The 72,089-nt window shown below is 41.2% G+C and overlaps 2 protein-coding genes across 3 annotated transcripts; one reads left to right on the top strand and one right to left on the bottom strand.

The window, feature by feature from the left end:
- Window positions 1-11,946: 11,946 nt before the first annotated feature.
- LOC139689588 (lysosomal acid glucosylceramidase-like) lies at window positions 11,947-57,903 on the bottom strand. Of its 2 annotated transcripts, none has more exons than XM_071586750.1 (11): window positions 57,663-57,903; window positions 57,393-57,596; window positions 54,087-54,213; window positions 49,528-49,681; window positions 46,757-46,917; window positions 40,834-41,071; window positions 34,523-34,667; window positions 30,636-30,715; window positions 23,472-23,755; window positions 22,524-22,653; window positions 11,947-13,521 (listed from the first exon to the last, which is right to left on the bottom strand). In XM_071586750.1, the coding sequence occupies exons 1-10, from the start codon at window positions 57,712-57,714 to the stop codon at window positions 22,554-22,556; spliced, it is 1,545 nt and encodes a 514-aa protein (XP_071442851.1). In that variant the 5' UTR covers window positions 57,715-57,903; the 3' UTR covers window positions 11,947-13,521; window positions 22,524-22,553. The 2 variants fall into 2 exon arrangements, with proteins under 2 accessions (XP_071442851.1, XP_071442852.1); XM_071586751.1 differs by lacking the exon at window positions 11,947-13,521 and adding an exon at window positions 14,796-15,743.
- A 4,721-nt stretch (window positions 57,904-62,624) lies between these two features.
- On the top strand, window positions 62,625-63,428 carry LOC139689577 (uncharacterized). The gene has a single exon (XM_071586740.1). The coding sequence runs from the start codon at window positions 62,625-62,627 to the stop codon at window positions 63,426-63,428; it is 804 nt and encodes a 267-aa protein (XP_071442841.1).
- The last annotated feature ends 8,661 nt before the right edge of the window (window positions 63,429-72,089 follow it).

Here is a 72,089-nt window from a genome sequence, read left to right on the forward strand (position 1 = left end):
CTACCATCAGAGAATAAGATGGAAAAGTATGGAAGGTCAAGCTGTGGTCACAAATGCTAAAGATGAGGTACATTCTACACTATAAATGGTAATTAGTCACATTACTTCTTTTCTCTCTGTTTGGTATATATCAGCTCCTTCCATCATTGTGTTAACCTTAGGTTAATATTTTTATATCCTATCCGATTCCTCTTCATCTTAAAGTCACGACCCAGGTTTTTGCGATGGAGTAATATTTCATATTTGAGAGTGCATTGGGATTTAAGGATGGAATTTTTGCTTAATAATATACATTTGGAGCCATTATATGCAATATTTGCATGTGCATAGGACTCACAAGTGCAACGATGCTCCCCCTTTTGAAACCTGTAATTAAGAAAAAAAATCTACATTTTCTCCTGAATTTCCATAATGATTTATTGTACTAATGTTATAGTCACTTATTTGCATAAAAATATAACTAAGGAGCATAGTGTCTCAGTTCTGCCTTTTCATTGCCAATCTCAAAGCCTAGACATTCATCTATGGAGCTAAATGAAGAATCACTTGAAGTATTTTCTTTTGAAATTACGCCTTTGCATGTCTTCTGTTTCATCAAGTACTTTAATTAGTGCACATTTCTAAAATGAGTTTACAACTGTCCTCACATTTCACAGCACTTCATGAAGTAGTCTGTCCCATTCACAAATCTGCAAAATGCTAGGCCCCTTCCTCCTTCCCGAAGGTGTTAATTCAAATCTCTACCTTTAGAACCAACATTTTTCAAAGAAACTGCAGGAGATGCCACAACAGTAACTTTTAACCGAGTCATCCGCAAATGTGCATTTCAATGCAACAATTTCAGAGTCTAAAAATCATTTGCCTTGACTGGGATTCGAACCCAGATCCCTCAATATCCAGTCGAGTGCTTTAGCCACTTAAGCTATCGCAGCGTCCTCTTAAACTCTGAAATAGGGGGCTTTTAAAGGAACCAGATGTTGTGACGAAATACCGTACATACAATTTTTACACTCGGAAATTGTTGCATTGAAATGCACATTAGCGGATGACTCTGTTTGTTGCATTGAAACCAACATTTTATTTGAGGGCACATAACACACAAGTGGGGACTCATCCAGTTTCCAATTTTTGGACGTTCAAAATTTCCTTTTTCTTGTGTTAATGACAAAATTTTGTCCTTATATTCATTTGGCACCTTTTTTTATGATGCTACTTTAGTTCCAGTCCTCACGTGTAGGTCATTTCTTTTCATGGATCTGTAACACTGTGATGTCGATCCTATAATTAAATGAGATCTCTGCTAGTAACAATCACTTTTGCTCATTGAAAAGTCTTGAAAAATTAACTGAAAATCCTGTTCTCCTGTGGTCTAATATCCAAATTTTTAATTCTTTTTCTATGATTTGCCCTGTTATATGAAACCTACGTCTGTTTTATATGCTGGTGACACTGCTTTTGTTCAAAAATGTCAACATCTAGAAGATGCAAAGGCACGATCTAGCACTACGCAAAGACAGGCTAAGGAATGGTTTGATGTTGATCATTTACATTTAAATACATACAAAACTCAGCATATTGTGTACAGTCTTAAATCAAAATAACTGATGTTGAAACTGTTAAAATATTAGGAATTTATATCAATACAAAACTTAATTGGGAGACTCATATCAGTCAGACCTGTAATAAACTGAGTAAAGCTGTTTATATGTTAAGAAAGCTCAACTTTCTCATTTTCAATGAGTATCGTTTAACACTTTACCATGCCTTCTTTCAATGTCATTTGGATTTTGGTGTTGAGTTATGGGGTCATTCCCCACATGTTTAATGAATTTTGCTACGGCAAAAGAGAGCTATTCGCTCTTTTGCTAATATTTGACCACATGATTCCTGCAAACCTTTTTTTATTAGGTATGGAATCATGACTGTATTTAGTTTATATATCTTTAAGGCTCTTAATTATATGAAAGTCAATCTAGAAACTTACCAATTAAGCTCTAACATCCATAACTACTCCACAAGAGGTAAATCAAATCTAAATACTACTTATTGTAGAATGTCATCAACTTACAACAAATTTCATCATATGAATATAAGACTGTATAACTATCTGCCTACTCAGTTGAAATCAGACGGTATCCTGAGTTTCAGGAATAGTGTATACATATACCTGGTTACTCCCTCACCCACTTTACTCATTTGATGAATTCTTATGGGAAAATCTTCATCGCATTTAAGAATTTATGTTTATATGTTAAATAATATTTATATAGACGAAATTTAAAATGGTTGTACCATTTTTCAAAATGAATAAAGTATTATTATTATTGCATTCCAATTTTGTGATCCCATGTCACAGGTTGTTTATTATGAATAGCTTTTTAGAGTTCCTCTTCCTGTCTTCACTGAGTTTGCATCATCTTTCGGCTGTCAGTGATCTGAAATTTCTCACTGCTGTCCTTTCGATGTTCTCTGGCATATGTCATTTATTTATGCATAGTTTTGTTGTGAACCCAAGTATAGGACACTCAATGTCAGTTACAGCAGACATAGAACATAAATGCAAATATTGGATCATATAAGAGAGGCATTAATAAAAATAAAATATAAACATCAGATTTGGTATTTTAGAATTGCATTACAAATGAATAAACTCACTAACAGAGGAAAACAGTTTTCCATGAAGAAACTCCCTTAAGTTTTCCTGAGAGACATATTTTTTTTAGTCCTTACCTCAGGTGGAAGTCTGTTGAACACACGGAAGCGCATACATTTAGATCTATGGGTGGGGTCACGTGTCCTTATACATTTATATTAATGTCTTTGTAAGTTCTGGTTTAATGACATTGATAATTGTCATTGGTCATGTACTGAATGATATTATTTTTGGTGTTCATGCTCACAGCATAACTATGCATGTATGGAATTGGGAGCAATCGTGGTAAGTTGAGGATGGGGTGGCAAGGCGTATCATAATGAGCATTGTAGATCAGTCATTTGATGCATTTCTCTATTTTGAAAATTACATCAGCATGGGGAAAGAAACCCCATGACAAGAATGCTGGAAATAACAAGAGAATAAAATTTGCTATAATACATTGCAAATTGAATAAAAGTAATTGAAACATTCGTCTACTGACTTAAGGTCATTGACGTTGTTCCAGTTTTGGGACGGTAGAAGGAGCAGAAAATGCTGCATATTTCCATGAGTAAGAGACCGACTTGGGTAAGTTTTATCATTTAGGCTCTCCATTGGTTGGTTAGTATCAATACTTATTTTCACCATACTATGGTCTGATATACCCAGGACACTAACAGTTGTTATTACTTTTTCCTGGTTAAGGTTGGTCACAGCAAAATCAATTAGGATGGCGGGTGTGGGAGTTACTCTGGTAGGATTATTATTAAAGCATTCCATGCCATAAGTTTTGAACAAATTCAGCAATTCGAATCTGTGAGGGGAGTCAACTAAGAGATTACAGTTGAGGTCGCCGTTCAGCACGAGTATCGGGTTGTTTGCATAGAAGGAGCAAAAGAGTTGGTCCAGATTTTTAATAAATGTATGACAATCACCGGTTGGTGATCTATAGATGGAAATGAGCACGAGCAATCCCACTGGCATTCATTAATATACAGTAAATATAGAATAGGGCCCAAGACACAGACTAGAGTTACATCGAGCATGATTTCTTTACCCTTTTTTAGGCACATCTTACAAATGGATTGAATCAAATCTAAGTGAACGGCATGAGCACGTGGAGCTCTCTAGAAATGGCTCCAAATTTGTTTCTCCTGGCAGAGAAGTAACACTGGGTGTTCCCCAGAGTTCTGTACTTGAACTTATTTTATTTTTAATTTATAACAATGATCTACCAGATAAATTTAAGTTCATTAAGGGAATTGACCAATTACTGTATGCTGACGATATAAATATTATTATGTTGGCCTCCTCAGTGGACAGTTTGACAGAAAGATCAGCTGTAGTAGCTGAGATTTTTAATGAGTGATATTTTCTTAACTTCCTAAAACCCAATTCTAAGAAGTCCAGCCTGATTCATTTCACTGATATAAAAAAGTTTACACTGCAATCTCAGTAGATGTAGGAATTACACCTTATAGCAGAGCATTCCCCAAAATTCCCGTACCCAATTCCTGGGAGTAATCCTGCATAGAAACATGTCTTGGGAGGAACACATTTTCAAATTACATAGAAAGTTAAGCTCCCTATGCTTCCTCATTTGAAATGTTAGATATTATGTTAATTTAGAGGTCCTTCTATCCAATTACTATGGTGAATTTTATTCTCTTGTTACTTTCAGTATCCTCTTCTGGGGTTCCTCTCCCCATGTGGGCATAGTCTTGAAAATCCAAAAGAGGATTATACGTATTATGAGCAATGCTCCTTGCGATGCACTGCAGAAACCTCTCTTCAAAAGACTTGGTTTATTACCAGTACCTTGCATATATATATATTTAATGTCATCTTACATGCAAAGGGTAATATTTCCCAGTACAAGTCCAACCACAATTACCATAGTCACTATACAAGGACTTGCAATGACCTGCACCAACCATTTGTCAGGACACGCAATACTGCTCATGGGCCCAAAGCAATGGGCTTAAGGTTATTCAATAAACTTCCCCATGAAATCAAATATGAAACAAAAGTACCTGTTTTCAAGAAAATACTATTCAACCTATTAAAAACTAATATGTTCTATTCTGTAAATGAATACCTGGAATTGTTGCCACGCATCAATTCTGGCTTAACCAAATATTATGTAAAATAGTAGTGTATTGGTATGTATGTATATATAGTATATATATATATATATATATATATATATATATATATATATATATATATATAGAGAGAGAGAGAGAGAGAGATATATATATATATATCTCCGTCTTCATCGAAAGATAGAGAAGTTGTCTATCTTCCGATGCAGAATTCCATCAAAATTATCAAGAAATAACACGTGAGTGATCTTTTTAAGTGTTTCTACATTGTTTGTTTGTTGCAGTCCAATTTATTATTTGGCACTTCCGTGTTATGTTGACGAAATCATCTATATATATATATATATATATATATATATATATATATATATATATATATATATATATATATATATATATGTGTGTATATGTATATATATATATATATGTGTGTGTATATGTATATATATATATATATATACACACACATATATAAAAATATCTTCGAAATGGAGCGCTCTTCGGCGATGCACAAATATATAAAAACACAGATTCTGAAGACGATGGCTGAGCGGTCAAAACAACATATTGTGAGCGTGCTTTCTTTGTGTCTCTATGGTTTAAAAATCTACATCTGTGTTTATATATATATATATATATATATTGTGTCTCTTCTAAAATTGTGAAATTTATATAATGTGTCCTATTTTTGTGAATATATGAATATGCAACAAATCTCTGGACAAATAAATGCATTATTATTATTTATATAGGGCAGCATCTGGGTGCCATGCACTTAAGTAGGGTTCAATACACTTATACAGGATACCTCTAATACCATGCCATTTTAAACCAACGTAGCTGATGATTAATAAAATCAAGAGCCTTGGAGAAGTCAAAGAATAAAACCAACATCTCTGTTCTTTTATCTGAATTAGAGAGTATTTGAGACTCCACATGAGAGGTGGCAGTAGATCTACGAGGATCCTCATAGATCGGGATTTCCTGAACACATCCTGGGAGGGGGTCAACAGATTAAAAGTATCACTGTATTATGCCAGTCAGTTGTAGAACGGGACCTTTCCACACATTTTCCCTATCTGATTGAACATAGGCATTGGTCGATGCCATTTTATATTATATTTTTGGCTTTTGTAAACAGGAACAACTTTGGCAGTTTTAAGTACGTCAGGGAAAACTCTTGCAGTCTTAAAGATTCATTAATGAGGAACAAAATTTAATCCTTGATTTTTTTACGAGTCTGCCAGGGATACCATCTAAACCAAGCTATTTTTATTGGGTAGTTCATTAATAATGCTGGTCAATTCCATTCAGTATTAGGAAACAAATATAGTGAATTACATGGGTTGGGGTTAGCTGCCTGGACAGGCTAGATTTTATGGAATCCAACGAGGAAAGCCAAATTCATTCAGATTGGATGACATTTTTGAACACACTTGCACTGCTGCCCCTCTTGAGTCCTGTAATTAGAAAATGTGTTGTTGAGTATGGGGGTTGAATGAACCTTTAATGATTTACCAGATTTCTTTCGATTTATTGTCAGCATTCTCAATTCTATTTTTGCTAAAGGGTTTTTTTTTGCAATTTAAAGAATTTTGTAATACGTTCTTTCTAGTGCAGCTTCTGATTGATTGGCCAGGGTACTTTTGTTTGTATAGGGTATGACTGCCTACTTCATCTTTCCTAAACATATCAGATTTCATGTGCGACCCATAGGTTTTTATGATTATTAATCGAGTAAGGTTTCACTTGTAGCTTGAATGCAATGTAATATGCATTGTAATTTAGCCATGCTTTATCACAAAATTCAGCATAAAAATAACTTTGATATTTGTAAAGAAAATGTTTACTATAAAACTGTTTTCCGATATTCAAAAATGAAGTACTCCTTACCTGTTTCTGTGTTTTCGTTGATGCTGGAATACTATGTTTGCGATTACCCACAACTGCTTACGCATAACAGGCCCATGGCCATTGCCAAAGGGTTAACATCTCCTGCTCCACTCCCTAGTATTAGATGAGTGAAAGCCAGGTATGGCAGGGGGAGGAAAAGTATAGGATTGTCAGACAAGATGAAGGGAGGTAGGAAGTATGCAGAATTAAAGAATAATTTAATGGATATCGGTCCTCAGGTTTTGTCTTGTCAGGAAATGTAGTGTTGATCAATGTGTCCATCCAAAACATACCTTAAACAGTAGACCTTCAATAATAATTATAATAATCCCTATTGCACCCCAATCCTGGTATCTTTGTTATGCGTCCACAGTCTCAGAGGAAGTCAGCGAATTCCTGATCTCATCTCTATGATTCATGTAATACATACAACTTTTGAGTTCTGGGTACCTTTCAGATCCCCCCCTGGATGAACAAATATCCTCAATCCCTAAGTTTGGAGTGCTAAACTCTGCATTTGACGCATCAATTAATGCAGCAGTGTGCCTAATGCCATCTTAATAAGTATGCTTTTGACTTGTATCTATATTTACCATGAAAAGCCCTTGATCGTAGAGTATGATTTTCACAAGATATACTTTGAATAGGCATAGACTCACCATTTCTACATTTTTTAGCTTTGTCTAACAAGACAAAACCTGACAGACCAATCTGCATTGATTTTATTTTCAATTCTTCATATTTTCTATCCCCCTTCATCTCGCCCAACAATCCTACTCTTTTCCTGCTCCTCCTTTACCTGGTTTTCTCTTCTCTATCACCAGGGAGTGGAGCAGAGAGCACAAGACTCGTGTTTGAGACGGTGTCCATTACATTTGGTTTCCTGATGCCTTCCTCAAGAGTGTTTTTAATGTGACACCGCCACTAAAATGGCCACCTCATGCAGGAACAGTTATTGCTGCTCCCATCAGCATGGGCCTAGGAGTCATCTGAAGGCATGAGACCTTCCACCATGCCAAGGTTGTAGTCCATGGGGAAGGAATAGACATTGAGATTCCATGAAATACCCTTAGTTGTAAAATAATTCAAACAACGACAAGGTTAAATTTTTAATACACTATTGTTTGAAATTTGAATCATCCCTAATATTGTGAAAAATGACCCCTAAATTCGGTCAAATGAGATTATTATTTTAGGGGGAATTTTAATGACCGATGATAATCCATCCGAATATAATATCCGTAACAGCAGCTACATTTTAGGATGATGACTCCATTGTGCTACACCGGATACCGTCCCTGTGAAACTGTTGGGATTTTATATAGACTCCAAGTTTACATGGAGTACTCATATTCTATACATTAGGAAGAAACTTGCCCGAGCCTTATTTCTGCTCAGGAAATTGAAATTATATGTTAGTAAGGACTACTTAATCAATACCTACTATGCATTCTTTCACTCACATATTACTTATGGCATTAAACTTTGGGGGCATGCATCTGATATTAAGCTAATCTTTGTGATGCAGAAAAAGGCAGTCCGTACCTTATCCAATTCATATCCACTTGAACACTGTAGGCCTCTCTTTTTAAATTTAAAAATTGACTGTCCACAATTTATATATATTATATTCATTAGTTCATGTAGAAGAAAATACGAGTATGTACTCCACTAGGGCTGACGTTCACAGCCATAACACCAGAGCAAAGGCTAATATGGATTTTCCATACTGTAGGCTAGACAGGACTTATAAAGTTGAAGGTCTACCTATCAAATTGTTTAATATGCTTCCAAATTCTGTAAAGTCAGCCCGCAATGTAGTGTTCCGCAGGGTGCTGCGTGATTGGCTTACCTCCAATCCTTTGTACTCAATAGAGGAGTATTATGAGCTAGACTTTACTAGCCTAAAATTATAAGGTCTGGCGTGAGTAGAATACTAGGTGTATGTATGCAAATATTTTCAAATAAGTTATTTATGTGATTATATATTGAGCTGTATACTATATTATCTATGAACAACTGTATGTTCCAAAATGACATCTACCATATGTGAATATGATTATAAGATGAATAAAGTATATTATTATTATTATTGACCCTAACAAAGAAATCAGGGCCCTTCCAATGTACAGATTCTGGAAAAAAACAACCAATGTTGCCATGATTATAAGATGGTGAAACAATGTGGAATCCACCACAGGAGATAAGTCATTAGTGGAGGTGCAAGGGTTTTGTTACCATTCATTATCTATTTTAGTAATGAGGTGAAATGAAAATGCTCTGCAAGTGTTCGAAAATTCTTTTGTCTGAGCTAATTTCTAGTTTGTGTCAACATTATTATATTATTCCTATCTTCTTATAACTTTTCAATTTCCTTGTCTGGACTTCATAGATTAAGTATCCAGGAGAACATGAATATTATTGCAAGAGAAGTGGAAATCCTGACCACATCCATGGAGGAATATGATAAAAAATGGAAGCACTCTCAGGCTGATATACTTGCCGCCACAGAAGAAGCAGCATTACGACTTACTATGGCAAGAGAAGCATCAGAAAAATTAAAAAATGGGTTTTCAAGTGAATGGTTGGACCCAATTACAGGACGTGTTCCAGCAGAGAGGTTTATCAGGTACTTTCCTTAATCTTCAGTGGCACATTTTAGGATTTGACAGGGTTCCAAAGGTCTGAATGTTCTGAACAAGGTTAGAGTTACTGATTTTTATCAGTAGAGAAATATTCTTGGCTTACTCTATAATTTGATCATCACCCAGAGAGCAGACCTATGTCCGCGTACACATACAATATGCATAATCTGAGGATAATGTCACAAAGATATTGGGTATGTGCAGAATAGGTTTTTCGCACTATTAATATTGGCAGTCTACAATTAAAGGTAGGTTTTGGACGAACACATTGATCAACGCTACATTTCTAAACTTTGCCTAAGAAGGCAAAATCTGACATCCTTGTTAAACCTAATTGTTCTGCAATACATATACATTCTACATCCCTTCATTCAATATGAAATTTCCATTCTCTTCCTCCCTCTACCTTGCCTGTCCAACAGTCTCGCCTTTATCACAGTCTTTAACATCACATTGCCAGTTAAAATGGTCTTCATCCACCTTCCTGCAACCTTTGGATTTCTCCCAGCAATCCCCTCTCTTCCCCCACCCTACTATCTGAGCCCTACCCTAGCCTCACCCGGGTTCCCTGGAAATGAAGTGGAGGTGCAAGCCCTCTGCCCAGAGTTGCCAGAAGGGATGACCACAGAGGGTGCTGAAGTGGTAAACTCGGGGGTTGGAAGGTGGGAGTCGATTAGAGCCACCTTCGAGAGCAATTATGTTTTCCTAACATCCTTATGTAATGTCCCATCATCAATCCCTCCTCCCTGTGATAGCTTCTCTGCCTAATGCAATTCAAATTCTTATACACTTACAACTTTGATCATTTCGGTCCAAAACATTGCCAAGTTGCAAATTTCATTAATACCCTCTAATCTTTCCTCGCCTTCTGTTATTAATTCTTTCTCTTATTGGGCAATACTGCCCAATTTACTCTAAACAAATACATTCTTGGAATATATGAATAAACAAATACATCCTGATTGAACTTGATTCATTTTTATTAGTGACCTCATTACTGCTACAGAATCACCCATACCCCTCACCTTCCTGTAATCAAAAAATATCATCCCCTAAGTAATCATATGCCCTCCGCTCCATCATCTTATTGATGAAAGTAAGTACCATTTAAGATGCATACCAAATCTAACTTACTACTCCATAATCCTGAAATATAAAAATGTGATCTATGCCAATATATTTTTTATCATATGCCAATGTGGCATATGATAAAATAACTGTTAAGTCTGTATTACCACTGATGTTTATATGCGTGTGAGTGTATATATATATATATATATATAAAGAAGTTCAATGCATCTCAAATACCCTTTTCTCTTCTTTTTCCATACATAGTGAAAGATTCATGTGGAGAATTGATTCTATCATGTTCTGCAAATATGTACGCTATGGCTGCATGCTAGCACATCTGGAGTGCAAATATTCACAATTATCTGACACCTATTTTCATCATATTCTAGATACTTAAGGGAGCAAATCCACATAGCAGAGGGGGCTTTAGACCGCTGCAATTTGAAAACATCAACACTGAGGGTACACTATGCTCGTGCAAAAGAGCAACTGCGGCACAAAGAGGAACTGGGGGAAATGCTGTGCCCAGTTGATTTTGAGCAATTTAAAATAGATAATGCTCAAATGAGAGAAATCCTCCAACAGAGAAACCAGCACCTCCTTGATTTGAAGCAAATCTCAGGTAAGAGCGTGCAACTACTTTCATCATTGGGGCCAACAAAAATGCACAGCAACAAAAGCAATGCACGAGGATCGCATGACAGTCGTTCAGCAGCCTTACGACAATATTATGGCCATTCTGCTCCATCCAGAGCTCGGTTTGAAAGTATTTATGGCCACATAACCACACCTGAATACGAGGGTTCTGGGGTAAAAGGATTATTCCTTTTATTTGACGGGAATAACCCTTTTTGGGTTTGCTCGTAGAAGCAAAGAAATCGTGGCTGCACCATTTGGTGGCTTTTGTTCACCCAAAACCTACTCTTCAGATTATCGATAATAATAGTTATTTCTATTATCAACTGCATTCATATCATACTATCAGACTGGTTAGTTCATCAGGATTAAAGCACTAATCATACAATACAGAAAAGTTAAGCAGGGTATCAGCACATAATGCTATGTATTGCCATCAAATCCTCGTATCAAAGTATTGCTATTGAAAAGACCAGTGTCTTTAAAAAAATAAAGAAAATAACAAGTGAATAATTAAAAATAGGGTCATTTTTTGATTACTATAGTGACATTTTCCAAAAATTAAAACTCATTTGCATGCCAGCAAATGTTCTATTTAGCCAATGAAGCACTAAACAGCATTTAATAATTACATATCTCTCTTTATAAGGGTAATAATGTTTGTTAACTATAATATTTTCTCTGACTTGGAGCAGGAAAATGTGTACCTACAATGGCTGAAAAGAAGAAGAATCTTTGGAATAAATTTCAGGCCCTTAAAACATTGCAACAACAAATAGCAACCAGCAAGGTATCTCAATTGCAAATAGAGGATGATGCAAAAGCAATTAACGATGAAATAAATTGTGCTCTATTAAAACTCCAGTCATTAAGAAACCTCATCTCAGGATTCCACGTAAGACCATTTTTGTGAATTTAATTATCATGTGCAAAATTATTTTATTTTCAATAATTTCTCCATGACAACAAAACATTTCATTACACTGTTATTACAATTGATTAGTTTTATTCAATTAATAATGATCATATTATTCCAAAAACAACATTTCTTTTACTCATCGTCCAAATTTTGATAGCCCTTCCCAAAGCTGTCCCCATTGGACGTCATCCACCCCACGTCCCACCTTTTCTTCCCCAACTTCAAAGACATTCCGGAAACAACTTATATTATAGGTTTTTCAGAATCACCCCAGCAGCCTTCACCCCTGCTTCTGATCATGAAGAATGCTTTGCTGCAGTTGTTTCCTCACATTGGTGAACAGGAATAAGTCACACAGTGGGGAGGATGAGGAACGCACTTCACTTTGATTTTCTCCAGACAATCAGCAAAATTCTTCATCTGCAGCCACACACCATTGTGGTGCAATGTCCAGCTTTTATTACTTTAAAGTGGGGTCATTTTGCAATCGATATGACCATGAAGAATCTTCAGTACACCCCTATGCTTCATGTAAACTGGCACAACATGCTGACATATACAATTACCAGAAGATCAGAATTTGATATGACAATTAACTTTCCCAGCACTTCGGCTTTTTTTTGATGCTGGATTTTTCCATTCGGAACTTTGCTGTTTGCTTTTAGGATCAAAATAATTTAGCCAAATTTCATCTGCAGTTGGATGGCCTTTGGAAGAAACTCACCATCTTTCTATAACATCAACTTCAATCGTAAACAAACCAGCACATGAATGTCCTGTTGGTTGTGGTATGAGCACTCCCATAAGACATTACGCATAAACATGCTTCATGTACAATTTTTTCATTACCAATGAAATTTTGTACACTTCTGATACTGCTCTCAATGTTATTCAACAATTTGCCTTCCAATGGCCGCATCAGCATTGTTCTCTTCCAAGAGAGCAGTGACTGGAGCTCTGGGTCTTCCTTATCTCTTAAAAGAGTTCTAACCATCTCCTGGCTCTGCCATAGGCCTGCTGCTGCACTAAATACGCCTCAGCTGATGATTTGTTGGGGCAAATGAAAGATTTCAATGCAGCATATCGCTCAATGCATGTCTAAGCAAACTGAACAAGTTTCAATTTGCAATGAATGCCGCTGCTGCAATACTGGAGTCAAAAACCAATGAGGCATGCACCACATGTACATTACATATTAAGCAAATGAAATTAAACTTTTGCAACATATATAATGTGAATAAAACATTTCTGATTGACCACACCTGGAGCAGTTCTCACATTTCTTCTCAACTCTATTTCCAAAAGCTAAAACAATCCATAAATTGGTCAAACCAAAAATATTTAAGAAACTGATATAGTGTTGGAGTTCTTTTATAGCAAGAAGATTGCTGGCAACGAATAATCCCTATTCAAGGGACATCTTTTCATTTCATTATCAAAAAAACTTCATTTCCACCAATTCTTCTAAGTTGGGCAGATAGCATGTTTTGTTTCTTTGGCTCGAAACATCATCTCTGGACAGACTATTTTTATTGAGTCAAGATGCAACTTTTCAACATTAACATCAAATTTCTCTCCCCTCTTCAAACATATCTATATGGTCCTCTACTGTACTATCTAGAATAAATGATGATTTCAATAACAGCAATCATATTGATGAATAACTGATCGTAGCACTTCCCCACTTGATAATCAAGAAGAAAAGTGGTAAATCAATTTATCAAGTGGAAAAGTGCTTCAATCAGTTATTCATTATGTTCGACTTCCACCACATCACGCCTGAAGCAACTCAAGCAACCATACTGGTTCGCCATTTCAAATACACTTTTGATACCATGACATTCTGCAGCTAAACAGAAATATGACCATGTGGTCTGGGTACACTTTTCAACTGCTGCATAATAATTTTTTTTGGCATTTATAGTTTTTGTAACCATATTTTTACTCATTATATAGTTTATTACACAGTACATTATTTGTTATTGAATAAACATAGATTTAAAACTCCTATCAAAATACACACATTTTGCATAATTATTTAAAAATGAATAAGTACTTCCTATCACAAATGAGTCGTTTCATTGCAGGCACCACATGTGATGGATTATATAAAGAAAACAGCTCAACTTGATGAACTAGAAAGATGGAAACGCCTGTGGGCACATAGAAGGAACATTCTAAATGTAACAATCAATAAGTAAAAATATGTTCTGCCAATATCATCAAGCATTCCATCTTGCAGGTCAATGCATTTTACCTCTTCAATTTCAGCCAAACAGAAAATTTTAGGAAAGAAATAATATTATAATTGTTTTATTCATATAAAAAAGTTGAAATATTTTCCACAGAATTAAAAAAAAATTAGCAGGATAGTGGAATGAATATAAAACCCAAAGCCGTACTCTTAAGGGCACTAATAGGTGGAATAAAGAAGGGGGGTTTACAGGGAGCGAGAAAGTTATAGCAATCACTCAATCACTCCGGTATATGTAGGCACATTGACCGTCGTGAACCGCAAACACACAACACTCAGGGTTTACGGGGCGGGAAGCCTGACGCCAGTGACCCGTCACTCAGACAAATGAAATATAAAATAAATAGTTCTAACAATTACTCCCTCGATCAGGTATTTGCACAACAAATTGACCTTCACAAGTCGCAACCACACACACACTCAGGGTTTACGGGGTGGAAACCCGACGCCAGTGACCCATCACTCAAATGATTGAAATTTAAAACAATTGGAAAAACTACTTAGCGAGGAAGTAAGTAGTTTTTCCAATTGTTTAAAAATTTCAATCATTTGAGTGACGGGTCACTGGCGTCGGGTTTCCACCCCGTAAACCCCGAGTGTTGTGTGTTTGCGGTTCACGACGGTCAATGTGCCTACATATACCGGAGTGATTGAGTGATTGCTATAACTTTCTCGCTCCCTGTAAACCCCCCTTCTTTATTCCACCTATTAGTGCCCTTAAGAGTACGGCTTTGGGTTTTATATTCATTCCATTCACTCGGCCGTAGTACGTTCTTTATCTATTCATTAGCAGGATAGCGTGACAGTTTTCATAGACTGCTTCTTTGCAGCCTTTGGCCAGGAGCTTCCATTGGTGCTTAAATCATGTGCAGCATGGAGCATGACATGCCCTTGCACCAGAACCTACTGATTGGATTGCCTGCTAGGGCACCTACCTACTTGTCCAAATTCAACGGCTACGCATTGCCATTGCATGCAATCAAGTGAGGAGTGGCATTTTCCAGAGATAAAATGTCTCGCTTTCCATTGACTACCCCACAGGTCCTTATTCAAGCAATCTGAAATGATGCACTAAAACATAACATGCCATGTTATTAACAGAAAATTAACACTTATTAAATTAAAACAAACTGAAGAAGTTTATTTAGGTCCACTTTTCACCTGCATGCTTCATCCTATTATTTTAAAATTCTTAACTTCCCACCAATGATGATTGCTCTTTTTATCAGGTTCCGCTCAACTAAAAGAGTTATAATCTAAGGATATCAATTCCCTTGCAAGGCAATGCTCACATTCATAATTGCATTCTCCTCCTTCAGTTTAATCACAAATAGTGAAAGTGAAATATCGGGACTGGGGAAAAACATAACGCTGGTTTAATGAGCCATCTTATTAAGTTAGAAATAGGCATTGATGTCAACCAGAGGCATTGTTTTGGGGTATTTAATGGTACTGAAATAGTTTTGACTCAAGAATTAAAAGTCGTGCTTAAATTTGTCAGCCTGGAGTCTAACACTCTCTCTGAAGAGAATCTTGAAGGGTGTCCACAATCACTATCCATCATTTGGCAACAGCTTTCCAGCACCTATTATGGATGATACAGAGGGAGGAGCAATGATTACATTCTTTTGAAAACCATTTCGGAGTTCCTAAGGCAAAACTAATACTTTTCCCATCATACTTCTTCGCTGGAAAAAGTTGAGCTTGTCACGTGCGTGCTCGCTATCAGATGTCTCCCAAACTCTGAAGAAAGTAGCAAATATAATCTTCAAAGAAGCAACATTCAATAAAAAGGTAGATATGACTGACATATGTGAGAATAAGTGCAGCAAAACCTCTTTATTTTGAAATACTAGGGCCCCAAATAAATCAATTTTGAAGCATCTGGTTTTCAAAATAAACTGATACTCAAAAAAATGTCCGTTGGTTCCATATTTGGGCAGTATAATCATGTACCCAGTAGTTTTTTTTACAGTGCCTAAAAACTTTATTATGCAGATATTTGAACTATTTTTTATGTGCTCCACAACTCCTCCAAGGATCTTTTGTGTGTCATTTTCATTTGCTAGTCTAGCTTCTGCTGCCGTGGGATAAATGTTTGCGGTTCCCTTGAAATGGGTTCTTCTTAAGCTGTGGCTCCAGAAGAAGGATTTCTTGAGCTGAGGCAATTTCGCCATCATTCACCGAAGGGTCGAATCCTTTGAGTCAGCACTGCCCGAGCACTTTAATATTCCCTTTGTGGCCGGTCCTCCAAGGTTACCTCCACTAGGTTACTTTACATGTGTCCAAATAACTTTTTCTTCCTCTTTGGGCAAAAAAAATTTTAGCTGCATTTACTTTCAATTGTATGCATTGTAATTTTGTAGTGTACCATTTAATTTGGGTTTTGAATGAACACAAGCTGGGCTTTACCACAATTCTTATCTCTGTCTAACAAGACACAAACTGACAAGAAAAGGATGCGCTTTTCAGATAAAACAAAGGGAAGTATGCAGACTTGAAGAATGGTGTCAAAGTGTCAAGTTGTGTTTTTTTACACTCAATCAAGAAATGTAATGATCTTCGGTCTACGTCCACCCAAAAACTACCTAAAACAGAAGACTACCCAATAATGACAATCTACTTTCTACTGGGAAAATGCACTAGGCTGTAGCCCATGGGAAGTGCTGGTGGGTATTCATCACATAATCTCCAATATCTGCTATACACTGCATTTTTAGGTACAATAAAAAACTACTAAGTACATGATTTTATTGCCAAAATATGGGTCCATAAATATTTATTTAAATGTTTATTATGAAACTAGATATTCCAAAATCCATTTCTTTGGGCCCTTGAATCTCAATGCACAGAAAACCTTTGGCGATTCAGACCCAGCTAATCATGACTCCCGCTTAATATGGTCATGGTCTTGCCATGCACCGTGTGTGGTCTATTAAGGAGTGGTAAGAGTTAGCACTGCTGCGCTCCACCAAAATATGCTTGTCTTGCAAGTTTCTACAAATATGGTTAATAATAATTACAGCATTTCAATCAACAATCCAGATGTGCATTTGAAATCAGGTGTAAACTATTGCTACATGAAATGCAATCACAAATCATGCAAACAAATCCTCTAAGGGCAATATTCATTGGTTGATGGTCGATTCACTCAATTAACAAAGTACATCAGTCGAGGTTTCACTCAAAGTAATGGCATTCAAGTGCCAGGAACCAAATCGTGCAGTAATATCAAACAAAATCAGCTTTAATATACTAAGATATTTTGGCACAACCAATTTTATGAATATAAAAACTTAAGATAGTGGATGGTAAAATTTAGGAATGCCAAAGAACAGCTCGGCCATGCATTGCACCCTCAGAGCTAAAAACTACACAAAACTATCATTACTTTTCTGAAATCACGCTCTCTTTTATTTAAATAAAAAAATGAGTGAGTACTTATCTAACAAATGGAAATAGAGATTAATGGGATGACTGAGTATGCATTGCCATTGTTTGTTAAAGGTACTTATATGAATTACTACACCTTGATTTGTGGAGAGTATTGGGGATATATTTTATTTATAAGAGTTAATTTCAATTTTAAATGGGATCTTCTTACACTTTGGGACTCAAATGCATCATATAGTCATTATAAGTCATCAAAGATCAATGGTGAACATGATTAGAGTTGGAAAATGTTAAAATGAAAAATGTGAGTTAAAGCCCCGAATAATCCACATTTCTTCTAATCTGAACTACCCCAGCCTATACATATATGTAGTCCTGATTAGCGAGAGTTAATGACGTTTCTCTCTCAATGTGTTCAGATGGTGGCAGAGAGATGAGACGAGGGACCTTCTGATTAAGGAATTGAAGAGCTGAGGGATGCAGCACAAATTGTGGCATGATGGGAGAGTGATTGAGGGAATGGTATTTGTCTTCGGCATGGAACAGAAGAGAGTGAAACAATGATTGGGGGTAGTGGTCGACAAAGGTGGAAATTCTCTCCATTGGGGAGGAGTGGGAAGAAATAATGGGTCAGCCTGGATTGTCAATTTGATGTACGACATCAAAGTGTTGGTTTTGAGAAGGATATAAAAGTGACGGGTGTTTGGGCGAGGATGGAAATGCCTGTGGTGAAGAAGCCATCAGACAGGGCTATTATCCTTGAGAAAGGAGATCTTGATTCTTCTTGTAGTTCCAATTACATTCGGGCTTGTATGAGGTGTTGATTAGTTGCCTGTTTACTTCTTTGATGTAATCTACAATACTGAGAATGGCTACCTTGGAGCCCCTATTGGCCAACGTGATGACCAGGTCAAGACTGTTGGCGAGTTTTTTGAAAGCTACACGTGTCTAATGGAGATAGTTTGGATTCTCCATCTCTGGACACCCAAACCATCATGGTCATAAAAGACTTCCCTCCCTTCAACATCCCTTTACACCTCAATCCCTCTCCCTGAGGGTCTACCTGCAACTATCTATCCAAAAGCATCAAATATTCCCAGCACTGAATTTCTTCAGAATATCTCCCGCCTTATCCCAACCTTGAATTCCTTCTCCTTCCATAATTAACATAACCTACAGATGATGAACTGTGCAAAGGGAAGTAGATTAAGCCATTCACATGCAAACCTCCACCATGGCCACCTCGAAAAATTTTTTTCCAACTACCCCTTGCAACTCCTCTTCTAGGTCAAATACACAGCTATAATATCTCTTCTCTGGCCACACAGCATTGATAATACCTTAGACACATTTATTCCCTCCCTCAATGCCACTCTTCTCACTCCCTCATCCCCACTACCTCTTCCTCAGAAATCATTTTCCTCAACATCAATATACGAACCATGTCTTTCCTTATGGTTAACTGCAAACCACTGCTCAAAGTGAATGACACTTATTGTTTAATATCTGCAAACAGCCCATCAACCCTCATGGAGTCAGCTTGCGCCTCAGTTAAGGAAGTGAGAAGTTGGTGAGCCACAAATGATCTGACTAAATAGCCCCAAAACCTTGTACTTTCTTGTCTAAACCAAAAATAATCCACTAACTTCTTGCCTTTTGCCTGATTCAAATGGATTTAGTTCAAAATGCTTAGAAAATATTAACTTCTTGAATTTCACCACAAGCGGTGATCCCTGAAATGAAGATGTCAGAGCAGATGCAGTTCATGGCACACCTGCTCCTGTGTTTGTGACTGCTTACAATTCATTCGGGACGGCCAATCGAAGGGACTTCCTTTGAAATGATTCACAAAATCCAAAGCATGTTTTCGATTAATCGACAAATCAAAGTTCGCAAACTAGTTCAGGCCAATGGCAATGTCACTATTTTTTCAACTAAGCATGAATAATCGGGTGTTGAAAAAATCTCGGCAATAAGAGTGCCACCCTTGCTCTCAGCAGGGAATGAATTCGACTGTATCGCCGATTCAGAGGCTGGTTTCGTGCTTTTCCGGCACACTCCCAGCAAGTTTGTGGACAAAACGTGGATACACCAATACGCTCCAGAGACAAAGGAGCAGTCAACATCTTTGCCCTCCGAAGAGGGCAAAGTTGGTGAAATTGGTCGACAAGGGGATGGCCACTGTTTTTCTGAAATGCACACAAAATCACCTTCATCAATTACTTGCAAAAAGAACAAACGATGAATGGAGAGCGTTATGCATCGTAGTTATTTCACCTATTGAGTGAATAAATCAAGAAAAAACCATCCTCAATTGGCAAAGACATCTCTTCCATCAAGAACATGCATGGGTGCACACCAGCAGTTTGAATGCAAAAATTATGGACTTAAAAGTTGGAATTATGGCAACATCCACCTTATTCTAGAGAGTTGGCTACAAGTGACTTTTTTTCCAAATTGGAAAAAATGGCTCTGCGGGAAACGATTTCGGTCAAACAATGAGACCATCGCCAGAATACTATTTAGAGGACCTTCAGAAATCCTACATTTGACAGGGCTAAAAATGTTGAAGAAATGCTAAAAGTGTATTGAGCAAAAAATAGATTATGTTAAAATATAAAAAAGATGTACCCAAAATAATTTTTTCTTAAGGTCTAATTGAAAGATCCACAAGCTATGCAGGGTGGGGGAGGAAAGAGGTTTGTCCACAGAGATCCATGAACGACACATACAGGGTTCGTCTGGAAAATAAGTGTACTGATTTTTTCCCGCCGCTCCAGGCGCGCCCAGCACCGCTCTGACGGGCTGCGATTGGAGGGGGGTATGTTGGCAAGCGACGCTGAAAAAGGCAGTCGGCTCCGAGCTGTGGTGTAGTGAGGAGCTCTGTTAACGCGAACCTCCACGCTCAACCCACGTCACGGAACGCGATGCCGAAGTTTTTGGAGCAGCGTTATTCCATCAAATTTGCGGTAAAGCTTGGGAAATCGTCTACCGAAACTGTCGGTATGATTAACCAGGCTTACGGGGAGTCAGCCATGTCCAGAAACATGATCTTTCGGTGGCACAAGATGTTCGTGGAGGGCAGAGAAGACGTCGACGACAAGTCTTCGAGAGGTTCCCGATGATGCCTTCGCGGGAGCGTTCCAGGAATGGGAACACCGCTGGAACAAGTGTATCGACTCACAAGGGTCCTATTTTGAGGAATATTAGCTTAAGATATGTAAAAGTGTAATAAATTTCTTTTTTCCTGAGCTCAGTACACTTATTTTCCGGACGAACCCTGTACAGCGGATGCCAAGAATTTAGATTAGCAATGGGAGGTTGAGGACTATGAAAGAGGAGAGAACACTACACAAGGGAGAAAGGGTGAGGACAAGGGAACAAGCCTTCTGGGTGAACCGATGGGAGGCAGAACCACGTGGAAAAGAAGATGGAATTATTGCAGGGTTGAGTATCAGGTAGTGCCGTGTTAGGAAATGCTGAGAAATGTATCAGAGTTCAGTTTGCGTCCATCCAAAACCTAACTAACGGGTAAACTACCTATTAATAACCCAGTCCATACATTCATATTATTCTAAGTAAAAGGGGAAGAGGTAGCTAGGTATATTTTATTCTGAGCATATATATTAATAGTTAAATTAAAGAAAATTTTAGTTTGCTGAAGAAAATGTGCCCCCTTTGAAAGGTAGAAATTAGATGCAAATGTGAGGAAGTATTTAGAAGTAGAGAGATAAGTAGATTTCTCACACATTTCTCAGTGAATATTTTTAAATTAAATGTTATGATTAATAAGATAATACTCCTGCCCAACTTACTCCTATGCCTCCCGCAAAAGGCACACGCATGAGGGGCAGTCAAATGAACACCAAGCACCCACTACAACAACACTGTGGAATGGTTTCACTCAAAAGAAACGACCAAAGAAGCATTAATATATTTATCCCACTGGGAGACGAGATGACCAATTCCAGTTCTGCAGAAAGAGGTGGAACGCTGACCAATCCACAATCACTCCTGCACTTCCTCATCTCAATGACACCAATGTCCACCAATGTCTTTCTTTGAGTCGCCAAAGATGTGACAATCACAAGGCGAGGGCCCTGGGCCGTTCAGAGGATGTTGAAGTGTTTCCCAACCAAACTGTTGAAGCACAGCCTTCATCAGATCGGCAATGTGTGGAATAATCATGCAACAGGATGATTCCTGGGCGTTTTGATTTCATGGCGCATTGCAGCTTCTGCTTAGTGCCCGCACAGCACTACGCATTGACTGTGATTCCACACTCGAGGGAGTCGAGGACCCCTGCAGTCAAAGAAGAAGGTCATCACGACTTTACTGGGACTTGTGTGAGCAGCTTTGGATTTCTTTGGTGGGGGAGAATTGGTATGTTTCCATTGTTGGCGTTTCCGAGCCTCTCGAGTTAGAAACTGTGGCGCTAAGTTTCATCCCCTGTGATGACGATAAGGGACAGAAATGGGACATGCGGTGTTCATCACACACGGCATATGAGTGATAAATTGCACGCTCTCCAGCACCCTCAGCCTCCAGAAAACAAACCACAACTCTCTGCTCACCTTTGCTTGCCTCCATTCCTGCAGCTGGACAAAAACACCAGAAAAGTCTGAGCACCAAGTATTTAGGAGAGGAGACCGACAAGCGAGGTCATTTTTGCCATTAGGGATGGATGGCAAAGGATGAAGGGTGGAGAGAAACCTGGTGTTGGCATTAGCCTACTCTTAATGACGAAAGGCGCCAAGGGGTCAGCAGCTTAATGTCACATCCGACCGACGGTGTACTCACTCAAAGTGCCCTCCAAAAAAGCACCAAGCGGAATGTGTGTGTTATGGCGGGTGTTCTGTTTTCATTTGACTGCCCCTTTAACTTGGTGACCTACACCATGAAGCAGTTATTCCAACAAGCCATTCACTTTTTTCACTAATTTTTCATAAAATTATGTATCAACTTCACTTACCTGTGCATCACTTGCGATTGCAACCAGCTCTTATATATATACCAACGTTTGAAAAGACCGGGGAGGACAGTCAATATTTATGTCCCCATAGCGATCATCTGTTATTGTCACTGCAACACTGGAATCTAACCTGTAAAATATTTACTGAAATAAACTCAATTGAAAATTCACATATTGCATCTCAACTTCATTACCAATATTAAGATTCAAATTTAAATAGTTTCATTTTTCATTCATGTACAGTCTCATGAGACAGCCTGTATTCAAGTTCAGCAGCATCTATCTGGACCAAAAAGTGAAGCTATGATTTATGTCGTCGTGTGATTTGCACAGAGGGGAGTTCATTACTTCATACTATATATTGCTTTATTTTTAAATACTATTACTCTTTTTAAAGCATGTTCATGATGTTCAATTGTACCTGCATTTTGTACTTTTCTCTGTGTTTGACAACTCCTATACCTGAATACATTGCATGGTCAGTGGACCATAAAAATATTATTATAACTTCATTAATGTATTAAATAAATTTCCATCCATTATCTTCCTTTGTTAATGATTTTACTTCAGACAGAGGCAGTGAGAAATTTCAAGGATGGCAATTTCGCTATTGCACTATGGATACATGGTTTCTTCCAGTTTATATTGCATATCATTATTATATTTTGTGGTCCCATTCTGTTATATACAATTTTCACATATACAGGACAAAATTAATTCCCATTGCAGTGTCATATTTGTGGGAGTACTGGACATAAGCTGTTTGCAAGACAGTCTTCTTCATGCGTGGTTCAGCCAAAATAAATGCAGATGTGATAATTAAATGCCAAGGCTGAAGGTGAGGAAACACCTGTGATACATGAGTTTCAGTATCTCTACCCCCTGGACTGCCATTACCCACACATATACGGATATGGGAAATTACATGCAATCCTCACAAAAACTCACTGGTTATGCATGACGACCGCAATGCCCCCGTCAGGTTTTAGAAAAGCTACACCGTTGACATAATCATCTCCATCAGGGGCCTTGAGAGCAATGCGTACGGACCCCTGCGTGATGAATTTGGAGAAATGCCCAATGGCATAAAACATTGGCTGCTTATAGAACTCATCAGCTGTGGCATTGACAATGACTGCCGAATCCACATAGTTTCTTGCCCAATTGGGTCCTCCTCTTTCGTTTAGCGCCAAATTCCAGTCAATCCATCCCACAACCCAATGCTGCAGATCCTATTCAGAGAGGGAGAGAATTGTTTCATGGTATTTTGATGGAAAACCCTTTACAGGGAAAGCAAATATCTTTACATTGTAATAAATTTCAGGTTAACTAAACTGAACATTTAAAATTACAAGAATACTTCATACTTATGAGGCCATACCCATATGCAACCAAATGCATGCAATATCAGGTGGATATCTCTTGTTGGATTCATAGTAGTAGTAGTAGTTTTAGGGGTTTGTAGGGTGCGTCGACAACTATGGTCATTTTGCACCACTGTCATAACGTAAAACTTATGTTCCTTTTAAACTAGGAGTAAGTAAACAAATAAATACGAATAAATATATAAATAAATAAAATAAACAAAAAAAAAAGGAAAATGCTAAAATCAAAAGCATTAAAATTATGATCTCCAAAGCTAAAGCTGCCCCATTAAACCAGTATACCTTAAAAAACTTAAGACTCGGTTTATAGACCCAGAGTCATCCCCTAAAATATTTTTTAAGTCTCCCCTTATCTTCAACATGTCTCTGGCCCTTTGGTATGTTGTGCATTCCGTCAGGATATGTTTTATCGTCAGGGGTTGGAAACACTCATTGCAGCGGGGCTGTTCTTTTTCCTCCGCAAAGAGGTACGAATGAGTGAGGGCAGAGTGTCCTATTCTCAGGCGCGTAATCATGACCTCTTCCCTCCGAATTTTCCGGATGGAAGAGGACCATGGTGAAACGACCGGTTTTATTGCCCTGAGTTTATTATTTTGCAGAGACTGCCAAGTCTCCTTCCACTGATGCAGGACCGAGTTCCGCAAGGCAGCCTTTACGTCCTCCATTGGAACCAAGGTGGAGTCGGTCTCGGGTTTTCGAAGGGCATCCTTCGCTGCCTGGTCAGCTTTTTCGTTACCTCTTATGCCCACGTGACCAGGAGTCCATATAAAGGAGACCCTGTTCCCCTTTCTCTGAAGGGACAACAGGGCATAATGGATCTCCTGGACTATCGGGTGCACAGGTGCAAAGACCGATATAGATTTTAGGGCGCTCAACGAGTCTGTGCAGATGAGGAAAGAGCCATCGCTTTCTTTTATTTCTCCTAGGGCCGTCCTTATGGCTGACAGCTCGGCTGTGAAAATGCTGCAAGAAGTGTGCAGTTTTTTCCTCACGACTCCATGGTAGTGGGACACGACCGCATAGGCACATGCAGATTCTGACTTTGACCCGTCGGTGTAGACTGGGACAAAGTCAAAAAGTGAGCCGAGGACGGCACTGAAGAGCTGCTGGTATTCGGAATCGGTCGTCTTGGCTTTGCGGCGTGCACTGGCAATGAGTTTAATATCCGGCATTGGTGTTAACCAAGGCGGATACTTAGCATAGGAGACGGGGCATATTTGAGGAAATGTAAAATTTACCTCATTAATAAAATCATTAAAACGAACGGCAAAGGGCCTAGTTGCCCTTCTCCGCCTGTTAAATAAGTCTAAAAACCGTTGGTTAAAAACTATGTTAAAACAAGGGTGGATTGTCTCTGATAAAATTTTACAGGCATAGTTGCCCATTAAAATCATCCTGCGGGTTTCCAACGGAGGCTCCCCTGCGTCTGCAAGTAAGCTTGGGACTGGGCTTGTTCTAAATGCCCCGGTGGCCAACCGTATCCCAGCATTGTGGACACATGTAAGTGGTCTCAAGTAAGACTCTCGTCCTGAGGAATACACTATGGAACCATAGTCCAGTTTGGATCGCACCAAGCCTCTGTACAATAAAAGCATGCTGGTGCGGTCTGCTCCCCAAGTGGAGTGAGTTAAAAACTTTAAAACGTTGAGGGTTTGGCGACACCTCTCACGTAACACGCGGATATGCTCCCGCCAGTTCAGCTTTTGGTCCAGGATCATGCCGAGAAAGCGGACGGACTCCACAAATGGAAGAATCCTACCCAACAGGGTTAGGGTCGGGGTAACGTGGTAACCGCGAAGACGGTGAAAGTGCACGCATTTCGTTTTCTCCATGGAGAAACGAAATCCGTTCTTTCGCGACCACTCTCCCAGTTTGTTTAGAGTCACCTGGGCTTGCCTGGAAGCGTTTGGCAGTCGTGTCGACCGGCAAAATATGGCTAGGTCGTCCACATAGAGCGATGCCATCACCGGGGCATTGATGCATTCCACCACGTCGTTGATGGCGATGGCAAATAACGTCACGCTCAGTACTGAACCCTGGGGTACCCCGTTCTCCTGTGTAAAAGATCGGGAAAAGTGCTTCCCAGTCCTTACTTTAAAAAGGCGGTTGGTTAAAAAATTTCTGATAAATAGGGCCAATTTGCCTCTAAATCCCCACTTGTGGAGCGTGTTGAGGATTCTCCATCGCCACACACTATCATAGGCCTTCTCCAGGTCGAAGAAGACTGCTATGACGTGTTGACGTTGGAGAAAGGCTTCCTGGATGAAGTTCTCAGTGCGAACCAGATGGTCTGTCGTGGACCTGCCACGCCGAAAGCCGCACTGAGCGTCGGAGAGCAGGTGTCGACTCTCCAAGCACCACATGAGACGTCGGTTTACCATCCGTTCCATCACCTTGCACAGGCAGCTGGTGAGAGATATGGGACGGTAGTTGTTCGGGTCATTTTTGTCCTTGCCCTGTTTTGGGATTGGTATCACGATGGACTCTCGCCAGGCATTTGGAAAACTGCCCTCGTTCCAGAGTTGGTTGAGGGTATTTAGGACCTCCCCAATCGCGGTTTCCGGAATGTTCCGGAGAAATGCGTTGTGGATTTCGTCCGCCCCTGGCGAGGTGTAATGGGAGTCTTCGATGGCGGATTTAAGCTCCCAGGACGTGAAAGGCTCATTGTAATATTCGCTTGTAAGACCTGCACCAAAATTGAGAGGGACTCTCTCGCATCGCCTCTTCCGGTTCGCAAAGTCCGCGGCATAGCCCTCGTCACTGCTATTGGCCGCGAACTGACTGGCAAATATGTTGCTTATTTCGGCAGGTGAATTAACCACCCGGCCAGCAACAAGCAATGGCGAGATGACAAATGAGCCCTTGGACCCGGAGATTTTCTTGACTTTGTCCCATACCTGACCAAGTGGCGTGCGATGGTTGATGGTAGAGACGTATTCTATCCAGGAAGCCCTCTTGGCCTCCTTCACGGCCCTTCGAGCTCGCGCTCTCAGGCGGCGGTACGATGCCAGATTAGTTGCCGTGGGATATTTTCTAAAAATATTCAATGCTTTTTTCCTCGCCCGAATCGCCCGGTCGCATTCCCCGTTCCACCAAGGGACAGGAGCTCGATTAATATTCCCGGACGTACGAGGGATACTTTTGGTAGCTGCCGCCAAGAGCGTTGAACTTAGTTTATCGACGTTGTGCAACGCGTCGAAACTTGCGTCGTGTTTATATGTAAATGTACGCTTGAAAAGTGGCCAGTCCGCACGGTTAATACGCCACTTTTCCGGAGGTTTTGAAATGGTGGGCGAAGAGTCTTCTTTAACGAGTAGAAGAGGAAAATGGTCACTCCCACAGAGATCGTTGTGGGTGGACATTTTCAGCTTTGGGGCTAGACTTCTCGAGCATAGACAAAGATCTATTGCTGAGAATTCCCCATTGAAGCTGTTAAAGCGGGTTTTTTCGCCGCTATTTAATAAAAACAGGTTAAAATCCTCAATAAAGTTGGATAAAATTCGACCTCTCCTATTACTTTGGGTTTCTGGCCCTCCCCAGAGAGGATCATGGGCATTAAAATCTCCCATCAAAATGAACGGCTGAGGAAGCTGGTGGACAAGGGCTTCAAGGTTCAGGCGAGTCACCGGTGCACCCTCTGGCAGATACACGTTGCATAACGTCATCCTCTCAGGGGTGTGTACCGTGACAGCGACGGCCTGGAATGGAGAGTTCAGTTGGACTCGCGAGGTGTAAAGGGCCTCACGGGCCGCAACTGCTACTCCCCCTTGGGCTCGTTGGCCACTTAGGTCATCCATTCTAAAAACAGTGAACCCCTTCAGAATACCCTTATCTTCAGCCTTAAAATGGGTCTCTTGGAGACAAATACAAGAGGGTTTAAAATCTTGGATTAAAATGGCCAGCTCCTCCTTGTGCCGATAAAAACCATTGCAGTTCCACTGCAGAATGGAACACATTTAAAATGTTAAATTAAAATAAATAAATAAATAAATAAATATATAAATAAATAAGTTGACTAAAAAGGGAGATGACCAACTCTATTGAGGTTATCGCTTGAAGCGATGTTTCCTCTTCCACTCGTTTGCGAAGACCTCTGTATCAGAGATACTCTGGTCCTCTTCAATTACCTCCGGCTTCTTTGGCTTCACTGGAGGCGGCGGGGAAGGTGTATTCTCACGCCCTTTTGGCGTGTTCCCCTTGGTGGTTTTTAGTGGGCTCTTCTTTGAAGGGCCCACAGGAGTAGGTGGCTCCTTGTCCACCTTACTCTTTCCATCCTTCACCCTTTTGGGTTTAGGCACTTGCGTGTTTTCCATTGGGGATTCTTTCGGTATCTCCGTCTGCGTGGCGATGGTACACTTTACACATGGCGTGGTTGCAACGGAAGCAAAGGACCGGGAGAAAGTTGGAGCGATTAGCGCCCTGTATTTTCTCCTCGCTTCCGCATATGGGATTTTTTCCAGTGTTTTTATCTCCATGACTTTCCTCTCTTCTTTCATCTTCGGGCAATCACGAGAGTACACTGGGTGTGTACCCTCGCAATTGACACAAAGAGGTTCCGAAGAGCACTCTTTATCCTCGTGCGCGTCTTTGCCACAGCGCGGGCAGGTGGCCTTGCCCTCGCAGCGCGACGCGACATGGCCGAACCGTTGGCATTTGAAACAACGCACGGGATTTGGGATGAATGGCCTCACTGGTACCGATTCATAGCCCACAAACACCTTGTCGGGTAGTCTATCACGCGCAAACGTCAAGATCACGGAGGTGCTGTTTACGTTTTCTCCGTTGCGCCTTGTGGTGAGTCGACGACAATCAGTCACTCCCTGAGAGAACATTTCTCTCTTGATTTCTTCGATGTCCACGTATAGGAGGTCGTAGTGACTGATGACTCCCCGACAGGTGTTAAGAGTGCGGTGCACCTCCACCTTAATCGGAATGTCATGGAGCATTCCCATAGCAAGCAGTTTTTCACTTTGTGTATCGTTCAGGGTCTCTATAAGAAGTGTACCATCCCGGAGCTTCTTCACGCTCTTTGGGTCCCCAGGCACAATCTGTGACAACACTCTGCGAATTAAGAAAGGAGAAACCTTTTTCAAGGTTTCACCTTCCTTTATGCACGACATAATTAAATAGCGCTTACATGCGCCAATACACTTTTCTCCCCCGCCGGTGTCCGGACGGGATCTTTTTAGTGGTGGAAAGGGTTTTTCCTCCATAATAGTAAATGATTCGTCCCTCGGCCTCCCCACCCACCACGGAGCCACACATTTGGGACGCCACTCCGCCAAACCGGAGCGGTCGCCAGGGCTAACTCGAGGGATATAGCGCTTCTGGAGTGGTTGTCTGTTTCGGGGTGGATCTTCGGTGCAAGGGCCCACCAAAACCCTTACATCTCCGACCTCCCTACGCAGACCCCCACAACCTTGGCACTCGCCACCGGAGCGAAAACGCGACGGAAGCCGATTGACCGGGAGTGGCTAGCTCCCGGCCTCCCGTTTACACGAAATCCGGGGCCGAAGAGGGGTATCACTCCCCGGTCCATACAGGGCATCCGACACCCTGCTGGGAACCAGAAAGCTCACCCTCCAGGATCCCCTTCTCTCCCTTACGGGTCTCCAGGCACGGCAAACACCTGGGCGGATCGCAGGCCAGATGGTATGGCCGCTCACAGACAGTGGATCCACAGCACTATCTGGACGCATCCCTTGCTGGCTTGGGGTTTGATTTCGGGGTTTTCTCCCCGCCCTTTTAGTCGCCTCTTACGACAAGCAGGGATACTGCGGGAGTATTCTCTATCCCCCTACCCGCGGGGGGTTTGTTGGATTCATGTATGAGAGATGAACTCAAAAGTAATTTGCAAAACATCCAAGCCTACTTAACCCAAAATAAATGCAGCTTTGGATAAGCATGATGACAGGAAAGGCATTCATTGCCTGAATATTACTTTTTTTCTCCTGACAGAGATTAAAGTCATTAGGAATTAATCATTTATCTTTCCTTGGTGAATGAGGGCAAACATAAATAGAATCTACTAAAATTACACATATGCCCTCGCCATAACAGCTGAACACACAAGCAACACATACCAGGAATGTACATGTGACCCGAGTATCTCCAAGCTGACATCCTTCATTTTGGTGTCCTACCACAAGGAAGACCACCTCGTAAATTTAACTCCACATATGGTTAGCAACAACACTCAATGATGTCTTCGACATCTATGTCACTGCTGTTCCTGGCAAGTAACTGAGGATGCAGCAAGTCTCTTTCTCCATCACGCCTACCGCTAGTTCGTTTCCATATGGATCCCTTTCCACCAGCTTAGGGGCTCAGAAGAGGATCAGTAACCAGTATGAATCGTGCCTTTCGCCTCAGTTAATCAGGTCTTAATTTTTTAATAGTTTTGCATGTTCATGACCTACACAGAATTTGCAGTTTCTTGTTTCCTTCAATAATATCTCAGATTTTAGAACCTTTGTTTTTGATCAAGCACCTTTTAACCAATATGCCTTTGAGGCTATTCATTTTTGGACATATTTAACCTTTAACTTTTTTTTTCAACGGGACATGGTAGTCCAGTGGATTACTGCCCAGAAGGCCTAGGTTAACATCCTGGGGGCATTTCTGGGCATATCAAAAATGCATATAAATGTACCTGTGACCAAAGGCAGGTAGGTAACTCTTGAGGGAGGAATGAAAATCCATTTCATTCATTTTTTTGCAATCTAACCTGAAGAATATCCATCATGTATTCCTCTCCTCGACTCCATGACCCCAAGAGCACTTTTTCAAAGTTCCATGGCTTGTCCCCTTGAAGTAAATACAATTTACTTTATTAATCAGCAAGAAAGCATACATGGACAACGTACAGGCACAACATTCTCAACGAAAAGAATAAACACAGGCTATAAACAAGTTACCGGAAAAAAGGATAAGAAACACAAAAGATGACAAGATTGTGTGGATATAGCACATTGTAGTAGTCCAAACCGAATTCATCGGCAGTATAATCATACTTCATCCAGTAGCAACTTCAATCCTGATTCTGCACGTGGCTGAAGTGATTCACAGGAATATCAATAAGAGGGTGGAGAGCAGGAAAAATGATTACTTAGAGCCTGGTCAGTGTTTTAAGTTGGCTTTAACCTCGTGGACGGTGGCACATTGCACACGACTATGAATGCCTCTGTGGTATAGTAGGCACGGTATTTCATCACAACATCTCGTTCCTTCAAAGCCCCCGAAAAATTTCAGAGTGTGAGAGATCACCTCGGTAGACTCATTGGCTAAACTATTCAGCTGGACGTTGAGGGATCCGGGTTCAAATCCTGGTCAAGGCGAATGATTTTTACTCTCTGAAATTGCTGCATTGTAATCACTTGGTGGATGGTCAGTTTGGGTTCAGGGAGAGGAGAGACATGCATGATGCTAGAGCAGTAATGAGGGCACTAATGGAGAGCAACAGAATACAATCAGGATGTATTTGTTTGTTCCGTATGTTTCAAAAAGGTGTTTGATTGAGTGCTTTGGGAAAAACTAATGAATGTATTGTGGAAAATAGGAGCATATTGGAGGGAAAGGAGACATCCCCAACCTTTACATCATAACGTCGGATAGGTTTGCTGATGATCAAGCTTTACTTTGCCAGTAAGCCAAGAGTTTGCAAACATTACTGCGCACATTGAATAGCCAGGGCGATAGGTACGGGATGAAATTAAATGTAAACAGAAAGAGGTTATGGGGTTTTTGAGAACGAGGAAGACTAAGTTAACTATTGAAATAGGAGTTCATCCTCTAAAGCAGGTGAGACATTATACCAATCTTCAAAGTGTTCCGGACCAAAGTAGTCAAAGGAGTAAAGACATGAAGAGAAGAATTGCATTAGGCAAAGAAGATTTCATGAGGAGTAGGGAATCAGTGACAATGACACTCAGTAAGGAGGTTAAGAAACGAATCGTAAAAATCTGAATGTAGAGCATGGTTTTTTAAGCTGCAGAATTTCTATTGTCAATCTCAATTCCCAGCAATTGGAGTCCATCATCATCCCTGAAGCTAAATGAAGAAGCAATTGAGGCTGCTTCTTCAGAAATTGAGCCTTTGCATAAAAAATTGCCTTCTCTACCATCGAGAACTTGAATAATTCCGTATTTATTAAATGATTTTACAACTCTCTCACACTTCGCAGCATTCTGTGAAGTTTTGACCAATTCACAAGTCTGCCAAATCTTGAAATCTCTTCCTCCTTCCTGAAGGTGTCACTTCAAAATTAGTAGACTACATCCAACTGTTCCATTACTTCTTCATTAATCCTTAAAATGGTTGAAGCTGGCTCAGTAGGCCACCTGGAATTACAGCCACATATCTGAGTTTCCATTTGGTTGATTTTATTTCTGACAGGTTCTGTTTTGTTGCTCCATAACTGATCCCATACCAGCAAGGCAGGTTTCAGGAAGCTTAAGACCACCCATTGTCTGTCCACCACTCTCTTCCCCCTTTATCCATCCAGCCCTAAGGCTGAACATACACAAATGCAAAGGGAAGACAGTTTTTTGTTGGGCAAGGGTTTCCTTTTGAAAATTAAAAAGGCAGCAATTTTGTTCTATCAGGTCAGCAAGACTATTTTATCAAGCTCACAAGTTTTAATAGTTACACTTTTTGCACCTTTTGTTTGGGAGTACATCGAACGTCAGTGGGGCCTCATTAATGTTTCCTATCGTTCAATGTTTTAAAATTTTCTCTTTTTCTTGCATTAATGACAAACTTATGTCACTTGGAAATCTTGTCTTCATGTTCGGTTGACATCTTTTGTGCTTTTTCAGCTTTTGTCCACACACGTAAGTAGTCCCTCTCTTATTTCTCATAAATCCGAAACATTATGATGTTGATCCTGTAAAATCAGTTATGTCTCTGTTAGTAGCATTCACTCTCGCTTGTTGACAAGTATTTCCTGTGGAAATGGAAAATCCAGATCTTCTGTGATTTGATATCCAAGTTTTCAATTCTTCTTCTAGTTCTGACAATTTAGCAATTCCATGTCACAGGCTGTATTGACTATGCATAGCTTTTTTTAGTTTCTCTTCCTGTCTTTGTCAAGTTCTTACCATCTTTTCACGTGGTGGTGATCCGATAATTCCTCTCTGCAGCTGTTTCCATGCTCCTTGACACACATAACCACTTGCAGCTTGAATGCAATATCACATCAGATTCTGGAATGCTTTTTAGGCTAGCTCTGCCACAAAATCTCATTATAATATTAATAAAAAGATATTTAATTTCAAAATGCATTTCAATATTTGAAAACAAAGTAATGCCCTGTTGTTTCCATGCTTCCATTGATGCACAAATGTGATTATTCACCATTGCACACGTGCAACAGGCTCATAGCCAACCAGCAATGTCCACTCTGTCCACTTCCCTGCCGCTGCCACTAATTTTGAAGGATAAACTCCCCGATAAGAATTGGATAAGGCCGATAGTGCTTTACAAAAATTCCCTAGGTTACAAGGAATGTGTATTTACTGCCGGCATGCACCGCACAGGAACTTAGCTTACTGTTGGGAGTTGTGCCATTCACATCCAAATGGAATACATGCTTCCACCAGCTTCCTCTTCATTGAATAACTACTCCATGCACACATTTTTAGAAATCATCACTTTAGATCTCAAGGATTCTGAATTCATTTTACTTAAAACACCGCCTCATTAAGAGTGTAGCAAAAAATATATCAAGCAACTTGTTTTGTCAACAGAACAGGAAAAATATTATGGACATATTTATTTGAAACCAATCTTTTGCAAAAACATAAAATGCACCAGAATACTGAGAAATATATACTAAATTGAACCAAATGTTTTTAACACAAATTTCAAATCCTAATTTTGATTACTGGTGCATAATACATTCCTCATATTTCAGCTATATTTTGAGGGATAAAAGTGGATCCTTTTTGCAGGCGAATAGGGTAAATCAAATCAAATAGGGTTAATCAATTATTGAGATATGGATTTGATGAATAAGTCTAAATAGGTCATTTAATTGAAACAAAATATGCAACACTACACTAACCAACACTAGACCCAACAAATCCATTATCAATGTCTGTTGAAAAGAAATCTTCATGGGTTAAGCGCCATGAAGAGTTAAATATGGAGGAATAAATATCAAAGGCTAAAACCTGAATAAGCCAGCTGTAATTTATTTATTTATACGTTTTTATTGAGGCGAGATTGAGACTATAGAATCACTTCTTCCACCTAACCCCAAATCACAATGTTGGAGGCAGTCGTAAACATCCACGTCCTAGGTCGAGGAAAACCCACCTAGGTGGGAATCGAACCCACAACCTTTGGGTTGGCAGGTGAGACCACAACCGGGGCTGGCCACAAAACATTCACCCTGACCAGGCTGACAGTGAAGCTATGGTCTCCTGAAAGAAGTAGAGGTTAAAATGCCAATTTTAACCACTACTTCTTTCCATGCATCTCCACAAGGAAATAAATTGCATCTATCCTTCTGAGACAGAATAATAAGCATACAAAAAGTACTCAGGTCATTTTGACATCACGCATTTAATTATTACGTGCTCGTTCGCCACAGGGCACATAAATAGGTCTTACCTATGCTTGATTCTGTCGCAAGAATGAATTTTTCTGGATGCCTATTGTGAGTTTCATCAAGGGTTCTGGTGGGAACTACGCTATCCCAGTACCAGTGAACACCAATTCCATCAATGTAGCGTTGTGCATCAGCATCCTGCATAACCTAAGAAATATAAACATTAATTATTTCAAACACATTGTCAAAACTACGGGATTTGACAAATAAGTTCACGTAAAACTTGAAATATAAACAATGCTATTTAAACTGCATGTCCGATGCATTGAAATTAGAACAGGAGACTATTTTTTCCTCGTTGGTCCACAGAAAAACTTGGTAGATGTCCATAAAAATATTCAGCATGACTTCTGGCCGAGCATTTTTTAAAATTTACATGCATTCAAACTTGGCCCTGGAATGCTCGATATCACAAATGGCAGCAAATGAGTGCAACAAAATTGTTAAACCAGAATGCAAGCCTTTAATGTCATAATCATAGCTTAGGATCTCATTACATGGCTTCATTCATCAAATTCTACATTCATCAACAACAGACGTTCTTTAATGATTCTAAAGCAAAATTGTATTAGGAACTGCCAAATCAGGAAGATTGAGGTGTATATCATGATCAACCTCTGAATGACAATTTTAAGACATTTTTTTAGGAGTTTTACAATGGTAGTCTGTAAAGTTTACCATCTAACAAATATGTGAGACATTTATTGTTCAAAATTTATTTTCATTTTTCAACACAGTCTCCTTCTAAGTTGGTACACTTTTTCCAGCAAAGCACTAACTTTTTTAAACATTCCAAATAGCAGTTGGCATCTTCTATTCTCATTTTGCAAACCCATCTTCCCTGATATACACATCTTTTTGACTCGGATGCTTCACTTCATAACAACTTAATCGTGATCAGAGTCCAAATCCACTCCGGAGATACTGTGTGAATTGATCAACGCACTCCCTAAATCTCTTCCTAACCAGAATATAATCTTACTGATACCTTTCTGAGTCACCTGATATTTTCCATGAATACTGACGCCTTTTGTGGTCTAAACCAAGGGTTGGTGATGATTAACCCCCGTCTCCTACAGAACTCTATCGCTTTCTCCCTGCAGTCATTCCTTGTTCCTAGACCATAATCCTCCACCTCATCACCATCTCTTACTTCAAATAATGTCTCACATTTCAAACCCCCATCACTATCAAATGTTTCCCTTCAGGAACACCCGTTATTTCCATATCCCTTGGCCCATAAGATGCACTTTTTTCACTCAAAAATATGCTATAATATCAGCCTTCATCTTACGGGCCATATGAAGTATAAGTTAGACCTATAAGAACAAGCCAATCCACTGGAAAAATACTCACTATTGAGTAGTTTTTCTTGCATTAGGTATAGAAAATGGTTGCCTTGATTACAAATTTCGATAAAATCACTGTTTGTGTCAGTAGTAAGCAACAGAGTTTAAATTTTACATCAAAAATACTTTCTTCAAAAATTTCTAAATTGTGTACTCACACGATCGACCGCATTTAGTCACATCCCACGAGTGATGCTGCCGTAAAACTTAAAATGCATTGCGCTAATGGGGATGTCACCTCTCTGCTAATACATACACATATACATTGCATCCCTCCTTAACTCGGAGTCTAATGGCATTTAACCATAAATAGTATGAGTGCGTTGTAAAGGCATAGAAAATGGTTGCTTTTAAAATAAATTTCAATAATATCAAAGTAATGACAAAAACTAAGAGTTGTGTAAAAAGTAAAAATTATAATAACCTCCAATGGGATCTTAAGAGAGAAGATTGCAATACAGTATTGCATCTAAGCTTGAATTCATGAATTACACATGAGAATACAGAAACAAAGCAGCTTATTTATCTATTTACATAGTACCCTGAAAGCCACCACTAGGGTGTGTGGCAGGGGTAGTAGTAGTATTTAGGGGAGGCGACCGACTGCTGAGGTCATTTGCACCATAGGGGATGGCCAGGAAAGGATGAAGGCTGGAGAGAAACCTGGCATCGGCATCAGCCTACTCTAATAACGAAAGGCGCCAAGGGGTCCGCAGCTTAACGTCCCATCCGACGGATGGCATACTCACTCAAAGTGCCCTCTCCACAAAGCACACCTCAAGTAGGGATCGAGATACCTCTGAAAAATATTCAACACAGCCTGGATTTAAACCCGAGCCCTCAGGGTGGGAAGCCAATACGATAGCCACCGGACGAACCCCGATCCCCATGTGGCAGGGGGTGATCACAACACACACACACTACTTTTGATCCAAAATTCTTTTCCCTCCCCATGCAGTCAGACAACGTTACCCCTCATAGTTCATGAGAAAAGTGACATCTTCAATCTATCTGCTCTGCACTTAATCTCTCTAGTTTTATTGACCCGATCTCTCCTACCTTCGTAGTACGATGGGGGCAATAACACATTTTCAACATCACTCTTAAAGAGACGTCCTTCCAATTCATGCAATTTAATCCGTGACTTTGACCTTCGCTCCGCAAGTGATTCCCAGCCTAGATGCTCTAATATTTTGGAAACGCTACTAAGTTTATCATAACAATTTTTTACAAATCTAGCTCCTCTACGATGCATGCGATTCAATTTGGAAATCAATCCAACATCATGATGATCCCATACATGTACTAGCAGCATATTCTATGAATGAGGCCTATACAGCTATAGATAACATTTACCTTCAACCTTTTCATTACATTTACGCAATACTCTTCTAATAAATCCTAATTTTTGGTTGACTTATCCACATATTCCATGCATATGTTTCACCAAGAGTGAGGGTAATGCCTTGGTATTTAATCAAGTCTACACTTTCCATTTTGGTATACCTGATGCAGTAGGTATTCAGGAGGAAAATGGAAAAGTTTGAAGGCGTTTTGACCCAGTGATGTCAAATTTCTGGGATTCTATGATGGATGAATGTTGGCATATGTGTAGCTGCTTATTTTTTAATGTAACAATTCAATTTTCTTCATACTAAGCATTAACCCCATTATACTTTGATCCTTTTATGTTTCTTCCAAGTATTTTTCATTAGTCTTAACATGAAAAACTAGGGTACATCTTATGGGCCATGAAGTATGGTTCATCCTTTAACTCATCATACCCTATGTATTTACCCTATGTAACTACTCATGTACCCTATGTACTTATTTCTTTCTATGGTTGCTTGGTGGTATGTAGATCTTAACAATGACCAAGTTCATTGGTTCCAGTTCCATTTCTACTTCTATCATATTCTATCCATTGCTTGCTAAATGTTTACTATGCTTCTTCCTACCTTGTTGTTTAATACTATTGCCATCCCTCGGTGACTCTCGTCACCTGCACTGTATATTGCTTTGTAACTACCACTCCAGTTATTCCCACTATCCTTCCATCTCACCTTGCACAGCCCTGAAACATGAATATTTTCATCCTCCATCTCTCGTTTCATATCCTCAAATGTTTCTGTTCTCAACATTGCACTAACATTCCATGCTCCCATTCCAACTGGCTCGGTCATTTTCTGAATCTTCCATGCTGCTGCTCTTGCCTTTGCTTTACAAGAATTTCATAAGACGACAACCGTGGAAGACTTGCCTTGCCCGCTGTCAGGCACAGTACACGGCCAATAGGACCCACAGGGGACCACAAAAACAATGTGATCAGTTTGCACTGTTCCCTGGGAGAGGATATGGAGAGATTCAGATCGAAATTTAGTAATTATGAAGTGCAGCATATGATTCAAAGAGATGAAACAGGGAACATAATTTAGGGAATGGAATTGGAAAGTGACAGGGAGCTGGATACTAGAGGGGGAAAATGGGAACGTAATTAACATGACACACAGAAACTATAGGAACTGTACATAGGAAAAGGACAAGGAAACTATTGACTGGGGACTAAGTGATTAGAAAGATACGCAAGAAAAGGAAATGAAAGAATATTGACACCATGCTACATAGAAGGAAGTTTAAAGATTTTAATAATAAACTGAGGCCAAAAACAAATACGGCAAAAGAAGCAGGGTGGAACACATAGTGTGAGGATATGTTTACAGAGAATTGGTGAAATTGGTGTGTGATACAGGAAGATGAAAGCACTAACAGGAAGTACACAGGGAAATCATTCCAAACAATTAAATATAAGTTGGTATATTTTATGTGAACCTGAAAATATTCACGGGAGATAGTAGGAATATACAGTGGAACTACATGCTAAAGACATTAGGCCAGAAAGGTTAAATATAAACAGAAATAAAATGTAAATGGGGGCAGCTTCGGTCCAGGCTTACCCAATGGTGAGTTAGAAAGGGGGTAAAGAGAATTGAAATCAAAGAATGCCTTGGGGGTAAGCAAAATTGCCTCGGCATTACTTCAAAAGTTTAGAAAATTGGGGTGGAAGAATTTGCATCGACTAATTCTTCGAATTTATGAGGGAGGAATTATGTCAGAAGATTTCGTCAGTGTTGGTTCCTATTCCAAATAAAGGGAAAGGCAATCATATGCGAGGACGACAGAACAATAAGATTAATCTCACAGGCAGCTCAAGTGTTTCTCATGATCGTCATCAAGAGGATGGAGGTCAGGGAAAATGATTACTTAGGGGACAATTTGTTTAGGATCAGGATGTGGAGAGGCAGGTTTGATGCCATTACTGTGCTAGGGTCATTAATAGAGAGGAACACGGATTGAAATCAAGATGTTGGTCTGTTTTCTTCATTTCAAAAAGGCAGCTGATAGAGCAAACTGCATGGACATAGAATCTACAACAATAGACTTATCTACAACATGTGCATGTCTCAGACTGCTCAGGTGCAAGTGGAGAGTCTTGATGGGCAGTGTTCGGTAGAGGATTAAGACAGGAGTGTCCATTTTCATCTGCGCTGTTCAATATATACGTGGAGGAAGTAGTAAAAGAAGCATGGGAAAACTGTGGTCATGAAAGTCATTGGGAATGATCAAGATTTAGTTTTCCAGTCAGCTAAGGGATCGCAAGCATTGCTGAGCACATCAGAGAGTCGGTGTTATGTATGTGTCAAGAATGAATGTAAGCAAAACAAGAGTTATGAGGTTTTGGAGAAAAGCTAAATATAACATTGAAATAGGAGTTCATATATTACAGCGGGTGGAATAGTTTACCTACCCCATAAGTGTTATGGAGCAAAATGGTCATTGTATTGCGAACGCAAGTGAAATAATTGCATTGGGCAAATAAGCTTTCACAAGGAGGAAGCTGATGACAGGGATGTTGAGTAAGAATGATAAAATAAGGCTCACCCAAACTTTGATATGAAGGGTGTTTTCATATGGTAAAAAACATGATTGAAGTAAAAGGAAAGGCATAGATAAGAAAATTTTGAAATGTGCACAGAAAGATAGAGAAAGTGAAATGGACAGAAAGGAAAACAAATGAGGAAGTGCTGGGTATAATGGGCGAGGAGAGGGGATTGCTGAGTAAATGCCATAGGAGCCAGGAAATATGGATGCAGAGCATGTTGATTGACAATGGGATACTGAAGATTGTGAAAGAGGTGGGAACATTAGGCAGGCAAGGTATAGAGACATGTTGGACAGATTGAAGGGAGGATGGAAGTACACATGTGGGATTGAACAGGGGCTTATCGTAATGTTGTGTTTTGTGAGAGAGACAAGGGAATTACCATTGTACCATTATCCAGTCTGGGTCCATGCAAAAACCTACCTTAACCAGTACATTACCAATTATATGTGTATATATAATGTATGTATGTGCATGTGCAAATGTATATCTGATTAGATACACTCTCTGCTACGTTAGGTAGTCGTAGTAGTTTTTATGGGAGGCGACCGACAGCTGAGGTCATTTGCGCCATAGGGGATGGACAGGAAAGGATGAAGGGTGGAGAGAAACCCGGCGTCGGCATTAGCCCACTCTTTACGAAAGGCACCAAGGGGTCCGCAGTTTAACGTCCCATCCGACGGACGGCGTACTCACTCAAAGTGCCCTCCACAAAGCACCTCAAGTAGGGATCAAGATACCTCTGAAAAATATTCAACACCACCGGGATTTGAACCCGCGCCCTCAGGGTGGGAAGCCAGTACGTTAGCCCCCGCACCATCTCGATCCCCTGCTATGTTAGGTTGCATCAGGTAGGATCCTCTCACTGCAGAAGAAGGCTGCTGCTATCACTATTTATAGCCACATGCAGACAAATTCTTAGCAGTTGCTTTTATTCTAAAGGTCATTTAAATTCATACAGCTTTGGAACACCTCAATCAACAACTACTGATACTTTATACATAATATTTAAGAGTCCACTCACTATGTCAACCCACCAGGGTAGCAGGAACCTTTGATCATCAAGCATTATTAACTTGGTCTTGTTGTGCTGAGAAGCTACCATGGAAGGGCCCAAGTTTTTTGAAATCCATTCCCTCTGTTCTCTTGGAGTCCATCCCATGGAGTTGAAACGATTTATTGGAATGATTCCATTCATTGGTTCATTGCCTGTTGTTATTCCCCAAAATGTATGGCCATTATGTTTATACTCGTCCAAAAATCTGGAGGAAAATGATATAGCTGTGAGAAAATATAACAAGTTTCTTTTCCAAAGAAATATAAATTGTTGTGCTAAAATGATGATAATCAAAATTTTCCTTTCAACTGATTCGAAGCCCCATGCTATCTTTATAATTGTGCAAACAAATTGTGCTAAATGATGTGGTATAAGGGGCAATAAGGTGGAATAGTCAAAAGTGATGATGAACACATATTTTCAACATTCTAGCGATATTTTATAATGATGACTACTAGCCTTGATGCCTCGCTCCTTTTTCAAAACTCTAAAAAATGTAATGCATCAAATGTGTTCCCTGACACTGAATGCTAATGTAAAATTGAAAACTTATTTTCATCATTTACACAGCAACAGTACAGTACAGTACAGTTGGCAGCAACCCCGTATAAATTATAGGGGTCATATTCCCAAATAAAACTGTGTTTGGAAAGGTATTAACCAGTGGAAAATAACTATCTTTTAAATTTAACTGACAATTAAAAAATTAAGGAGATATGCTATTTCTCACACCTCATCTTGAATATCTGTTGGGTGTTTAGGACCCTTCCCCAAAGGTCTTAATCATGGAACTGAAAATTAACCAAAAAAAAAGACCTCCCCATTCAAAACATAATCACGATGAACAAACAGAAAGAATCACCATATTCTCATTGGATGGCAGACCATGCGCTGGAAGCATTGGGAGCCACTGGAAATCCTAAGATTACATACACAACTTAAACTATTAGAGAAGTAAAAATCACTCAAAGTTGATACTGATAACAGGAAGAATCATTCTAGTGCCATATCCCTCCCCGGACTACAACCTTGACGTGGTGAAAGGGCTTGTGCATTCCGATGACCCCTAGAGCTGTGCTGGCGGGAGTAATAATAATTGCTCCTGGTAGGGTCACCCATGTCAGATGGGTCGAAGGTTAGGAGCCAAACGAAAGGTAGTCCACACAGCGTCTGTTCCTCAGTTGAGGCGGCTGCAATGGCGTCTGACCCCAGTGGGTCGGCCAGTAAGTGATGGTGTCACGTTAAAAACACTATTGAGGAAGGCAACGGGAACCCACCTCAATTATATTCCCAAGATTTAAATGATGGACAATACAGAGATTTTGAGTCCTGGCAACTACGGGGCTCGGCCCAATCGGCCGTGTGTCGTGCCCGGCAGCGGAGGAGGCAAGGCTTCCGCGGTCATCATCCTACGAAACCCTTGCAAGGGAAAACCGGCAGCAGCAGGACAGAAGACAAAAGGGGAGGAAGACCAAATTAGAAAGAATAGGAACGTGGAATGTTAGAACAATGAAGACGACAGGGAAATTGGAGAATGTTAAGCGAGAGATGGATAGGGGAAAAATAGATATTTTAGGTCTATGCGAGGTGAGATGGAAAGACAGCGGGGATTACTGGAGTGATAATTATAGAATAATATACAGCGGCGGGGCGAGAGCCAACGAGGGGTTGCCATTGTATTAAATAAAGAGGTAGGAAGAAGCGTAGTCAACATAGAGCAGGTAACGGATAGATTATTACTAATAGAGGTAAAAGCAGAACTGAAACACTTGGTTGTTATTCAGGTATACATGCCACCGGGCAACCATAAGGAAGAAGAGGTCGATAGGATATACGATCAGTTAGAGGACATGATCGCGTGTGTTCCTGCAGGGAAACATTTGATAGTGATGGGGGATTGGAATGCGACGGTAGGCGAAGGAAGAGATGGTGATGAGGTGGGGGACTACGGTTTAGGCACGAGGAATGACCGCGGGGAGAAAGCAGTTGAGTTCTGCAGGAGACAGGGGTTAGTCATCACCAACACTTGGTTTAGACACTACAAAAGACGCAGTTATGCATGGAAAATGCCAGGTGACTCAGAAAGGTATCAGCTAGATTATATCCTGGTTAGACACAGGTTTAGGAACAGTGTGATAAATTCGCACAGCTTTCTGGGAGCGGATGCGGACTCTGACCACAATTAAGTTGTTATGAAATGTAGCGTCCGTTTCAAAAAGATAAGGCAAGGGCGGCGAGTTAGAAAATGGAATGTAGAAGTATTAAATGGTTTGAAAAGGAACGAGTACCAACAGGCGGTAGAGGAAATCATGGAGAATGGTAAAGAGCTTAGTACTATCGAAGAAAAATGGGAAAGTTACAAGAAAGGGTTGTCTAAAGCCGCAAAAGACACTATTGGAACCGTTAACGCTAAAAGGACTAGGAAACCATGGATCACGGATGAGATGATTGCAAAGATGGATGAACAGCGAAAATGGAAAAATGTAAATACAGAATTAGGCGATGAGATGGAAAGAGCATTAAGGGAGATGAAACTATATAAGGCCGTGGGGGTGGATAACATTCCCACGGAACTATTGAAATGTTTAGGAAAATGTGGGAGGAAGAGGCTATATGGGCCGATTCGTAGTATTTATGAGGAAGGAATCTAGCCAGAAGACTTAGTGAGATCAGTTTTAGTTCCTATTCTGAAAAAGGTAAAGGCTAAATCATGTGAGGACTACAGGACGATAAGTTTGATATCCCACACAGCTAAATTTTTTCTCAGGATCATAAACCAAAAAATAGAGAGTAGGGCAAATGATTACTTAGGGGATGACCAGTTTGGGTTTAGGAAGGGGAGAGGTACGCGTGATGCCATTGCAGTAATGAGATTATTAATCATGAGGAATATAGAACACAACCAGGAGGTATTTGCCTGTTTCGTAGATTTCAAAAAAGCTTTTGATAGAGTGAACTGGGAAAAACTAATGAGTATATTGCGGAAAATAGGAATAGATTGGAGGGAAAGGAGGCTAATCCGCAACCTGTACATGTCTCAGACTGCTCAGGTGTGGGTGGGAAACGGGGAGTCCGGATGGGCAGTGTTAGGAAGATATGTAAGGCAGGGTTGCCCATTATCACTGCTGCTGTTCAACCTGTATGCAGAAGAAATGATCAAAGAGGCATGGGAAGAACTGGAGGAAGGAATGAAAGTGGGTGGGGAATTTGTAAAATCAGTTAGGTTTGCTGATGACCAAGCTTTAGTTTGTCAGTCAGCCAAGGGTTTGCAAGCATTGCTGAGAGAATTGGAAATTCAGTGCGACAGGTATGGGATGAGAATCAATATTAATAAAACAAAGGTTATGCGATTTTCCAGAAAGAAAAAGGTTAAGCTGAACAATAAAATAGGAGGGCAAAAACTAGAGCAGGTAGAACAGTTTACGTATCTCGGTAGTGTTTTGGACCAACACGGTCAAAGTAGTAGGGACGTAAGGAGAAGAATTGCGCTAGGCAAAGAGGCTTTCACAAGGAGGATGGAGTTGATGACAGGGACGTTGAGTAAGGATATTAAGAAAAGACTCGTTAAAACTTTGATATGGAGCGCCGCTATGTACGGTCCGGAAACGTGGTCATTGAAGCAGGAGGATAGATGTCGACTGGAGGCTTTTGAAATGTTGGTGTGGAGAAGAATGGAGAAGTTGAAATGGACGGAGAAGAAAACAAATGAGGAAGTACTTGGTATGGTAGGCGAAGAGAGGGGTTTGGTGGGAGAAATCCTATGGAGGCAGGAAAAATGGATGAAGGGGGTATTGACCGGCAGTGGGATGTTGAAGACTGTAATTGAGGGGAGGATGTTAGGCAAACGAGGAAAGGGAAGGAACAGGATAGGGATGTTGGACGGGATGAAGGGAGGAAGAAAGTACTCAGAGATGAAGAGGGACCTGATATAGAGTAGGATTATGGATTTTGTGTTTTGTTCGGAGTCACGAAATGTTTTATTTAGTAGCTGTGTCCATCCTAAAACCTACCTTAACCGGTAGATTACCTAATAATAATAATTATTATATTGGTAGGCAAGACCACAGTGATTAATTATTAAAATCTGGCAGTCTACCATTTAAGACATCAAGGTTGTAGTACACAAGGTGTGACCATAGTCATAAGCTAAGGAAATTGGCTGCATAACCAATTTCTAAAAGTAATCTTTTTTCCTTCTGACAAGTTTAAGATCACAATGGTAGAAAATCACCTATGACACACAAAAATCAATAATTAATCTATTGGCTGATGACCTAACACCCCCTGCCACTTAATTAAAATTAGCAATTTTCCACAAAAATAAAATTTAATGCGACCGGTTTCAATGTTACTACATCATCATCAGGTGACCTGATGATGATGTAGTAACATTGAAACCGGTCGCATTAAATTTTATTTTTGTGGAAAATTGCTAATTTTAATTAATCATGATATTCCACCATATCACGCCTGAAACGTCTCTTTTTACCCCCTGCCACATGCCTTTGTTGTGACACCCAGGATATTTTAAAATTATATAGAATGGATACTGAGGAACAGATGAGGGGAAACATGCCATGTGCTAGAAGTGGAAAATGAAATCAAAATTTATTGGCTCACTGACCAAAATTGTCATTACCCAAAGCCAGTACATCCTTCAAGGATTACAATGGATAAAACTGCAATGAATCAAATAAAAACTTTAACTCAATTAGAGAGAATACATAAAGAGAGAATTCTTTCTTTCAGATTCCATTTGCAACAGGCCTCGATGAAGTCCTTAAAAATATATTTATCTTGGCAAAACATTTTAATTAAGTGCTAGACTTAAAAAGACAAACATATAGAAAAGAAACGCCAAAACTGACACAAAATCTAACATTGGGGAAAACAGACATCTGAAATGGACCATTCCTATATCACTCATCTAAAAACATTGAACTGATTTCATGGGTTTGGGTAATGGATGGAAATACACAGCCTGGAGATTCATGCCCTCAGTTATGGAGTCCATTTATCTCATAATTCTCCAAATTACTCAGGGCAAAAAGCACTTCCTTCCACAAGAGAGGACAAAAAAATTGAATGGCTGACTTGCCATGTCAACTTGTTTGGCATTTAATACAAAGATAAAATGATGGAGAGATGACAGGTCGTGAACGATGATCAAACCAAGACAGTAAACCACCACTTAAGGTCATTCTACTTTCAACACATTCCAAGATGCGCTGAAAATCATCAACTGTATCTTTGGTGGTGTTAAATTTGATTTTCTCCATGATACATGAGACTCCTCTGCTGGACTGCCCGAACCCAAGAACATGTTAGTCATAATTCTAGCCTTCATTGGCACAGAATTTACTCTTCTTTCTTGACTATTCCAGTCTGTCCCACGAACACAGGAAAAACACAAATGAAAGCCTATGTTGGTGAAAAGTTTAATTTTCTCCATTGCAAATGAGAACATTATCCTAGATCCCCAGAGCACAAGGATGTATGATCATTTGCATCCTTACGTGGCAATTAATATGATTTCCTCCAATGCCAATGAGACATTGGCATGATGGATGTTTGTCTGAGAGCAACTCTGTCCAAATACAGACTTTGAGAATTTTTTAACTTTTAAGAATTCAGTTCATCTCATACCCAGATATTCCAAAGTCTACCTTTTTTTGGTCTCTTAAATTCTAAAATAGTTAGGATTTACTGCATCAGAAAACAAAAAAAACTTACTTGATGGTGTGCATTGCCTGTTGCTGTTGATTAACAGGATGGGCTGTTTCCATATGAACGAAACTTTTAAAGAAATTTACAATAATTACAACAGAAAATTTAATTGCTCCCATGAAAACCTTACATAAATGTTTATTTAAATACCGTTCTTGCTTACCGAATTATGTAATCTGCCCAAAGTTGAAAATATTCTCGCTTCAAGAAGCCAAATCCGGAGTAATCATTGTTTGTCTTCATCCATGGGGGGGCAGTCCATGCACTGCCTATCAATTTGATCTCTTTCTGGCTCATAAGTTTCGCTCGTTTTATGAGAGGTATCTATAAAGATTAAAGAGCTATGAATACAGTTTTAAAAATTCAATCATACTTGGAATGTTATTAGAGGTTAGTCCACACTGTAATAGGAAATGGAATGGAATAATTTAAAAAAAAACCTCCATCGCATCAGTAGTTCGAGGTATGTTTAAATGTTATTATACTGGTAGTGTCCATGCACAGAGAACTTAAGAATATAAAAGCATCATTCAAGTGAAAATTTGCATTTACATTTTAAAAATATATTTTTATATTAAAAAAATTTTCAATTTTACCATTATGCAGTTTTTGAGAGAGAGAAAAGCTAAAGTAAATAATAAAAGAGGAGGGTATGGAGTTGAGCAGGTGGAACATTTTACTCATCTTCAACCAGCCCTGGACGAACCTCTTGAGGTCTTTAGTAACCATCCCCTTCCCAAAGTCTCCAGTCCCTCTTCCCTGAACCATCTTTATTCTCACAGCCATGAAAAAACTAACACAGAATCCTGACACGGTCCTGATATCAGCCAATAAGGGCTCCATGGTAGTCATCCTTAGCACAGCGGACAACATTAATAAAGCAAAGAAATTACTATCTAAAGCCTCCTCTTACAATCCAATACCTAATGACCCAAATACAGAATTCCGAAAAAATATCAAACTACATAATCACCTCGTAGGGAATGATGAAAATGGAGCCCAATAATGACAATACACTATTCATTTTGAAAAATGGTACAGCCATATTAAATGTCATCAATATAAATATTATTTAATATATAGACATAATTCCAAAGAAACTGTGGGAGATGCCGCAACAGTAACTTTTAACGGAGTCATCCGCTAATGTGCATTTTAATGCAACAATTTCAGAGCGTAAAAATCATTCGCCTTGACTGGGACTCGAACCCAGATCCCTCAATATCCGGTCGAGTGCTTTAGCCACTTAAGCTACCGAGGCGTCCTCTTAAACTCTGAAATTTTGGGGCTTTTAAAGGAACTAGATGTTATGACGAAATACCGTACATACAATGTCACATGCATTCGTAGTCGTGCGCGAGGCGCCACTGTCCACGAGGTTAAAGCCAACTTTAAACACGTATGGTGTTTTCCCTTTGACAAATTCCAAAGAAACTGCGGGAGATGCCGCAACAGTAACTTTTAACGGAGTCATCCGCTAATGTGCATTTTAATGCAACAATTTCAGAGCGTAAAAAATAAGTTCTTAAATGTAATGAAGATTGTCACAAAAGAATTCATCCAATGAGAAAAGTGGGTAAGCAAGTAACCAGGTATTATAGCTTATTCTTGAAACTCTGGCTACAGTCCAATTTCAAGTGAGGAGGCCGATAGCAATACAGCCGTATTTTCATGTTATGAAATGTGTTGTAAGTTGATGACAATCTACAATAAGTAGTAGTTAGATTCGATTTACCTCTTGTGGTGTACTTATGGATGTTAGATCTTAATTGGCAAGTTTCTAGATTAACTTTCACATGAATCAGAGCCTAAAAGATATATAAACCAAATACAGTCATGATTCCGTACCTAATAAACAAAGATTTGCAGGAATCACATGGTGGTATATTAATTAGGAAGAGAACAAATAGTTCTCTTTTGCAGTGGCAAGATTTGCTTAACATGTTCAGGGGAATGAGCCCATAACTCAACATAACACATTGTGCCTGCCACATTGCACCAGTTGGCATATTTATTGACCAGAGTGCATACATTCAACAGCAGTGGGTGTCACTTGTAGCTGATGATGCCGCCAGTTGGTCAAACTCGTTGTGCTACGAAATTAAGTCTGAGGAAATTTACAAATTCTTTTAACACGGACATCAAACCATTCCAATAAGTGAAGCCTGAAAGTGCAAAGTATATTTATCTAAGCGTGATTGACAGGTCACTTATATGCAGGAACCCCTTGAGCACCCTGAGTGCAGGTAAGATGGTGAGGCACGATTTCACCGTTTCCGAGGAGCCTGACTGGGAGAGGGTTCCAGCTGGTCCATTTGTGATTTTTTGCTCCAATCCCTCCCCTTCCGTTTTGCACAATTGCCTGCGCCCCCCTCCCCAAAGATTACGGCCCAGGACAGACATGCATATACCATGCACTATTTCAGTTTTCCTTACGCTCTCTAATCCTCCATCTTCACTTCATGAATCGGAATGCAGAAAAGGTTTCTTTGTGAATCATTTAAAGACAGCAAACACTGATATTTTCCATTACTAAAAAGAAAGAAAGACTCGTACTTTTCCACAGATTTTATTATATGGTACAACGCGTTTCACCGACTTGCGGCATCATCAGGTACTGATATTTTCATCAAAATAATGTTTCAAACCAAATTTAATACTTAGTTTAATCTCGACCTGACTTCACCTCACTACCATTTAACAATCTTGATAATTATCTCAAAATGAAACTTTGTTTACAATCTGAAAAAATGTTCTACTGACAACAACTGCAATCTTAAATATTCAATTGCTCCCGGCTCAACTTTGTGTAAATTCATGTTTATTAAATGAAGAATACAATGTATCTTAAATCATGATTATTAAATGAAAAACACAATATAAGGACAGTGGAAAGATACACGGTATTCTTCATTTAACAAGCTGCAATCTTACTTTGTAATTGAAGTCCTCTTCAGATAGATTGAAGTGAGACAACATCACGTCTCCGTCCATGTCATCGTACGTGTAAGTATGGGTTGAAAAGTCACACCCACCAATAGGTACACGTCCAATTCCATATTCAATCCCCTCTGGGGAGAAATACGATCTAGCAAGAGGAAAGAGGGATTCTTTTTTAGTCGACTGCTTTTAAGAAAAAATCAAATCTCAGGAAACACATCTCATTAAAGATTCACATATTCACACAGGAAATTATGAATTTATTTAATACGTCCCTGAAAACAGCCCCTTTGCCTTTTAAAGCAGATTTTGTAACACTATAAAAAGCAACAAGCACAATCGCAGACACCCAAGCCCAGGGTATCAGGGTACAACCCACTTATTGGCTGGGACTATAATTCAGCATGTTAACATGTCCAGGAAGGTTTGAGATGGCTAGGCTTTCCTTAGGCACAGATGCTTTATTTAGACTTATAAAACAGTCAAAGAGATACTGCTATACAGGCATCAGTTGCCATTTCTGCACATTACCCTTCGCAGTTGCGACCAATGAACTCTCTCTTAATTGATACTCTTTTGCACAATAAGTTGTTAAACGTTTGTCAATATACAAGGGTGATTGCTGATAACAGTTTGTAGTAACTGGCAAGGGCCTGATAATGCTGTGCTTTTGCCAGTGGACTACAGCTATTGCGATGATCTGATTAGGTTATTTCCAAAGTAGTAGTAGTGGTGTTAAGGGTTTGAAGGGTGTGTCGACAGCTAAGGTCATTTTGCACCACTGTCATGATGACCAAAACTAATGTTCCATTTTAATTAAGAATAAATATATAAATAACTATGAATAAATACATAAATAATAGTTAAAATCAAAAGGCATTAAAATTATGAGATCCAAAACTATAGCTGACTCATTAAACCAGTTGCCCTTAAAAAATTTAAGACTCGATTTATGAGCCCAGAGTCATCCCCTAAAACATAACTTAAGTCTCCCCTTATATTAAACATGTCTCTGGTGCTTTGGTATGTTCTACATTCTGTCAGGATATGTTTTATGGTCAGGGGTTGGAGGCACTCATTGCAGCGGGGCTGTTCTTTTACCTCCGCAAAGAGGTACGAATGAGTGAGGGCAGAGTGCCCTATTCTCAGGCGCGTAATCATGACCTCTTCCCTCCGAGGTTTCCGGATGGAAGAGGACCATGGTGAAACGACCGATTTTATTGCCCTGAGTTTATTATTTTCCAAAGACCGCCAAGCCTCCTTCCACTGGTGCAGAACCAAATTCCGCAAGGCAGCCTTTACGTCCTCCATTGGAACCAAGGTGAAGTCGGTCTCGGGTTTGCGCAGGACTTCCTTCGCTGCCTGGTCAGCTTTTTCGTTACTTCTTATTCCAACGTGGCCAGGAGTCCATATAAAAGAGACCCTGTTCCCCTTTCTCTGAAGGGACAAGAGGGTATAATGGATCTCCTGAACTATCGGGTGCACAGGTGCAAAGACCGATGTAGATTTTAGGGCGCTCAATGAGTCTGTGCAGAAGAGGAAAGAGCCATTGCTTTCTTTTATTTCTCCTAGGGCCGTCCTTATGGCTGACAGCTCGGCTGTGAATATACTGCAAGATGCGTGCAGTTTTTTCCTCACGACTCCATGGTAGTGGGACACGACCGCATAGGCACATGCAGATTCTGACTTTGACCCATCAGTGTAGACGGGGCCAAAGTCAGAAAGCGAGCCGAGGACGGCACTGAAGAGCTGCTGGTATTCCGAATCGGTCGTCTTGGCTTTGCGGTGTGCATGGGCAATGGATTTAATATCCGGCATTGGCGTTAACCAAGGCGGATACTTAGCATAGGAGACGGGGCATACTTGAGGAAATGTAAAATTTACCTCATTAATAAAATCATTAAAACGAACGGCAAAGGGCCTAGTTGCCCTTCTCCGCCTGTTAAATAAGTCTAAAAACCGTTGGTTAAAAACTATGTTAAAACAAGGGTGGATTGTCTCTGATAAAATTTTACAGGCATAGTTGCCCATTAAAATCATCCTGCGGGTTTTGGACAATGTTCTGGAGAAAAGCGTTGTGGATTTCGTCCACCCCTGGCGAGGAGTAATGGGAGTCTTCGATGGTGGATTTAAGCTCCCAGGGCGTGAAAGGCTCATTGTAATATTCAGATGTAGGACCTGCACCAAAATTGAGAGGGACTCTCTCGCATCGGTTCTTCATGTTCGCAAAGCCCGCAGCATAGCCCTCGTCACTGCTATTGGCCGCGAACTGACTGGCAAATATGTTGCTTATTTCGGCAGGTGAAGTAACCACCCGGCCAGCTACAAGCAATGGCGAGATGACAAATGAGCCCTTGGACCCGGAGATTTTCTTAACTTTGTCCCATACCTGACCAACTGGTGTGCGATGGTTGATGGTAGAGACGAATTCTATACAGGAAGCCCTCTTGGCCTCCTTGACGGCCCTTCGAGCTCGCGCTCTGAGGCGGCGGTACGATGCCAGGTTAGTTGCCGTGGGATAATTTTTAAAAATATTCAACGCTTTTTTCCTCGCCCGGATCGCTGTCGCATTCCCCGTTCCACCAAGGGACAGGAGCTCGATTAATATTCCCGGACGTACGAGGGATACTTTTGGTAGCTGCCGCCAACAGCGTTGAACTTAGTTTATCGACGTTGTGCAACGCATCGAAACTTGCGTCGTGTTTATATGTAAACGTACGCTTGAAAAGTGGCCAGTCCGCACGGTTAATACGCCACTTTTCCGGAGGTTTTGAAATGTTGGGCGAAATGTCTTTTTTAACGAGTAGAAGAGGAAAATGGTCACTCCCACACAGATCGTTGTGGACAGGCATGTTCAGCTTTGGGGCTAGACTTCTCAAGCATAAAGAGAGATCTGTTGCTGAGAATTCCCCATTACAGCGGTTAATGCGAGTTTTTTGGCTGCTTTTAGTAAAAATAGGTTAAACTCCTCAATAAAATTAGATAAAAGCCATCTTCTCTTATTAATTGTGGTTGTTTGCCCTCCCCAGAGAGAATCATGGGCATTAAAGTCTCCCATCAATATGAATGGCCGAGATAGCTGGCGGACAAGGGCTTCCAGATTAAAACGAGTCACTGGTGCACCCTCCGGCAGATAGACATTACATAATGTTATCGTCTCAGGGGTGTACAACTTGAAACACAATGCCTTGGAATGGAGAGTTCAGTTGGACTCGGGAGGTGTAAAGGGCCTCAAGGGTCGCAACTGCTACTCCCCCTTGGGCTCGTTGGCCACTTAGGTCATCCATTCTAAAAACAGTGAACCCCTTTAGTATACCCTTGTCTTCAGCCTTAAAATGTGTCTCTTGCAGACAAATACAAGAGGGTTTAAAATATTGGATTAAAACGGCCAGCTCCTCCTTGTGCCGATAAAAACCATTGCAGTTCCACTGCAATATGACACATTAAATGTGTAAAATTAAAATGAATAAATATATAAATAAATAAATAGGTTAAATTAAAAGGGAGATGACCAACTCTATTGAGGTTATCGCTTGAAGCGATGTTTCCTCTTCCACTCGCTTGCGAAGACCTCAGTATCCGAGATACTGTGGTCCTCTTCAATGACCTGCGGCTTCTTTGGCTTGGCTGGAGGTGGCGGGGAAGGTGTATTCTCACGCCCTTTTGGAGTGTTCCATTTGGTGGTTTTTTGTGGGCTCTTTTTTGAAGGGCCCACTGGAGTAGGTGGCTCCTTGTCCACCTTACTCTTTAGATCTTTCACCCTTTTAGGTTTAGGCACTTGTTATTTCCGGACAATTGTCTGTAATTACTGGTAATTTTCTGATAATGGTATTTGTTGCCACAGTGAAAACTCCAAGAGGATAATGAAAGCTTTGCATCGTCTTAAGAATTAACAGTGTAATCTTTAATATATCATCTTCAATGATATATATATATATATATATATATATATATATATATATATATATATATATATATATATAAGTTATCAATACAGACATTCAAGGTGGAACATGAAATTATATTTTTTAAATGCCTAAAACACTGCTGAACCTTTACCTAGAACATCAATGGCTCACAGAGATGTTTCAAGACCCTCAATCATTATTCCAAATATATTTAGCCTTGAAGAGCCACATGCTAGCCCAAATATGACCGAGTTTGTCAAAGCAGATAATTACTTCATTACCAAGTACTATTGAGTTCACTTTTGTAAAAATATACTTTGTATAATATGTTCTAAAATGCTTTTGCACCTTTGTTCCCTTTAGGTTTTCTAAATTCAAAGAGCAAGGGGAAAATCCAAAAAATGCCGAGGACATTGGATGAACTATTAGGAACGCATGAGACAGCACCAGAGTGAATAAACTTTCCAATACACCCATTGATTGCTGTTTAGAACCACCAATCAATTCTAAAATTCTCAATATATACTAAGTTAAGGGATAAGAAAAATTTCATTAAATGAAAGAGAGTAAAGAAATCAATCTCCAGGGCAAATGTGCACAACAAATGAATTTGAAGGGTCAGCTGAAGAGGACACCAGTAATTACCTCAAGAGCTTCCCTTGCACATCAGCACTCAACGATAAAATGTTTATCCCGGCAGCATCGGTAAATGCACCCCCAAAACCAATTATACTTTGGAATATTGAACTTCTATCCACTACTATTCGAATTCCTGAAATAAATTGCTGATATTATTAATAGGTTAATTCGACCTAGTACTTGTTCATATATTAGAAAAATTTCCATTAGTAGAACAATATAAAGATTAGGACTCGTATACTCATATAACTTTAAGTTTCCAGTAAGGAAATGACATATTTTGCCTATTAAGTGAAAATATAATATATACTCTGAGAAAATTTAGGAATGATTGTTACCTAGTGGAAAATTAGAAAGGTTAATTTACTATGTTATAAATTTAAAATGGTTTATAATAGCTGTTAGCATTGGCCTCCATTTTAGAAAGAGCTATTTATAGATTTTAGTTCTAAAAAAGGAATACATAATATTCATACTATAGTTCCATGCTAATTCTTTAGTCATAGTTAGCCTTACAGTTTACTGAGTCATTATATCAAAGCCTTGACAGTAATAAAAGTAATGAAAATTGATTTACGACTGGCCATTATACTGATACTTCAAACTTCCACCTAAAATGCATTTTTTTCGAATAAAGCATTATGCAGAGACTTGGTCGAAACAGTTACTGGTGCATCACGCAAAATTCTCCTCCGTGCAGATGACTACACAATGTTCAAACAAGCTGATGCCATCAATGGCATGAATAACTAGCAAAATACTCTCAAGGCACTCACTGAATGGTCAGCTACTTGGCGCCTAAAAATCAATCCTGCCAAAACACATATTCCCTCTTTCACTCTACATAAATCACTTCATGAATATTTTTATAAAATATAAAATTAGGTAATTTCAACAGTCGCTAATCAAAAAGACCTAGGCATAACCTTTGACACTGAACTCATCTTTCATGAGGATAGTAGCAAAAGTATTTCCTCTGATGCTATGTGTCACAGGTTGGCTTTATTTATCCCAATGAATTTCTTTCTCTCTGCCATTCGCCACCAACATGCACACTTCCATAACTTTTCCCTGGATAATATCAGGTCATCTCTCGGCATTTCTTCCCTTTCTAACCACCATGCAATAAATGATATAAGACTTAATAAATATCATCAATGATAATTATGGGTGATCTGAACTTCCTTCCCTTTCCCCTCTTCAAGTACCCTTTCGTTCGACGTGGTTGAATCACCTCTGTCATTGCCTCACCTCTCAATCAAAGAAGCTCATTGATATTTAGACTCCCATCAACCGGCAACGCAATGATGAAGGGCACCTCTCTGATTTCGACCCATTCCAAACTCCTCATACCATCCATTCCTGGCATGTTCTTCCTCCCTCCTCCTTGATACCTTCTCGCTGCCAGTATATGGGATCCTCGGAAGATAAATTTGATTTCAGAAAGTTCAGCGGAGGGGGGCTGGATTTGTCAAACATTGTCATGACCAACACAGAAGTGTAATTACTTTGCTTGAAAATTTAGGCTGGGATTCCCTTATACAGCAGCGTTTACAATATAGATTAAACTTATTAAAAACATTTAAAGATGGGTCCTTTTCCGATGACATCAAGAACATAATACGAACCCCAACGTATTACGGGCAGAGGGATCACAAATGTAAGATTAGAGAGATAGACTGCAAGGCTGACAGGTTTAAGTGGTCATTTTTCCCAAGAACAATAAGAGACCAGAATGCTTATAGTCAAAATCCCCAAGGAGTCAGTTCAACACAATAAGTATTAACCTACAAGGTAGGGGCTGTGCATGGTTATTTATATATATTGTTTTTGTAGGTTCCCCCCACCCATTTTAAAAACCCTAATCCCCTCACCCTTTCCTCCTCGTGCTGCACCCCCTGCCACAAACCTTTTTGGTGTCTCGCAGGGTGTAGATTTAGATATTCGTTTTGTCCCCATCAATAGTGTAAACCATACTTCAATTTTTACGCGATGCTATCACCTGTTATGTTTATATCAATCTCTTGTTTCTCTTTATTATTTGTCCAATGTAATTGGAGTGATGCTGTTTTTGGACTAAATAAATAACTGCCACATGGAGTAAATAGATATAGCGCTCGAGCGAGGTTGGAGCAAAAAACACATTATTTTGGTTTTCAAGCATTTGGGGAAAGTTACACTTTTACCGATGAACAGTGACCAAACACATCAAAATTTTGCAATAAAGTCTTCATTATCCCCATAGAACTTAAATTCATGTAGAGATCACACAAACTAATTAGTGTCTCATTTTAAGGCTCAACTTGCTTCCAAAGGTTTTCACCAAGAAGCAGAGAACTGTGGCTACATTAAGCACAGTTGGCAATGGCTGCAAAGGAGGTGAGACATTATTTTAAGAGCTGATATTGCTTTTTCCACTTCACCAATGTGGTCATGTTTCATGAAAATTGTATGCAACCCACTCCTACCCTCAAATTTTAGGATTTTAATACAGCAGGTGAACACCACCAACGTAAAAAATGCTGTCATATCGAAGATTATGCGAGGGGGAGTTTCTAAGCAGGCTACACAGGCCGCGGTAAAACCCCAACCTCTCAGCGTGGTATCACTCCGTGCGAACCTCGATCGTATTGCTTTTGGCACTGTGTCTTATTGCGGACGGTGTCATACCGCAGCCGGCAAGCTGTTCGAAAAAGCCCACTAAATAGGATTGGGACAAAATCCAGAATAAACTTGACAATTTCATCAAAAGATTTAAGATCGTGTCTCCACACCACCGGTACTAATTAACTCCATTGCGAATCAATTAATGAAAGGCCCAAGTCCATTGCATATACTTGAACAGTTTTGCTTTTTTACTGGCGGGTATTTGTCATTTTGTCCACAAAACTTAATAAAAAGAGAGCCATTGCTGAATTTATTTCAAATTGTCTATTTTACTTATTTCCAGGGAAGCCCAAATGTGCCGAAACTTTGTATTAATAACATTTTTCTTTCACATAACCAATATCGCTAACCTCCGATACATTTATCGGTTTACGATAATAAAAACACCCACTCGTGAACACCATGAATTAAATGTAAATTTTGAATAACGCGCTTATGGTACTCAAATGCATTTATTTTTTAACGCAGTGCATCAACACAGCGTTCGTAGGTACCGAATACATCAACATGGCAATGAGTCATCAACATACTCCTACAGATGTAGATTTAATGTCTTTCCGACCTTTTCCAACAACTTCACCACTGAAAGGACAGTCTCTATTAGGTGCGCTCCTTATACAAACCTATGTAATACGGATCACTTACGATTTGCGTGTATTGTAGCGTTTTGCTGGAATTCCCCGTCGGTTCTCGTCATCCTGTCGCCGGTTTTGCTTGACGTATACAACAAGTATTTTCCCGGTTCCGTAGGGGATACAAAATCAACTGTATCGCAGTGTTCTGAGTTGCAGACACATACAGTGCCCCCGTTACCATAATCCTTATGAACGCACGACTCACTACCTCCGACTGAAGAACAAAAACAAACTTGAATTCACGGTCAAATGATAGGAAAATACAATATAGGTGTATTACCAATAGTCCACAGGGGTAATGAAATGAAAATTGACATGAAACCAATCTTCATTTTCTTCTTTTCGCGTAGAATTATTATCCTGAGTTCTATCCGTATTTTAACTACAATGTTCCCATAAACGCCGTATCATATAAAAAGCCAGTTTAAGTTATAAGGTACAAATCGGTCGGTCGACCGATACCGTTACTGACGCCACGTAAGAATTAGGGAATAGTGAAGTTGATACGAAATTCATGTCAAACCAAGTTGATGAAAGGTTGACAAAAGAAACACGTTGTTTTCGGTCAATGCAATTGGTTGAAATTGAATATTGGTTTCCTGCAATTGAAAAACAGCTGGCGCGAATTCTTTATGTTCACTGAATAAATGTTTACTTACATATTCATGAGTCCACTTTGTAAGTCGTAAAAAACGTAAAAATCTTAAGATTAGCATTTAATATCGCGGATTGTGGAAGGGAATGCAGTCTGATATGAAATCGTGAAACAAGGAATCCTTGGTGCTATATTTTGTAAGATCTTATCATTTGCCGTTCATACTCATTTTCCTTTGCAAACATCACTCTTGTCGCAAGGCATTAAAGAAATGATATTATAATACATAATTGCACCAAATAGTAACATCAACTTGAGATAAACTGAAAGTAGAGTAACTTTCTTTCAATTTTTAACTCAACAACCTCCTAAATTGGCATTCCTTATGTAAAGATTTGTCTTAATATAGACATTAAAATGTTATGTCCATTTTTGAATTCATAATTTCTGGTTTTAGAATTGTATTTGCATGAGTTTCTCCGATAGACTTGACTGAACTTGGCCCACGGAGAGCTAGCCCACGACTACCTACCGGCCGTTGAAGCTCTCGATTTTTCAGTCATACCAACGTACATATTTTTGCCCGAAGTAACTAAGTAAATCCCCTAAACCATTGCAGTAAACTCACTACAATGGACATATTATACTCAGTGGTAATCCCTGTAATCACTTGCAATTATAAGACCGGGATGAGTTATGTAGTATATGATATACGGCCCTATAAAGACAACTACACTGAAATTAGCCCAAGCGGGAGGTCGTCTTTTCATAGCGGAAACAAAGAGGTCGTAACGAAAACGTTTTCGACAATATTTGCTCAACTAGAAAAAATCTTATTTGAAAATGACCAAAATCACTCGGCACTCCCTACTCTATCACGACGTACGCATAAAACCCACATCCATAGCCTAATTTAGCATCCAGGGCCCATTGCAGTCACCAGAGTCGCTCTTTCACACGAAAAATAAAAAAGTACTTAACAATATCTCATAAACTATAACATTTTTTCTCAAATTTGGCACAAACACTAACCCCTCTTTCCTCTATCTGCAGCCTTTCGCTTACCCCATGCTCATTGCCTAGTTTAGTAGCCAGGGCCCACCCAATGTGACTACGACACGGCACTGAATTTAGCCCACGGCGAAGGGTTATCTCAGCTGATTTTCCAAGAATTTGTAAATATCTGCTAAACTAGAACTTTTTTTTCTCTAAAATTTACCATAAACACTACCCACAACATATACTTTCGGCAGTCTTTCGCTTACCCCTTGATCCTGCCCTAGTTAAGTAACCAGGGCCCAATAACGTCACCAGGGTCGTCCTCTCAAATGAAAAATCACTAAGTACTTCACAATATCTCCTAAACGAGAACATTTTCTTCTCTAACATTTATCATGAACACTAAGCATATTATATATTTTCGTCAGTCTTTCGCTTACCCCATGCTCATGCCCTATTTTAGTAGTAGTCAGGACCCACCAAATGTGACTACGACACGACACAACTTGGCCCATGGTGATAGGATTTTTTCAAGTTTTGCTCTTTTATGTACTCTATATTATCTCTGATACGACCCTTTTTTCTTCCTCAGTGCCACATAGTAGACCAATTTTTTTAAATGAAAAACACACCAATTCAGCAATCTGTTTCTTAATTCATTACTTAGAGGTTTTTTTTCATTCTTGCACCATCTTCCGGCCACGGATTCCTCATTTTCACAGTTCCTCCTGATTCTTCACTTCTCTCCGTTATCTTTCTCCAATGTCTTGAGCTGCGAAGAAGGGATTTGATGGAAAGTTTTTAGAAGGTATGTATGGATAACTTTTTTGTATTATTAGTAGTATTCATTAATACAGCACGGTTTTAGTATATCGGCAAGTTATTCCACATCACCCGAAGAGGTTACTCGCTAGATGCGTTTCTCTTCGTTCATGGAAAAGAAACGAGCGAAAAAGAGATCCCCGGGAGGGATATGAGAAACCGCTCGCTCTTTCCCTCAATTAAAAAGGGACCATCTCCCAAAACCTACGGAAAAATAGAGGAATTTTTTAAACCTTTGTTTTTGGTTTTTTACCCTCATGAAATCCGTTAATATTTCAGTAGCATGAAATTGTCTTGTTGTATATAAGCATATTTAATATTCCCAAGTCATTCCGTCCCCCGCTTCTTCTGATAGACGGAATGGACCGCAGATCCTATATCATTATTGCCGCCTCCCTTTTCCTATTTTTAATTGTTCCTATGCTATCTCTTCTGAGGCTTTCCGTCCCCAGCTTCTTCAGATAGACGGAAAGCACCTCAGTGCCAGTGATAGTGGGTTAACGTATATACTGTTGGTTAACCTTTGAATTGGAGGGAAAACACATCGCACGCGACTCACGTTGTACTTCCACGGATTTTACCCCGATGGCACAAAGGACATATTTCGTTAACTTTACGGAGGGACTGTAATATATCTGTTTTAATTTGATTCCGGTACTCGTCGGCATCAAACTTTTGTTAGGTTCCCTAATTTTTCGCTATCAGATTAATGAAAACACACGTATGCACCCCACAGTTATAGCTATCTCTCTGTTTGCCGAATGGCACCCTTATTGCTCTCAGTTTACTGGGACGTATTTTTTCCTTACTTACAAGGTATCCCGCTTCTTTTAGAAAGTCTTGAATAAATTGTGATGCCTGGCATAATCCATATCCGTGCTGCCCAATGGATCGAAATAACTGAATAAAAATTCCCGGGCAAGTCTCTGGGCACCAGCAGCTCCACCTAAGCTTTGGGATTTTTCGGGTACACATCTTCCTGGGAAACCATAACCGGCACAGGGAAAGGAACTGCCCCCCCCTAACCTGATTTGTGAATTTCACACGCCGTCGGGCTTGGTAATGGGTGAACTCTACCATCACCTACCAAACCGACCTTCGGGTTGATTACTGTGTTTGTCTTTTCTTATTTCTTTTTCATATAGATAAAAAATATATCTTGTGCTACTTTCATTATTAGGGGGGATAAGGGTGATTGACGTGGCAAGCTTATTCGTCAATGCCAACAGAACGCTAAAAACAAACTATTTTGAGAGGTAATCGTTATTCTTAAACATTCTTCCGTAAAGTTTCAATAAGAACTTCAACACTCAAAATATTTCCTTCAGGTGGATAGGACACCCGAAAAGGAGGCGGTCAGATGGAATTCATTTGAACATAAAAGATATGAATATATTGTTGAAAAAAATTAAACAGAAGTTAATCCCTTAATTCAGAGCGGGAGATGCTACCTTTCTAATTAAGGGAAAGAGCGAGCGGTTTCTCATATGCCTCATAGGCATAAACCAGAGACTTCCGAGATTCTGCTCGAACATAGGAGCCTCCTTCGTCGACCTGAGGCCAACCCCCCGATCATGCAGGACTCCCCTTAACCGATCTGCGGCGGGCAAGGTAGCGGATAGATACTCGACCACTGTAGGCCTTTTTTAGGATAGAGGGCAGGTCACTTAGTGAGTCGGTACCATCTGGGGATAGCGCGTGTAATATTATTAATAAAAATATAAAAGTCACCGACAACACCGGCATTGATTTAGAAAGACATGTGACACGCACTTCCCCACAAAGGCGTCCTAAACTACAGTCAGGCACAAATAAGGACGTTATTCAACATCAAAATAATTTAACTATACTTGTTATAAATTGCAGAAGCCTCAAGAACAAATCAGCGGATCTAGAACACATAATCCAAACTCATTCCGCTGATATAGTATTAGGCACAGAGAGTTGGCTGTGCAATGACATAAATGACCAAGAAATTTTCCCAAGAGATTTCAAAGTTTACCGACACGATAGAGATACAAGACCCCGAGGAGGTGTTTTCGTGGCAGTTAAAAGTCATTTTGAAAGCAGGCAAGTTTAATTTGAAAATAATGACATAGAAAGTCACCAACACCTTACTACGGACATATCAACCCAAAATAAATTTATGCTCTTTCTACAGACCTCCAGACTCAGATTTGAAAACACTTCATACCCTCAACGATCAAATTTACAATTTTACACGTAAATATGATAACAGCATCAACATAATTTGTGGCTACTTTAACCTCACTGGTATCGATTGGGACAGCAATATCGTTAAATCTGGGACCCGCGATCGCGAATCTTGCAATTCCTTGATAAAATTGGTTCAAAGAAACTCCCTCCATCAAGCAGTACGCATGCCCACCCGTGGAAAGAACATATTGGATCTATTTCTTACAAACTCGCCTGAACGTATTATTAGTGTGTAGCGGCCATGACGAGCCGGCGCGCCACTAGCCGCTCAGTTCGCTCGAGGCCCGCGAGAGGCCACCGGACGCCCGAGGGGCGACCGGAAGATAGTTCCGGCGTGCGCCGTGAAAGTGAAGAGGGAGGTCGCCTCGATAAAGGGAGGGAGTCGGCTACCGGACTTTGGCGACGGGAGATTGCATATAGGGCAGCCGAGCGGCCATTTTTGTGTACCATGCACGTGTGCAAATAAACGGATACGGGTGTAAAACGTGTGGGAGCTTTATTTCAACCCCCACTCTCTCCCCGGTCAGCAACGCGCTATAAAGTGGTGACCCCGACGTGATCGCAGTTTTTTTTTACGGGGAGTTAGTTTTTGTGAACCACGTGCTCGCGATGGAATCTCCAGCGGGAGCCGTCGCGGGGGAGGATTCCGGTGTTAGTGTGAATCGTGTGGCGTTGAAACTGCCGGCATTTTGGCCTGATAGACCAGCGCTATGGTTCGCGCAGCTTGAAATACAGTTCAGCCTCGCGGGCATTACGAGAGATGCCACTAAGTTTATGTACGCGGTGTCCCAGTTAGACAGTAGGTACGCCGTTGAGGTAGAAGATGTTATCACAAATCCCCCGTTGACCGACAAGTACGCAAAATTGAAGGCGGAGATTCTTCTCCGACTTTCCGCGTCTCAGGAAACCCGGATCCGGCAATTGTTGGAACATGAGGAGATCGGAGACCGGAAACCCTCCCAGTTCCTGCGCCATCTTCGGACGCTCGCCGGCTCATCCGTCACGGACGACTTCCTACGGTCGCTGTGGCTGGGTCGGCTACCGTCCAGCCATCAGACCATCCTAGCGACACAGGCCGGAGTGGAGCTAAACAGCGTCGCCCAACTGGCGGACAAAATCCACGAGGTGTCTCACCAGCCGCGCGTGGCCAGCACGGCGATGGCGCCGGACGTAGAGGCGCTCACGAGGAGGGTGGATGAGCTTACGCGGCAAGTGTCTTCCCTTACCAAATCCCTGGCAGAGGGGAATTCCCGGTCCCGACCCACGTCGCGCCGCAGTAATTCGAGGGGTAGGGGCCGTTCGGCCTCCCGCCATCCCACATGGTGCTGGTACCACGACCGATTCGGCCCGAAGGCGACGAAGTGCAGGGAGCCGTGTACATACGACGCGGAAAACTCGGGGGGCGATCGCTGATGGCGGCCAGCGACAAGTGCCCCGGCCCCTGCCGTCTCTTCGTCACCGACGCCCGGACAAAAGTCCAGTTTCTAGTGGACACGGGGTCGGACTTGTGTGTCTTCCCGCGCGCCCGTGTGAAAGGTAAGCCTGCGGCGACTACGTACGAATTGTTCGCGGCGAACGGGTCCACCATTAAAACGTACGGGTGGATGGTGTTGTCCCTTAATTTAGGCCTCCGTCGCGCATTTGAGTGGCGTTTTATCATCGCTGACGTTGACAGGCCCATTATCGGGGCAGATTGTTTGGCATTCCACGGGTTGCTGGTCGACATACGTCACCGGCGTCTTCTTGACGGTGTGACGTCGTTATCAGTTGCCGGCCGCGCTGTAGATAGTGTTGTACATAGCGTATGTGATAAATTTAAGTGTATAGGTGATGAGTGCCCATTTTTCTCCTTGTTACGGGAATATCCCGATATTACGCGTCCCGCAGGTGTGCCAAAAAGACGCAAACACGCGATAGAACATCACATTCGGACCACGCCCGGCCCGCAAGTGACGAGCCGGCCCCGGAGGTTGGCCCCCGCCATGCTTCGTATCGCCAAGAGCGAATTCGAGGGTATGGTCCAGATGGGCGTTGCAAGGCGCTCGGACAGCGCCTGGTCCTCCCCACTCCATATGGTGCCCAAAGGTGTGGGAGCATGGCGGCCGTGCGGAGATTATCGGGCCCTCAACGCGAGGACGATTCCCGATCGGTATCCGGTGCCGCACATTGAGGACTTTTCCCTTTCACTGCACGGGAAGGAAATTTTCTCCACAATTGATCTGGTGCGAGCTTATAATCAGATTCCGGTAAGCGAGTGTGATGTTCCAAAAACGGCAATAACAACGCCTTTTGGGCTTTTTGAATTCCCGGTGATGACCTTTGGGCTATGCAACGCAGCGCAAACCTTTCAACGGTTTTTAGACGAAGTGCTGCGGGGACTTGATTTCGCATACGCGTACATAGACGATATCTTAATCGCTTCGTCCTCCGCGGAGGAGCACAAACACCATTTACGCCAGGTTTTCGCGCGGTTGAACGAGTACGGACTAGTTCTCAACCCCAATAAATGTGTGTTTGGAAAGAAGCAAGTGTGTTTTTTAGGATATTTGGTGTCGGGAGAAGGCACAAAACCTTTACCGGAGAAAGTGGAAGCCATCCAACGATTCCCCAAGCCCGTGGTTATCAAAGAGCTAAGGCGTTTCCTTGGCATGGTGAACTTTTACAGGCGCTTTGTGCCTGGAGCCGCCAACCTGCAAGCCCCCCTAAGCGCATTGTTGTGCGGTCCGAAAGTGAAGGGAAACGCGAAAATATGTTGGGCGCCCGCTTCCGAGAGCGCCCTCTCTCGGTGCAAGGAGTCGCTCGCACAGGCCGCGCTCCTCGCACACCCGGACCCGGCCGCTCGCCTGGCTGTGGTGGCGGACGCTTCTGCAGACGCCATCGGCGCCGTTCTCCAGCAGAGCACCCAAGGGGGATGGCAGCCCTTAGCCTTTTTTCTCCAAAACATTAAATACCACGGAGAGGAAATACAGCGCGTATGATAGGGAGTTATTGGCGTTATACAGGGCGGTCCAACGTTTCCGCCACATGGTTGAAGGTCGACAGTTCGTCCTCTTCACGGACCATAAGCCATTAGTGTTCGCATTCCGACAAAAGACGGATAAATGCACGCCTAGGAGGTTTCGGTGGCTGGATTATATTTCGCAGTTCACTACGGACATTCTCCACGTGTCGGGCAGGGAGAATGTCGTCGCAGACGCGTTGTCTCGGTGTGCGGAAGTGTCGGATCCCGTCAGTCACCAAATATTAGCCAAGGCACAGGAGGCGGATCCGGAAGTGAAAACGTTCCTTAAATCCGATTCCGCGTTAAAGTTGCATAAAGTGAACATCCCCGGTTGTGACGCCAATATTTACTGTGACCTGTCTACGCAGACAGCCCGCCCCTTCGTCCCGGCGCCCATGCGGAAACAAGTTTTCCTTTCCCTCCACAATCTATCCCACCCCGGGGTGAGAGCCTCGGCGAGGCTAGTGTCATCCCGTTTTGTGTGGCCGGCGGTAAAGAAGGACTGTCGGCAGTGGGCGAAGGAGTGTATCCCGTGCCAACGAGGCAAGGTGACGCGGCACGTAATGTCGCCTGTGGGTACCTTCCCACTACCTGGCTCGCGATTTGAGCATGTGCACGTCGATTTGGTGGGTCCCCTCCCTTCGTCCCAGGGGTTCCGCTATTGCTTGACATGTGTTGACAGGTACACACGCTGGTTGGAGGCCATCCCCATCCCAGACATAACCGCGGAAACCGTGGCACGAGCCTTTTTCGCGGGATGGATGGCGCGTTTTGGGACGCCTCTGCGTGTGACCACCGACCAGGGGAGGCAATTTGAGAGCCACCTCTTCCACCAGCTAGCGCAGATGACAGGAGTCACGCATTTGCGAACAGTCGCATACTTTCCAGCCGCCAACGGGATGGTGGAGCGAGCGCATCGCCAGCTGAAGGCAGCCATCCGCTGCCATTCCACGGACTCGTGGGTGGACGTCCTCCCGTCCGTTTTATTGGGACTCCGGGCAGCGTGGAAGGAAGATCTCGGCGCGACCGCCGCCGACCTGGTGTATGGAGCATCACTACGGCTCCCGGGAGAATTCCTCTCCCCATCACCGGAGACACACCCCGAGGACCCCACCAGTTTTGTGACACAGCTGCGGGCCCACATTCGGAAGCTCAGCCCGCACCCTGCATCTCGCCACGGAGGTCGACGGACATTCGTCTTCCAGGACCTTCCGACGGCCTCGCAGGTATTCGTGCGGAACGACGCGGTCCGCGGAGCTCTACAGCCACCATACGACGGACCTTTTGCGGTCCTACAGAGGGGGGAGAAGAACTTCCTGCTGCGGCGAGGCAACCGTGACGTGCGGGTAGCAATAGACAGGCTGAAGCCAGCCTACGTGGCCGCAGACGATCCGGAGAGGACCCCTCCCATGGGGGAGACGCAGGGAGCACCCCCAGCCGCCGAGGAACGAGGCGCACCCGAGGTGGCGCCCAAGGAGGATGGAAGGAAGACACGCGCCGGGCGGCACGTGCACTTTCCACAGCACCTCCAGGACTTCGTGCACTAATAATTTTTTTTTCTCTTTCTCTCCCTCCCATGCGGTGCGTTACTACCGGGGGGGTGATGTAGCGGCCATGACGAGCCGGCGCGCCACTAGCCGCTCAGTTCGCTCGAGGCCCGCGAGAGGCCACCGGACGCCCGAGGGGCGACCGGAAGATAGTTCCGGCGTGCGCCGTGAAAGTGAAGAGGGAGGTCGCCTCGATAAAGGGAGGGAGTCGGCTACCGGACTTTGGCGACGGGAGATTGCATATAGGGCAGCCGAGCGGCCATTTTTGTGTACCATGCACGTGTGCAAATAAACGGATACGGGTGTAAAACGTGTGGGAGCTTTATTTCAACCCCCACTCTCTCCCCGGTCAGCAACGCGCTATAAGTGTATCAACTGACGAGAGCTTGAGTGACCATAAAGCAGTTAATATCCACTTGGTCATAAAAATAAAAAAGATTGTTAAACCAAAAAGAAAAATTTATAATTACCATAAAGCAGACTTTAAATCTTTTGCCAATCAATTAAACTCTTTACTACCCGAGTTCAAAACCCGCTTAAGTAATGCCAACCTGGAGGAAACTTGGACAGAATTTGTCAATATTATGCAAAAAGGAATCGTAGATTTCATACCTATAAAATACGTTAAAGCAAATCGCGACCCCAGTTGGTACAATGAAGACGTTAGAAAAGCCCTTCGAAAGCAGAGAATGCTACACTCTAGGGTAAAGAGGGCAGGCGTGAACACATCATCCCCTGAGAATAAACAATTATGGGCCAAATATAGATCCTCTACAAATGAAACCAAAACACAATTACGTAGCGCCTTACTGGACTTTAAACGCAAAGTACTTTTGCGAGCACTTGGACACTGACCCCAAAGCTTTCTGGTCATATGTTAGGGAAGTAAATGGGAGTAAACAAACCGTGGCTTGCTTAATGGATTGTATTAATATAATTCATACAGATGGTGAGGGTAAAGCTAACATCCTAAATTCATTCTTCAAAAGTGTTTTCACGAACGATGTTGCCACCGCATATCTCCAAGAAACAATACATACTCAACCCATGGTAAAAATAACAGCGGACCAATAAGGAATTCTAAAATTGCTTAACGAGATTAAACCCAACAAATCCCCGGGTCCCGACCAGCTAGGGTGATAAAACATTTAGCTCCAAACCTTGCCCCGTACCTTGAATTTATATTTAACAAATCCCTCACGGAGTGCAAAGTACCCAAGATTTGGAAAACCGCGCAAATAACGCCTATTTTTAAAAGTGGTGACAGGGAGGATCCCACTAATTACAGACCTATACCTCTCATTTCTATCTGTTGCAAAATCTTAGAGCACATAATTGTCAGTTCAATAATGAGACACCTTGACAACATTGACTTTTTAAGTGACAATCAACACGGATTCAGGAAAACCTGCTCCAGCGAAACCCAATTAGGATTATTTACGGATGACGTACTTTTATCGGGTGAGAGAGGTAGGCAAGTGGATGCGATCTTCCTAGATTTTCAAAAGGTATTTTTATAAGGTTCCCCATGGTAAACTCATTCGTAAATTAAAGGTCGCGGGTATAAAAAAGGGCGCCATAAATTGGGTTAAAGATTTTCTTTCAGAGCGGGAACAGAGGGTAGTCCTTGATGGCTCTAGTTCCGACAGCGTTCGAATCACGTCGGGGATACCTCAGAGAAGTGTAATCGGGCCGTTGCTTTTCTTGATTTTTGTTAACGATTTGAACCGCGAAGCGAAAAGTAAAATTAGGATGTTCGCGGATGACACGGTGATCTATCGGGAGATATCTGGGGATGAGGATCGTTTTATTCTAGCGCAGGATTTAGATTGCATTACTAAATGGTGTTCTAACAGGGGATTGACGCTAAATTATAATAAATGTTCGGTGGTAAACTTCTTTAAAAGATCAACGGGATTTGCTTACAAATTAGTTGGAGGTGACCTAGCAGTAGTTGAAACGGTAAAATACCTAGGCGTCACATTCACAAAAGACTTAACTTGGGGCAATCAATACGTAAAGTCTGCGGTCAAGCCTATAAAAAATTTGGATTTATTAGACGCATTGTCGGTAAAAGTGACTCGGAGGTCAAGGAACGTTGTTGCCACGCTCTTGTAAGGCCTCATTTAGAATACGCATGTAGCGTGTGGGATCCGAGTGAAAAAGGTCTCATTCGGGAAATTGAGAAAGTTCAACGCCGGGCAGCCCGTTTTGTAAAAAAATCTTACGATAAAACGCAAAGCGTCACCGAAATGCTCATGGAGTTGGGGTGGGAATCATTGGAAGAGAGACGATTCAATGCAAGATTGAAATTATTAAATAAATTCAGACCCGCATGTTTCAGCACCGAGGTCTCGCAAATTATTCGTACTCCTACATACATTGGTCGCTTGGATCGTGCATATAAAGTTCGGGAAATAGATGTCAGAACTAGCCGACGCAAGGACTCCTTCTTCCCACGGACCATACGGGATAGCAACTGCAGGATTATAGATAGCAAAAATTCCACTTGCCACCCTCCTAAAGAAGAATTAGTCTATTTAAATGCACGCTCTTTAACTAACCTCGTGTGTTTTGTTATCATAACCCATTCTTTCCGAATGACCTCATTCGTGTTCTGTTCATCTGTTTTTAAGCCTCCCTTTCAATCCCTCGCCCCTCTCTGCGGGAGAAATTCCTGCTACCTGCAACGTTGGGTCGCAATCCCTGCCTTTCACAGCCTCCTCAGGGGGTAGAGTGTTTTGTGGTGCATGTTCTTGTGGTAGAGGTGTTTCACATTCTTGTTGTGTCCTGGCTAGTGTGTTGTAGGATGGCTTTCGTGCTGCATCCTGGGGTGCAGTTTTTTGTTGGTTTGCGGTATGTGTTTGCATGAGTATTGGATGAAGGGATTTTTGCATGAGTGTGTGTGCTGCTGTGGGTTTAATTTTCCATGTTGTTGTTTTGCCTGTGGTATTGTTCCTTTTTATGGTTAGTGACCTAACAGCCCCCGCCACACACCCTTGCGGCGGCTTGCGGGGAATTATGTAGATGCCTCCCGGAGATCTTTTTTTGCTCGTTTCTTCAACAAGCACAAAGAGAAACGCATCTAGCGAGTAACCTCTTCGGGTGATGTGGAATAACTTGCCGATATACTAAAACCGTGCTGTATTAATGAATACTACTAATAATACAAAAACGTTATCCATACATACCTTCGAAAAACTTTCCATCGAATCCCTTCTTCGCAGCTCAAGACATTGGAGAAAGATAACGGAGAGAAGGGAAGAATCAGAAGGAACTGTGAAAATGAGGAATCCGTGGCCGGAAAATGGCGCAACAATGAAAGAAAAACCTCTAAGTAGTAGTAGTTTTGAGCGTTTTAGGGTGCGTCGAACCCAAGGTCATTTTGCACCACTCATTTAAATTAAACCTAAAATTCCTTTTTAATTAGGAATAAATAAATACGACTAAATATATAAATAAATAAATAATTGTTAAAATCAAAAGGCATTAAAATTATGAGATCCACAACTATAGCTGCCTCATTACACCAGTTGCCCTTAAAAAAGTTAAGACTCGATTTATAGAGCCCGAGTCATCCCCTAAAATATTACTTAAGTCTCCCCTTATATTAAACATGTCTCTGGTCCTTTGGTATGTTCTACATTCTGTCAGGATATGTTTTCTTGTCAGGGGTTAGAGGCACTCATTGCAGCGGGGCTGTTCTTTTACCTCCGCAGAGGTACGAATGAGTGAGGGCAGAGTGCCCTATTCTCAGGCGCGTAATCATGACCTCTTCCCTCCGAATGTTCCGGATGGAAGAGGACCATGGTGAAACGACCGGTTTTATTGCCCTGAGTTTATTATTTTGCAGAGATTGCCAAGCCTCCTTCCAATGATGCAGGACCGAGTGCCGCAAGGCAGCCTTTACGTCCTCCATTGGAACCAAGGTGGAGTCGGTCTCGGGTTTGCGAAGGGCATCCTTCGCGGCATGGTCAGCTTTTTCGTTACCTCTTATACCGACGTGACCAGGAGTCCATATAAAGGAGACCCTGTTCCCCTTTCTCTGGAGGGACAACAGGGTATAATGGATCTCCTCAACTATCGGGTGCACTGGTGCAAAGACCGATAAAGATTTTAGGGCGCTCAACGAGTCTGTGCAGATGAGGAAAGAGCCATTGCTTTCTTTTATTTCTCCTAGGGCCGTCCTTATGGCTGACAGCTCGGCTATGAAAATGGTGCAAGAAGTGTGTAGTTTTCCTCACGACTCCATGGTAGTGGGACACGACCGCATAGGCACATGCAGATTCTGACTTTGACCCGTCGCTGTAGACGTGGACAAAGTCAGAAAGTGAGCCGAGGACGGCACTGAAGAGCTGCTGGTATTCGGAATCGGTCGCCTTGGCTTTGCGGCGTGCATTGGCAATGAATTTAATATCCGGCATTGGCGTTAACCAAGGCGGATACTTAGCATAGGAGACGGCATACTTGTGGAAATGTAAAATTTACCTCATTAATAAAATCATTAAAACGAACGGCAAAGGGCCTAGTTGCCCTTCTCCGCCTGTTAAATAAGTCTAAAAACCGTTGGTTAAAAACTATGTTAAAACAAGGGTGGTTTGTCTCTGATAAAATTTTACAGGCATAGTTGCCCATTAAAATCATCCTGCGGGTTTCCAACGGAGGCTCCCCTGCGTCTGCGAGTAAGCTTGGGACTGGGCTTGTTCTAAATGCCCAGGTGGCCAACCGTATCCGAGCATTGTGGACACATGTAACTGGTCTCAAGTAAGACTCTCGCCCTGAAGAATATACTATGGAACCATAGTCCAGTTTGGATCGCACCAAGCCTCTGTACAATAAAAGTATGGTGGTGCGGTCTGCTCCCCATGTGGAGTGAGTTAAAAACTTTAAAACGTTTAGGGTTTGGCAACACCTCTCACGTAACACGTGGATATGCTCCCGCCAGTTCAGCTTTTGGTCCAGGATCATGCCGAGAAAGCGGACGGACCCCACAAATGGGAGAATCCTACCCAACAGGGTTAGGGTCGGGGTAACGTGGTAACCGCGAAGACGGTGAAAGTGCACGCATTTCGTTTTCTCCATGGAGAACCGAAATCCGTTCTTCCGCGACCACTCTCCCAGTTTGTTTAGAGTCACCTGGGCTTGCCTGGAAGCGTTTGGCAGTCGTGTCGACCGGCGAAATATGGCTAGGTCGTCCACTTAGAGCGATGCCATCACCACGTCATTCCACCGGGCATTGATGCATTCCCCCACGTCTTTGATGGCTATTGCAAATAACGTTACGCTCAGTACTGAACCCTGGGGTACCCCGTTCTCCCGTGTAAAAGATCGGATTAAGTGCTTCCCAGTCCTTACTTTAAAAAGGCGGTTGGTTAAAAAATTTCTGATAAATAGGGTCTGATTTATAGTGGCCTATAAATCCCCACTTGTGAAACGTGTTAAGGATTCTCCATCGCCACACACTATCATAGGCCTTCTCCAGGTCGAAGAAGACTGCTATGACGTGTTGACGTTGGAGAAAGGCTT

Source organism: Hetaerina americana, unplaced genomic scaffold (assembly GCF_022747635.1).
Source record: "Hetaerina americana unplaced genomic scaffold, ioHetAmer1.1.p SCAF_25, whole genome shotgun sequence".
In the NCBI taxonomy this organism is placed as follows: Eukaryota; Metazoa; Arthropoda; class Insecta; order Odonata; family Calopterygidae; genus Hetaerina; species Hetaerina americana.

Bases quoted from the DNA above. Each gene is read 5' to 3' on its own strand.
- LOC139689588 (XM_071586750.1), bottom strand. From the start codon at position 57,714: ATGAAGATTGGTTTCATGTCAATTTTCATTTCATTACCCCTGTGGACT. The intron at 54,214-57,392 runs GTAAGTGATCCG...AATTTATTTCAG, and splicing joins CGCTACAATACACGCAAATC to GAATTCGAATAGTAGTGGAT. The intron at 23,756-30,635 runs GTTAGATTGCAA...CTCTCTGAATAG, and splicing joins ACATGATGGATATTCTTCAG to GATCTGCAGCATTGGGTTGT.
- LOC139689577 (XM_071586740.1), top strand. From the start codon at position 62,625: ATGGAATCTCCAGCGGGAGCCGTCGCGGGGGAGGATTCCGGTGTTAGT.